Source organism: Muntiacus reevesi, chromosome 2 (genome assembly GCF_963930625.1).
Source record: "Muntiacus reevesi chromosome 2, mMunRee1.1, whole genome shotgun sequence".
Lineage (NCBI taxonomy): Eukaryota > Metazoa > Chordata > Mammalia > Artiodactyla > Cervidae > Muntiacus > Muntiacus reevesi.
In genome coordinates, this window is record NC_089250.1 from 257,590,341 (window position 1) to 257,651,288 (window position 60,948).

Genomic DNA, 60,948 nt, shown 5'->3' on the forward strand with positions numbered 1-60,948 from the left:
GCAGTATCACAGTATATATACAGTATATACTGTGATATAGTATATGGTATACTGTGATACACAGTATGTACTGTGATATCACAGTATCACAGGCTTGGATTACTGTGGTAATGAATGGAAACGAACAGAGATCATTCTGTCATTTTTGAGATCGCACCCAAGTACTACATTTTGGACTCTTTTGTTGACTATGAGGGCTACTCCACTTCTTCTAAGGGATTCTTGCCCACGGGAGTAGATACTATGGTCATCTGAGTTAAATTCATCCGTTCCAGTCCGTTTATTTCAGGGATTCCTAAAATGTTGATGTTCACTCTTGCCATCTCCTGCTTAACTACTTCCAATTTACCTTGATTCATGGACCTAACATTCCAGGTTCATATGCAATATTGTTCTTTACAGCTTTGGACTTTACTTCCATCACCAATCACATCCACAACTGGGTGTTGTTTTTGCTTTGGCTCTGTCTCTTCATTCTTTCTGGAGTTATTTCTCCACTGTTCTCCTTGTTGTTATTACTCAAACCTATTTTGTGTTGTGTAGTGTGGCCACCCTGCTCTCTATTGGTTACATGGAATATATTTTTCTTTTATTTCACTTTCAGTTTATATGTTTCCTTAGATCTAAAGAGAGTCTTGTAGGCAGCATGCAGTTGGATTGTTTGTTTTATTTTTAAACTCATTCAGCCAATCTATATCTTCTGATTGGAGAGTTAGATCCATTTATACTTAGTTACTAATAGAGAATTTAATATTACCATTTTGTTAATCTCCATCCATTTTTCCCTATGTTCTTCTCTTACTGTATTCTTTTGTATTTCATTTTTTTTTGTAGTAGCATGCTTTCATTCCTTTTTTGTTTCCTTTCAAGTATCTTTTGTACATACTCTCTTTTTCACTTCCATAGGGATAAGATGAAGTATTTTAAAGTCATAACAATCTATTTTGAACTGATAACAATCTCAGTTGAACAGAAAAACTTTACTCCTTTGCTTCTCCACCCCCATTTTATGTTATTGCTGTCACAGTTATATTTTTATAGTGTATATTTCTTAATATGAGTTTATAGTTTTTATGCTTTTGTCCCTTAAATTCTGTACTAAAATTAAAAGTTGTTTACACATCATTACAATACTATAAGACTATATTTGTCTGATTTTTTCTTTATCAGAAAACTTTATGTTTTCATATGGTTTTCTATTGCTATGTCATCACCTTTCTTTTCAATTTAAAGACATCCCCTTTACTTTTCTTTAGTTCAGGTCCAGTATGATTAACTCCCTCAGCTTTTGTTTATCAATGACACCTAAGTTTCTCCTTCAGTTTTGAAGGACAGTTTTTCTGGATATAACTTTTTGTGTTTGGCAGTTTTTTTCTCATCCAGCACTTTGAATATATCATCCCACTTTCTTCTCATCTGAAAGATTTTTGCTGAGAATTTCACTGATAATTTTTTAATTGATTTATTTATTTTAATTGGAAGCTAATTTCTTTAAAATATTGTGGTGGTTTTTGCCATGTATCAACATGAATTATCCACGGGTGTACATGTGTCCCCCCATCCTGGACTCCCCCCTCCCATCCCGTCCCTCTGGGTTGTCCCAATGCACTGGCTTTGAGTGCCCTGCTTCATGCATCAAACTTGCACTGGTCATCTATTTCACATATAATAATATACATATTTCAATGCTATTCTCTCAAATCATCCCATCCTCATCTTCTCCCACAGAGTCCAAAAGTCTGTTCTTTTCATCTGTGTCTCTTTTGCTGTCCTGCATGTAGGGTCATCATTACCATCTTTCTAAATTCCATATATATGCATTTATATACTGTATTGGTGTTTCTCTTTCTGACTTACTTCACTCTGTATAATAGGTTCCAGTTTCATCCACATCATTAGAACTGACTCAAATGCATTCTTTTCTATAGCTGAGTAATAGTTCATTGTGTATATGTACCACAGCTTTCTTATCCATTTGTCTTCTGATGGACATCTAAGTGGCTTCCACGTTCTAGCTATTGTAAACAGTGCTGCAGTGAACACTGCAGTACACGTGTCTCTTTCAATTCTGGTTTCCTTGGTGTGTGCGCCCAGTAGTGGGATTGCTGGGTCATATGGCAATTCTATTTCCAGTTTTTTAAGGACTCTTCACACTGTTCTCCATAGTGGCTGTACTAGTTTGCATTCCCACCAACAGTGTAAGAGGGTTCCCTTTTCTCCACACCCTCTCCAGCATTTACTGTTTATAGACTTTTTGACAGCAGCCATTCTGACCAGTGTAAATGGTACCACATTGTGGTTTTGATTTGTATTTCTCTGATAATGAGTGATGATGAGCATCTTTTCATGTGTTTGTTATCCATATGTATGTCTTCTTTGGAGAAATGTCTGTTCAATTCTTTGGCCCAGTTTTTGATTGGGTTGTTTATTTTTCTGGTATTTAGCTACATGAGCTGCTTGTAATTTTGGAGATTAATACCTTGTCAATTGTTTCATTTGCTATTACGTTCTCCCATTCTGAAGCCAGCCTTTTCACCTTGCTTATAGTTTCCTTCATTGTGCAAAAGTTTTTAAGTTTAATTAGGTCCCATTTGTTTATTTTTGTTTTTATTTCCATTACTCTGAGAGGTGGTGGCTCATAGAGGATTCTGCTGTGATTTCTGTCAGAGTGTGTTCTGACTATGTTTTCCTCTAAGATTTTATATTTTCTGGTCTTACATTTAGATCTTTAATCCATTTTGAGTTTATTTTTGTGTATGCTGTTAGAAAGTGTTCTAGTTTCATTCTTTTATAGGTGATTGACCAGTTTTCCCAGCACCAATTGTTACAGATATTGTCTTTTCTCCATTGTATATTTTTGCCTCCTTTGTCAAAGATAAGGTGTCCATAGGTGCATGAATTTATCTCTGGGCTTTCTATTTTGTTCCATTGATCTACATTTCTGTCTTTGTGCCAGTACCATAGTATAGTATAGTCCGAAGTCAGGAAGATTGATTCCTCCAGTTCCTCAAGATTGCTTTGGCTATTCCAGGTTTTTTTTGTATTTCCATACAAATCGTGAAATTATTTGTTCTAGTTCTGTGAAAAACACCATTGGTAGCTTTGATAGGGATTGCACTGAATCTATAGATTGCTTTGGGTAGTATACTTAATTTCACTATGCTGATTCTTCCAATCCACGAACATGGTATATTTCTCCATCTATTTGTGTCATCTTTGATTTCTTTCATCATCCACTGATAATCTTATGGGAGCTCCTATGTACATGACAACTCACTTTTTTTCAATACTACTTTGAAGATTCTCTCTTTGTCTATGATTTTGACAGTGTTGTTATGATGTATGTTGGTGCATATATTTTGGGATTAATACTACTTAGAATTTGTTGAGCTCCTTGAATTTATATGTCTATTTTCTTCCCTAGATTTGGAAAGTTTTCAGCCAGTTTCTTCAGATAGCCTCTCTGCCGCTTTATTTCTCTCTTCTTCTAGGACTCCCATATTGCATGTATTGTTCCACTTGATGGTATCTTTTAAGTCCCTTAGGCAATTCTTTTCTTCACTGTTTTTTCTTTTTGTTCCCCTGACTTGATAATTTCAGATGACTTGTTTCAAGTTCACACATTCCTTCTTCTGCTTTATCAAGTTTGCAGTTGAACTTCCCTAGTGCATTTTTCATTGTAGTTATTGTATTTTTCAGCTCCAGAATTACTGATAGATCTTTTTTAGAGTTTCTTTTTGTTGGTATTCTTGTTTTTTATGCATAATTTTTCTGATGTCATTTAATTTTCTGTGTTCTCTTTTCATTCATTGGGCACCTTTAAGTGGTTATTTTAAATTCTTTGTCAGGTAGTCCAAGGGTTTGTATTTTCTTTGTATGCTTTGTGACCTTCTGTTGAAATTTGGGAAATGAAAAAACAGTCATCCATCCCAGTCTTTATGAACTCAGTAGTCAACCTCATAGAAACAGAATATAGAATGGTGCTATCCAGAGACCAGAAGGAGGGGGAAACCAGGAATTGTTGTTCAATGGATAGAATTTTGGTTTTGTATGATGAAAAAGTTATAGAGATCTGTTTCACAATAGTTTGAACAGACTTAGCATTACCAAACAGTACACTTACAAGTAGTTAATATGGGAAATTTTACATTGCATGTTTTTTACCACAAAAAATAAATTAATTAAAAAGCTATATCAGACATCATACTTGATGGTAAAATGTTAGCAGTCCTTTTGAAATCAGAAACAAAGTAAGTTGTTGGCATCACTGTTTATAGTCAATATTATAATGGCTCAGTGAGATAAAAAATAAAATTACTCTAGGAAGAAAACTAGTGTTAGTCACAACATTATGCTTATCTACAGTGAAAACATAAAAGTATTGAATACTGAATTTGGATTTCAGCACTATGATTACCTGGTTACCTTGAATATCATTCCCATTGAAAATTATTAATTTAGTTTACCTATTAGTTTAGCTAATAATTTAGATTCTCCATGTTTTGAGTATATCACTGAGTTTGCAAAAAGATAAGACGTATAGGAAGGAAGCCAAAATCTAAAGAAAGCAGGAACTCACAGAGGTAGGATGACTTCTTCCAAGGAGGAATTTGTCAAGCTTCAGGGAAACTGACATTTAGCTTGCATTGACTAATGGGGTATGGGCAACACCAGACACCTTAGGGCCTCATCAAGGTAGACAATCCAACAACATAAAAATCTAATAAAATTCTAATCCCAGCGTGCAATACCCTTAACCTAAGAAGAAAATAAGAGACAAAATCTCCCCAATCTTTTCTGTTTCATAAGTAATATTAAGTGTAGTGAAAAACATTTCCCTTGAAATTCAATCAGTAGGACTTCAGATGAATTTGGAATCTGAATATAAATTAACTGAGAGGAACACCCCCCCCCAAGAAAAAATAATAATAAAACCTCAAGCTAAGAATTTATTTTAAGGTGATGCTGGTTTTGGAAGCACCTGACAGAAGCATATGTACAAAATCTGGAAGAAATCTCTCAATCCAGCCTCCAAAGAAATCTCCAAGAATTACCAAGGAATTCTCCAATGACAGGAGCTCAGAAAAACCTAAAACACAAAACACAGAATGAAATAAGGCACCATGAACAAGAATCAGCAGAAGAAAAGAGAAAAAATCAGGTCCCTAAATACTTCAGATATTGGCATTTTCATTTAAAATAATTATATTTAATGTGTAAGGGGGTGGGGCATTGTTCCCATTCCTTAGATAGGATTCAGAGGGATTCAGAGGAAAGTGACTAATATGTACACAGGCACATGGTGAGTTAGCCAAGCCTGTCTCCCCAGCAATGGGCAGTGGGAGCAGATTCTGCTGACCAGCATCTGTATGACTTTAGCATACACTTTAACACACTGAACCTCAGTTTCCTTATCTATAACGCTAGGGCTTACTCTCATCTCTCAAGGTTACTAGGAGGCTGAAATATGGTAGATAATGCTTGTGACTGTAGATCGTGGTCTACAGAAATGCACAGACACTCAAGCTGCTGAGTTGTCTTCCACCCAATGCCATAAGACCACCACCTAGTTCAGAGGTGAAACAGCATCCTGAGGGCATTCAAACCCGGTCCCTGTCAAAAATCACAGGTAGAAACTGTACCCCACTGTACCTCATACCCCTCCAGAATGCCGGATCTCCAGTTCAAGGAATAAGCTCTCTCCTAATGAACTGCAAGTCTGTATTGCTGGAATCCTCCAGTTAGATATGTGGACATGGCTAAGACTACTTCTTTTCAGTCAAGTGGTTTCCTTGGGATGCCTGCAATGATGGCTCCATTAACACAAAAGCACTTGAGTACCTTTTATTCTTCAGAAAGGAGGTTAGTAAACCTGGGAAACTGAGAGGGTAACAGGCAGGAAGGCCAGGGGTTTCCAAATGGAAGAAATAGGCTGCAAGTGTCAGACATTTTTTATCTCTCCCTTAAGTGGCAGGAGGAAAAAAACTAGTGGGATATATATGCATATATATATATATATATATATATATATATATATATATATATATATATATATACACACACACACACATATATATACACACACACACATATATATATACATATACATATATTTTTTCCCCTTCTCTATACATATTTTTTTTTGCCAGAGTTTTTCCTTTCTTTTTTTTAAATTTTTTAATTTTTTTATTTTTCAGTGGGTTTTGTCATACACTGATATGAATCAGCCATAGAGTTACACGTATTCCCCATCCGGGTCCCCCATCCCACCTCCCTCTCCACCCGATTCCTCTGGGTCTTCCCATCCCACCAGGCCTGAGCACTTGACTCATGCATCCCACCTGGGCTGGTGGTCTGTTTCACCACAGATAATATACATGCTGTTCTTTCGAAACATCCCACCCTCACCTTCTCCCACAGAGTTCAAAAGTCTGTTCTGTACTTCTGCATCTCTTCTTCTGCCTTGCATATAGGGCCATCGTTACCATCTTTCTAAATTCCATATATATGTATTAGTATACTGTAATTTTCTTTATCTTTCTGGCTTACTTCACTCTGTATAATGGGCTCCAGTTTCATCCATCTCATTAGAACTGATTCAAATGAATTCTTTTTAATGGCTGAGTAATATTCCATGGTGTATATGTACCACAGCTTCCTTATCCATTCATCTGCTGATGGGCATCTGGGTTGCTTCCATGTCCTGGTTATTATAAACAGTGCTGCAATGAACATTGGGGTGCACGTGTCTCTTTCAGATCTGGATTCCTCGGTGTGTATGCCCAGAAGTGGTATTGCTGGGTCATATGGCAGTTCTATTTCCAGTTTTTTAAGAAATCTCCACACTGTTTTCCATAGTGGCTGTACTAGTTTGCATTCCCACCAACAGTGTAAGAGGGTTCCCTTTTCTCCACACCCTCTCCAGCATTTATTGCTTGTAGACTTTTGGATAGCAACCATCCTGACTTGGAAGATAAAAACCATATGATTATCTCAATAGATGCAGAGAAAGCCTTTGACAAAATTCAACACTCATTTATGATTAAAACTCTCCAGAAAGCAGGAATAGAAGGAACATACCTCAACATAATAAAAGCTATATATGAGAAACCCACAGCAAGCATCACCCTCAATGGTGAAAAATTGAAAGCATTTCCTCTGAAATCAGGAACAAGACAAGGATGCCCACTCTCACCACTACCATTCAACATAGTGTTGGAAGTTTTGGCCACAGCAATCAGAGCAGAAAAAGACGTAAAAGGAATCCAGATAGGAAAAGAAGAAGTGAAACTCTCGCTGTTTGCAGATGACATGATCCTCTACATAGAAAACCCTAAAGACTCTACCAGAAAATTACTAGAGCTAATCAATGAATATAGTAAAGTTGCAGGATATAAAATTAACACACAGAAATCCCTTGCATTCCTATATACTAACAATGAAAAACAGAAAGGGAAATTAAGGAAACAATAACATTCACCATTGCAACAAAAAGAATAAAATACTTAGGAGTATATCTACCTAAAGAAACAAAAGACCTATACATAAAAAACTATAAAACATTGATGAAAGAAATCAAAGAGGACACAAACAGATGGAGAAACATACTGTGTTCATGGATTGGAAGAATCAATATTGTCAAAATGGCTATTCTACCCAAAGCAATCTATAGATTCTATACACATTTAAAAAGAGATTTCTCTTAAAATTCTGTGTTGCCATAATGACACTTGGTTCCACCTGAACTTAACTATTCTCAAACCTTGAGCTAACCAATGCATTTTTCTTATGGAAATGTTTGTCTTAAGCTATGTTAATGTACTATGCATTTACCCCAGACTGTCTTCAAGTCAATTCGCCTAAAGGCTCAGAACTGACTTGACAAACCAGTACGTTATACATTGTTCTCTTAATCTATGTTCAGTTCAGTTCAGTTCAGTTGCTCAGTCATGTCCAACTCTTTGCGACCCCATGAATCGCAGCACGCCATGCCTCCCTGTCCATCACAAACTCCCGGAGTTTACTCAAACTCATGTCCATCGAGTCGGTGATGCCATCCAGCCATCTCATCCTCTGTCGTCCTCTTATCCTCCTGCCCCCAATCCCTCCCAGCATCAGGATATTTTCCAATGAGTCAACTCTTCACATGAGGTGGCCAAAGTATTAGAGTTTCAGCTTCAACATCAGTCCTTCCAATGAACACCCAGTACTGATTTCCTTTAGGATGGACTGGTTGGATCTCCTTGCAGTCCAAGGGACTCTCAAGAGTCTTCTCCAACACCACACTTCAAAAGCATCAATTCTTCGGTGCTCAGCTTTCTTCACAGTCCAACTCTCACATCCATAGATGACCACTGGAAAAACCATAGCCTTGACTAGACAGACCTTTGTTGGCAAAGTAATGTCTCTGCTTTTTAATATGCTATCTAGGTTGGTCATAGCTTTCCTTCCAAGGAGTAAGTGTCTTTTAATTTCATGGCTGCAATTACTATATATTTGTATGGGAATCTGCCTTTCTTCAAGATTCATGTCAATCGTTTTATGGCCAGGAGGACCCACCTGGTTCCAAGATTATCTCAAAATGCATCTTAATCTCAAGATGCACCAGGGTGAGGGGCCTGGTGCCATTCTCTGAGTTTTGAGACATTTCCTTTCTTTAATTAACTGCTAGTAGCTATATAACATCCAGCTAAAGACTAGTGGGGGGGGGGTATTCTTTCTGACCCTTTCTGATGTCTATGTCAGAAGCTTTATCTATCTCATTTGTACTTTAATAAAACTTTATTACACAAAAACTCTAAGCAATCAAGCCTCGTTTCTGCCCGCCCGCCTCCCCCCTCCCCCCCCCCCCGCCACCCCGAATTGAATTCTTCTCCTCCGGAGGCCAGGAATCCCAGCATCTTTTCGTGGTTCAACAACAACCTTTCAAAGCCTCAAAGGATAAAAGAAACAAGCCACACTGCACCCTCTTTGAAACTTCCTAGGAAAGGCCCTCCAGTCAGGAGTGCTCATCAGGAATCTGCTACATCTTTATGCACAGCAAAGCAAAAGTCACCATCTATATCATAAGGAGATGACTCCATTAAAAGACACTAATCAGAACACTCTTCCTCCCAACATGCTCAGAACTCTACTGAGAAGATTTCATAACCCCCGGGCAACTCCCATCTCCAGCCAGCTACTTCTCTTTTTAAATTTTATTAATTATTTATATTTGGCTACACTAAGTCTTCATTTGCTGAGCCTGGGCTTTCTCTAGTTGCATCAAATGGGGGCTACTCTCTAGTTGGGGCACACAGGCTTCTCCTTGTGGTGGCATCTCTTGTTGTGGAGGACAGGCTCTAGGCAATGTGGGCTTCAATAGTTGAGGAGCTTGGGCTCAGTTGCCACATGGCATGAGGAGTCTTCCTGGACCAGGGACTGAACCAATATCCTCTTCACTGGAAGGTGGATTGCTAACCACCGGACAACCAGGGAAGTCCCAGCTACCCACTTCTTTTTTTTTTAGATTTTGTTTGATTACTCTTTTTTTTAGATTTTGTTTGATTACTCTTTTTTTTTTTTTTTTTTGCTTCTCAATTTTTTTTTCATTTATTTTTATTAGTTGGAGGCTAATTACTTCACAACATTGAAATGGGTTTTGTCATACATTGACATGAATCAGCCATGGAGTTACATGCATTCCCCATCCTGATCCCCCGTCCCACCTCCCTCTCCACCCGATCCTCTGGGTCTTCCCAGTGCACCAGGCCCAAGCACTTGTCTCATGCATCCCACCTGGGCTGGTGATCTGTTTCATTATAGATAATATACATGTTTCAATGCTGTTCTCTCGAAACTTCCCACCCTCACCTTCTCCCACAGAGTCCAAAAGTCTGTTCTGTACATCTGTGTCTCTTTTTCTGTTTTGCATATAAGGTTATCATTACCATCTTTCCAAATCCCATATATATGTGTTAGTATACTGTAATGTTCTTTATCTTTCTGGCTTACTTCACTCTGTATAATGGGCTCCAGTTTCATCCATCTCATTAGAACTGATTCAAATGTATTCTTTTTAACGGCTGAGTAATATTCCATGGTGTATATGTACCACAGCTTCCTTATCCATTCATCTGCTGATGGGCATCTAGGTTGTTTCCATGTCCTGGCTATTATAAACAGTGCTGTGATGAACATTGGGGTGCACGTGTCTCTTTCAGTTCTGGTTTCCTTGGTGTGTATGCCCAGAAGTGGTATTGCTGGGTCATATGGCAGTTCTATTTCCAGTTTTTTAAGAAATCTCCACACTGTTCCCCATAGTGCCAGCCACCCACTTCTGAAGGAAGGTGGGAGCAAGGTATCACAGAACAATACAGGAGCACCAGCCCATTCCATGGTCAGGTGGCAGGTACTCCTCATTGGCCTTGAGACCATTTTTTTTTTAACCTGTGGTTGGTCCCACAGTGTGGTAACAGGGGTCGTGTGTCTGAAGCTTCATTCTCTGGGAGGTACATATTTGGAGCTGCCTAGGATATCAGAGGGAGGAGGTGTGTGAAATGGTAATATACAGAGCCCTGAGTTAGCATGGAGCACTGTCTCAGCCTCTCTTCACTGTCTTCAGGCCTTAGTCTGAGGGACAACTGCATATAAAGCCTAAGGAAGAAAACCAAAAGAACTCGACAAAAACAAAACAAACAAAAACTCCCTCAACAAAGGAAACCTCGGAGAAGGCACAAATGAGTCAGAGGGTAAGAATGTAGGATATTTTGGAGTCCAGCTGCTTTGTATTCGTGGACCAAGACCCACCTCCCTGAGCCTATTTCTCCATCGGTACAATGAGGATAATGTAGCATCTATCCCCTAGACTTGAAAGGATTGAACAAGATAATGTGCATCAAGTTTAGAAGTCTAACCCTAACATGAGTGGAAGGTAGGTATAAAAAAAAAAAGGTAAATACTCAATGGATTTTAAGTAATTATAAAGGGGATAAAGGAAAACCATCCCTGATCTATCGGTCTTCTTTCCTCTCCACCTGAATCATGGGTCCCAAGTCAGGCCTCCCAAAGGCTGGCCCATGTTAGCCTATGTAGATGTGATCGTGAAGACAGTCTGATCTTGACTTAATAGACTTTAGGAAACCCGGTGATTAGCTCATGGACAGTAAGCGTCAATGGTAAGCCAGTGCACAAGACCTGACCCCCTGGCCAGGCACTCTGGCGGCTACTGCTCTGCCCCACTTTCATCAAAATCTCTGTCCTTGACCTACTCAGTGAACTGCCTTGAGCCAGTACCCCGAATCTGCTCCACATGCACAGACTTCTCTCCTACACACAGGTTGTTAAGTTCCAGCAGTCTGTAGACTAATTCCTGCCACCTGGTTACTCTGACAGCACCTCAAACAGAAACTGACTCTATAGAGGCCCTGCCAGGACCCCATCTTTCTCCACAGGGCACCCCCAAAAAATGCCCTTGGGTCAAGGTGTCCCCTTGCACTGGTGTTAGGCCTCAGGGGAGACTGCACTGCTGGAGCAGTGAGCAGGGAGTGGGGGCCATTCAGCCTCACCCTGCCATTGGGAGAATGTTGAGGGTGGAAGGTCAGGAGAGATGAGTGACCCCATATCATGGAGAAGACAAGAGGTGACATTCTTCTGTCGTGCAGTCATGGCCCAGGTACCACAAATACTGGCTGGGACACAAAAATGCTGCTTGCTTCATCGAGTGAACTTTCTTGTAACAGTTTTCATCATAGCCTTTCTTGGCTATTGTTACTTGAACCCCAGAAACCAGAAACTGGAAAACATCTCAACTGAGGCAAATGTAACTATTAAAGAACACCACACCCCACAAAGTGTAAAATTATCAAGGATGGTATATCCCCCACCAGATCTGCTTATACCACCTAGGAAAGATGTCCTTCTTGTGACCCCCTGACTGGCTCCCATCATCTGGAATGGGACTTTCAACACTGACATCCTGAATGAGCAGTTCCGGCTTCGGAACATCACCATTGGATTAACTGTGTTTGTTGTAAAAAAAAAAATACATTTTCCACCTGAAGCTGTTCCTGGAGATGGCAGAGATGTACTTTATGGTGGGACACAGGGTGAACTACTATATCTTCACTGATCGGCCAGACTACTTTCCTCGCATTCCCCTTCAGAAAAGACTGCAGATGGTCATATTCAAGGTCCAGAGGTATGCCCGCTGGCAGAAGATTTCCATTCACTGCATGGAGGTGATCAGCAATTTTATTGAGCAGCGCTTCCACCAGAAGGTGGATTACCTTGTGTGTGCAAATGTGGATATGAAGTTTAGTGATGATGTGGGTGTGGAGATCATCTCCTCCTTGTTCAGCACCCTCCATCCTGTCTTCTATGGATTGACTCGGAAATACTTTGAATATGAACACCAGCCTCAGTCACAGGCCCATATTCCTGAAGATAAGGGGGGATTTTATTATATAGGGGCCTTATTTGGGGGTCCATGCCCAAGGTTTACAGACTTCCCAAGGCCTGCCATGAGGCAATGATGGTTGACCAGGCCAATCACATCGAGGCCACACAAAATGATGAGAGCCACCTGAACAAATACCTGCTTTACCACAAACCCACCAAGATCCTTTCCCCTGAGTATATGTTGGATAGTCAAATATTCAATTATTTGGAGCCAAATCAGGTACAGAATTTGGTCCATGCTGTACATCGGTATCAGAGAAGGCAATGGCAACCCACTCCAGTACTCTTGCCTGAAAATCCCATGGACAGAGGAGCCTGGTAGGCTGCAGTCCATGGAATCACTGAGTTGGGCACAACTGAGTGACTTCACTTTCACTTTTCACTTTCATGCATTGGAGAAGGAAATGGCAACCCACTCCAGTGTTCTCGCCTGGAGAATCCCAGGGACGGGGTAGCCTGGTAGGCTGCCATCTCTGGGGTCGCACAGAGTTGGACATGACTAAAGTGACTTAGCAGCAGCAGCTGCAGTATATCGGTATAGATTTAGGATCATGAAGAAGAAAAACTGATGAGCAAAGCTTCCAGGAATGGCTCAGAGAGGGGCCATGCTCAGCTAGCCTGAGTCTTCCTCTTGGCATGCCATCTTTCATTAAAACCAGTTTTAGCAGAAAAAATGCTTCCTTTTACTGTCTGGTTGAAGCCTAGCACCACCTCCCCAAGTATATTCAGGCCCAGAGCCATCCCATCTCCCTCCCTCCCACCACCAATAACAATTTGGCTGGCATGGTTCCTGGGTTAAGGTAAGTTCCCAGATTTGCCCCCACCTTTAGCTTCTCACAGTGTACTCCTAACACCCTTCAGAAAGGAGGAGACAGGCAATCTCAGTCTATCCTGCCAAACAAGGGATCAGGGATGACATCTTCTCCAGAACAAGGAAGGTGGCCCCAGGCACACAGTCTCCTGTTTGCTGTGACAGAGAGGCTCACAGGACTTGCCTCAGCCTCGGTCAAGCAGATGCAAAAAAGTCTTCAGCTTTAAGCCAAATTCCTTCCTCTTCTGGGCTTCCCTGTGACTCAGACAGTAAAGAATCTACCTGCATTGCAGGAGACCTGGGTTTGACCCCTAGGTTGGGAAGATCCCATGGAGAAGGGAATGGCAACCCACTCCATATTTTTGCCTGGAGAATCCATGGACAGAGAAACCTGGGAGGCTACATTCCATGGGGTCGCAAAGAGTTGGACACAACTGAGCGACTAACACTTCTCAGAAGTCGAAAATAAGTTGTAGTGTGAGGCAGGAGGAGAACACAATGCCAAAATCAAGGTCCTCTTTCTTGGCACTTGGCAACCTATGTGTTTTACCACCAGAAAACTTTAATTCCAACAATCAGTGATTTCACAGTTTAGTCCAAATAATAAAATACCATCACGGTACTATCCTAAAGTAAAAGTGTTAGTCATTCATCATGTCCAGGCTCTGCTTTGGTGTGGATGTAGGCACTTGACATATATTTGATGACCAGATACCTCTGCCCCAGACTTGCCCCAGAGAAGAACAGTAGAGACCCAACAAGTAGTTATTTTTAGCATGCCTTGGCTGCCTGACCTCCTTCATTCTTATTTGCTGAATTCAGTTCTCTAGCTTTCCAGTGATTCTGATAGGTTTTCAATAAGTTATCTTTCTACTTTAAATTGGCAGGCGTATGTTTCTTTGCTTGCAATTCTAAATCTTAAATAACAGATGCAGAGAATATGCCTCATCAATAGCTAAGTAGAATAGGCCCAGTTTTGTCTGTCAGGAAGTGTTGGGCTTTTTTCACACTAAATAGGGCTACAAAATTAAAAATACATATTGTAAAGCAGTGAATTAATTTTCCATTTTAACAGTATAGCAATAGAAAAATAAATCCAAAGTAGACAGAACTAAAGAAATGATAATAGAAAATATACAGTAGAGAAAAATTAACACCAAAAAATTGACTTTTAAAAGATTGACAAAATTGACAAACTTCTAGAAAGACTGACCAGGAAATAAAAGGAGAAAACTGAAACTATCAGGTATAAGTGGAGGCATCACTATGGATTGGACAGTCACTCTAGGAATAACAAGTGACCCCGAGCATTTTTCCATGAAGAAAATTTCACTTTTGTAGGGCTTTCCCATGAATTCTATTACAAAATTAAGATATTTTTCCAATGTTACACAAACTCTGAAAATGGAAGAGATTTCTCCTAACTTATTCAATGAAGACAGCATTACCATAAAACAAAAACATAATACAGAAATGTAAAAATTAATATTTCTCAGGAACATAGGCATAAAATCTTCAATGAAATTTTAGGAAATCAAATCCAATCCAACCAAATACAAGAGGGTGATCTAGCATGACCAGCCCTTTGGATGGGGTTTGTCTCAGGAATCAAGGTTGGTTTAACATTCAAAAACCAGTCAATGTAATTCACCATATTAGGAGAATAAAGGGGAAGAAGTCATATGATTATTTCAAATGTTTGTGCAGAGTGATACCAACCCCTATCAAAAAAATTTCTCAGCCAGACAGACATTGGAGGAATTTCCTTTATGTGATGAAGCAAATATACAAAGAACCCAGCTAACAGTATATTGAACACTTTTCCCTTAAGATCTGGGACCTGGAAAGCATGTCCATTGTTCTCCATCAGTATTTGATATTTTACTAGATGTCAGAAAAAAACATAAAGGTAATAAAATACAGATAAAAAAGATTTTAAAAACTCTTTATTCACAGAAGTCATGAATGTGTATGTAGAAAAGCATGAGAAATCTACAAAGATACTACCAGAAGTACAGAGTGATTTTAACAAGTTTCCAGCATACAAAAATCAATATGTAAACCAATTCTATATTCTCTATGCTACCAGTAAACAACTGAAAACTAAAACTTAAAAGATACCATTTACAACAGCATTTTTAAGACCTCATAAAGTACTAAAGTACAAATTAGCAAACACTGTACAAGATCTATGCACCTAAAACTATTAATACAAAATAGGGGTTGGCAAATTTTTCTCTAAAGGACCAAATAGGAATTATTATAGGCTTTGCAGCTTATGTATGGTCTCTGTTGCATATTCCTCTGTTTTAGTTTGTTTTCACAATGTTTTTAAAATGTTAATACCATTTTAAGCTCATTGGGACAACAAAACATGCTGTGGATCAAATTTGACCCACAAGCTGGAATTTATGGAACCCTGCTACAAAATATTATCTGAGAGAAAATTTTTTCAAAAGACCTAAACATAGGGAGAGACTTCCCTGGTGGTCCAGTGGCTAAGATTCCATGCTCCCAATGCAGGGGGCCTGGTTTCGATCCCGGCTTGGGGAATTAAGGTCCCACATGCCACAACCAAGACCCTGTGCAGCAAAATAAGTATTTTAAAAGACCTAAGTATAGGGAAAGTTATACCATACTCTTGTGGACTAGAAAAGCTAGTTAAGTTGTTCATCTCAGTTCATCATACACTGAAAGCTAGTGTATGGAATCATAAATTATAAGAGTGACTGGTTCCCTTGGGGCATGAAGGCTTGTAGGTGGCCACGGTGGATCCACCACCCACTTGGTGTGCCCGGGGTCCATGCACATGGGAGAAGATCTCTCACAGTTGTGGAGTTTGCTGGCAGGCTCATATAAAAGACAACTGCATCATGCGGATGTGTTGCCAACTGACAGTAACTATCCTACATCTCCTGGGAGACTGAAGCTCAGTGTGGCCAATGGCTGACATATGAGGTGAGCAAGAAGACTTTGTCATAGGCAGTGACAGCGTTCATTGCAGGGAAACTGTACATTAAGTATCAAAAATGGAAATATATGATGCGTTCCTGCAGAAGAGGTACCATAGGCCGGTGGTTAAGTTTGTGAGCTCTGGAATCAGCCTGAGCTCAAATTCTAGCTGAGCTACTACCTACCCATGTGACTTGCAAAACAGCCTAAGGTTTAAATGCTGTTTTACCAAATTTGTAAAACTAAGAGAAACTGCCTGCCAGGAGAGAATGTGTTGTGCAACAGCCACATCTCTGCGTGAGAAACCTTCACAGTCCAGCTGGTGAGGCGCATGGATCTTGCCTCTCCAGGGTGGCCACAGAAAAGGCATACCTGACTCCAGGAGCTGGAGTGGAGCTGGAGTGGCCTCTGGAGGAGGCAGTATTCGGAGCCTTGACCTACCATCACCGAGGGGGCAGGCAGGGCTGCAGGAGTTAACTGGGGGCATCCGAAAGGAAGAGCCTGGGGTAAATGCACCACCTCCCGCACCCCCCCACACGTCTCAGCAAGTACCCTGCTGTAGCTGTCCCACAATGTCTGGGTTCACAGCAACCACATGAGACGAGGCTAGGGCTGAGCATCCCGTCCTCCCACCCCGCCCCCACCCCCGTCTCCCCAGCTTCGGTCTCTCTGCCCCAGCCTCCCACAAGCAAGGCCCCCATGCTGGTAGGACCTAGGCTCCTCTCCTGCTCTGGCTTTGAGCAGACTCTGCCCACTAGTGATGACAGAGAAAGGGTTGGTGGACCTTCAGGCACAGGTGGCCTCTGCTGCCCTCGAGTCAGGAACTGAAGTGCGCACAGACGCGGGGACACATATCTGGGGATGACAGGTATGCAGGCTCTTGGAAGTTGTAGTACTGAACAATCTTGTCAAACCAAACACTCGTAACCAGCAGCAGAAAGGCAGAAGGCGGTAGAAGGTCCTGCTGGGGTTTGGCCTCTGGGCCTCATCCTTTGCCTTTGGCATTTTTTCCTTATGCCACTTGCTGGTGTGTGCCCAGCTGGCGCTCTTTCTCTCTCACATGTTCCTGTGTCTAAAGCATCAGATCAAACAGTGCACGCTTTACGTTGGAGGACCAGGCCGCTAAGAGAACTCTCCCAAGTCGCAGACTCTACACTCCCGGGATCAGACAGTGCACGAACTGCCCCTTGTGGGCAACCTGCTCAGCAAGCTTCACTCTGGCCCCTTCCCCACCCCTGGTTACACCTGTGTTTCCTTTTTGGCTGAGGGAATCCCACTGCCCTGTCTCTCTCCTGGCCCTTTTCTTAGGCAGTTCTATGTGAATCCAGTGCCTCTGCCTCTCCATGTTACTTAAGAGGCAGTATCAGATGAGACAGCCTCAGTGCTCCTCTCTGAGGGTCCTGAATTGGGTGGGAGGGGGCTCTCTGAAGAAGCCTCTGGTGTCTGCTTGTATCTCAAAAAGTCTAGCTACTGAGAAATGGTCAATATTTTCCCTCAGGGGTACAAACTGACTCTCCTTCTGGGCTATCCAATCACCCTCCAAAGCCTGACTTAGAGGAGACTGAGCTGAAGACACTGGGAATGTGAAAGAAGGGAATATCTAAGGAGGAAAGAATCAAAAAGTGTCCAAAACGCAGGACTTTCAGAAAAGGGGTCCTTACAGCAATAAAAGTATACCACCAGCACCTAGGCTCCTGGTGACAAGTTGTCATGTATTTGGGAGCAGTCCTGAGCCTCTGAAGGGAAACCTCTATTTCAAGAAGAGAGCTTAGGTAAGATATCACCGGCATCTTTATGAGCTCATATCCCAAAGGCCCTACCACACAGCCCCACTGGAGGCTTCTGGCCTCTTTGCAAGAGTGATCCAAGTGCAGCTGGCCTCTCTGGCCCAGCCACAGTCTGCTTCCTACGGCCAGAGTGGTTGAGAAAGTTTGACGAAGAGCACTGACTCAGTTCTTCAGCTTTACTGAAGTCAAAGAAGTAGACTCAGAGAAGAAGGCTTTCAGATACATTGTCAAGGAGAAATTCTCAACCCATATCTGTCAGTTGTGGGCTCTGTAAACAGAGCACAGCAATGCCACTACTGCTGCCACCATTGTGGCTACTACCGCTGTTGTGGGATCGAGTGAGAGGCCCTGTGTCCCACCTTCCAGTGTACGGTCATTGCTGAAGGCCTGAGCTTGGAGAAGAACACAGCACCACCAAAACCATAGGATAAAACTGAGGCCACTGCTGATAGCGGTGCCACTCAACCTGCCTGTTCCCTTGTGCTGTTAGTTGCCAGGGACTATAGTTCCATTGCCACTGGCCACTCTCCCCTTGCAGATTCCAGAGACTACACCATTAGTAGCCACTGATTTGACCGACCTGTCACTATCCCCCATTTCAGTCATGAAATGAGATGCACAATTTCAAATTCTCCTTCTTTTGCTGTTGCTGCTGTTCCTCACTCCAGATTCCAACCCATATGTGGGGCTCCAGGTACTAACAAGAATGAACGGATGCTATCAGCAATCTAGTCCCTCAGTCATAGTTTCGCAGGATCTTCTGCTCTCACCATACCTCCTGACACCTCCCTCCTCTCCTCAAAGCCTACCTTCTATAGAACTGAATCACCTTCACCTAGGTGGGTGGATTCTCCTCCCTCTTTTTTTACAGACTTTTCTTCAAATCCCTTTCATGAGCATCCCAGACTTCGTCAACTAGCCCATCACTGCTTCTGCAATCACTTCCTCTGTGTGAGCTCCCTGGCATTTTACCAGGTCTATCCCAGTACAGAGCAGATATACCCTGCAAAGGTCAGCCACCATTTGCCCACCTGCTTTTATGGTCCACAGCCCTACCTGAATTTTCAAACTTCCCTTTGGGGCAGGAGCCATTGTTCAGCTGGGGATCTATATGGGCAGCAGAAAGAGTCACTCTCCCCAGTGTCCCTTGTCTTTTCTGGCTCACCTACCACTGATTCTGCAGTCACCTCAATCCAGTAACCAGCACCTCTTCGGACATGGCATCCAAGCCTGTCTTTGACTCTGATGAAATTGATGTGGATACCATAACCAACTCCCAGTCTATTATCTTCTTGCCTCCTCTTGACAGCTTTAAGAGCTCCGTCCCTTTGGGAAACCCAGCTGCCCCAGTTAATCCTCCCACTTAGCGTCTACTGCATCCCTGGAACCCCAAAGTAGCACAGCTCAGCTTTGGGGAGTTTGACATCCCATGTTCTAACTCTGACATCCCTGTGGACAACAAACCAGCCTTTGGTGGCACTTTACCTCATTTCACTCTTTCTTGCTCTGGAACTGCCACCAGAATGCACAGTATTGAGGACTGCGGCTCACTTTTTGTCAACATCCCTTGAGAACCATTTGCATTTAAGGGATTTTCAGCATCTGTGGGTAGTGGCAGCTTTGGAGTCATTGTGTATGTCCCAGGCCCCAGTTCCATGTCTGAAACACTCAGCTTTGGAGCAAGGCCAAGTGGGACACCCAGAACCACAGCTAATTTGGGGGAAGAAGGCTTAGACCTGAGCACCAGGGTCCTGTCAGGCTACTATACTCCTGTTACAATTGGAGAAGCGAGTGCTACTGAGAGCAAATCTGTCTTGGGAGATACTTTCCTTCCTGCCTAAAATAAGAACACCTAGAGTCAGCCCAGCCACCTCCTACCACAGGATGAGAGCATCACTGAGAAGGAACATGCGCCAGAAGACACTTCTGTCCTTCCATGTGTTCAGATTGCCTGGAACCCATCCAGTCAGGGTACACCTGTTGCAGATAAGGATATAGAACCATAACTGTGCTGGAGACACTTATTTTTGTGCCTATAGTCTATAGTCATCAAAAGGGTGAGCACTTCACCTATGCTTAGAGGTCTTTATGTCCCTACCTACAGTGAGAACTCCTGGGTCCCACCTAGACAGAGCACGTGTTTTGCAACAGGAAGGGCCAACACCATCCCAGTGTTTAGCATCTTCTCTTTCTGCTTCTGATCTGAATACTTGGGCCCACCCAGCCAAGAGCAAATCTGTTGCTCCAGGAGAAGTCTGCACCACTGAGAAGAAACACATGCCAGAAGACACTGCTGTCCCTGCCTTCCACCAGACACCTTGTCCATCTGGACACAGCACATCTTTTGCTGTCTGATGGGCCAGCATCATATCTGTAATTGGAAGGGCAACCGTCAAGAGTACTTGGGGCACATAGTTCAGAGCACAGGTTATATGATGGGCAAAGGTAGCGCCATACCTGTGCTTCTAGATATTTATGTTCCCGCCACCATTCAGACTGGCTGGGTGCTTATGGTCAGACCACAATCTAATGGAACAACACCATACACTTTTAGGAAGCTATGTCTATTCTTACCGTCACTCAGAATACCTGGGCACCACCCAGAACACTCCCTCTAATGTGGAGGCATGAATACTACTAAGGAAACACAAACGTCAGTAACTTTGCTGGTATCTTTCAGAGCAAACGAAGCTCTGAAATGGTCACGGCAATCAGCAATCTCACCTCAGGGCACTTTTATCACCCATCCATGTTTCTTTGGAGACAGAAGTATTGGATCACCAATCCACTCATTTTCTTCTGCTGAAAGAAACAATGTCTCTGCAACTAGAAGCAAATGCTATCTAGAAAAGGTAGTTACCATGAATGGACTTGGCTCTTCTGGGAAGAGGCTCAGCCCCTTCTAGTTATGTCAAACAAACTTAACCTGCCCTCTGTCCTCCTAGAGTAAGCTGGAGGCCCAAAACCTCAGAGTGCTTATGTATGTGTAAAAGGGTGTGGTTTCAGATGAGACTGGTCAGAAGTCAACACACTGGCCTCGCGAAGTTCCACTGTAGAGAGAAGAAAGAGATCAGTAAGTATCAACCATGTCATTCATACCTGGTTTCAACTGTTAGCCTGGCTAAAGGCTAGTTTTCCTCTGGTCTTGGATGACAGTATCCCCTTGCAGCTTAAAGCTGCCCCCACCTTTGCCTTACCCATTTGCCTCAAAATGCCCTTTCTTTCTTAGATTATGTGTGTGTGTGTGTGTGTGTGTGTGTGTGTGTGTATAATAATCTTCCTGACCCAAGGATCAAACCCATGTCTCCTATGGTCCTGCACTGCAGGTAGATTCTTTACCACTGAGCCACCAGGGAAGCCTATATACATATGTGTGTGTGTGTGTGTGTGTGTGTATACAAGAGTGCTGGAGTGGGTTGTGCCATTTCCTTCACATATACATATATATATAAAGTCAGTCATATATATTTTTAAAAGTTTATACAAAACCAGTTATATATCTATATTATATGACTGGTCTTATATAAACACACAGGGATTAAACCCAGGTCTCCCTCATTGCAGGCCAATTCTTTACCAGCTGAGCCACAAGGGAAGCCCAAGAACACTGGAGTGGGTAGCCTATCCCTTCTGTGGTGAATCTTCCCGACCCAGGAATCAAACCAGGGTCTCCTGCATTGCAGGCGGATTCTTTACCAACTGAGCTATCAGGGAAGCCCCTATAAACACACACACACATATATATATGGTGTGACTACACTGCATCCTATTTGCTGAACTACAGAACTCTGAAAAGTCAAATCAGGCTCAACACATCACCAGTCATGCAAGGGAATTTTTCCTCCGCAGTTGGGTAAAAGAGCAAAGATATATGAGCAAAGGCTCAATTAATAAGAACAAGACTATAATATAAAGTTTATACATGAAATATATATAAATAAATATATATATACTAAAAATAAGATGTGGTATAGCCATACTCTACAACTGCATATGCTGAATCTGAAATTTCCATATTTTATTGAAAAATTTAAAAAATTTGGCCACTCTGTATGGCATGTGGAGTCTTAGTTCCCAGACCAGGGATCCAACCTGTGTCCTCTACACTGGCAGTGCCAAGTCTTAACCACTGGACTACCACGGAAGTCTCTGAAATCTAAATATTTTAAATGTGAGGGATGGCAACCCATGAGGAACTGAAGCTCAGAGAAGAGAGTGGTGAGCCTCTCTTGCCTCTTCCCTCTGTGCTCCTCTCCCATCCCTCTGATTTCACTGAAGTGTGAAATCACACTGAAGTGTGTTTCAGGGAAACACAGTTAACAATTCTGGGCTTTTAAAGATAATCAAATGTCTCATCTGTGTCTTTCTCTTTCATTTAGACTTAGGCAATTCATCCCCACACATTCATAACTCTACCAGAGAGGATGGATGTGGCATCTAGGCTCTCACAGCCACTCTGTAAGCACTGCAGTTTTAGGTTTAGGATATCACATATTATACTGGAAATGTTTTCATGCTCCATAAAAATCAGAAAAGCTCCTTCTTTCAAGGAAAAAACTGGAAAAGACCAATTTGAAAAAATAGTTGGTTTCTGGCATTACTCTAAAGGCCTAAAACAGCAAATCCCAATAGTAATAATTTCACAGGGAAGCCTGACGTGCTGCAGTCCATGGGGTCACAAAGAGTCAGACACAACTGAGCGACTGAACAACAATGACACCCAGATCTGGCTAACTGTATAATTCTGCTGTCTCCACTAGACTTATTTCTTGAAAATATTTCTTGTCTAAGACAATTTATCTGTTATAAGAACTATCTGAAGCTGGGAGAAAAAGAAAAACACCATTTTCCTCAGCTGTTATATGTTTTGTTATTTATCCAGTGATGATTCTGTACTAAACATTCTGCTGGGCCAAAGGATACAGAGTTTAAAGACATCTCTTACCCCCAAAGGAATTTACAATACAGAAGGAAAGACAAAGACTATATGTTAAAGCTGAAGTGCTTATTAGGGATGTGGGAGCAAATAAGGACAGATAAAGAGCAGATAAAACTTAGAATTAATAAGCAGTTCTTCAGAAACTCCTTCCAAAAATGAAGACAAGGAAATTCTGTCATGGTCGGTTGTTTGGGATTCCGCATTTTTACTGCTGAGGGCCCAGGTTTGATCTATGGTTGGGGAACTAAGATCCTACAAGCCATTTGGTGCAACAAAATAAAATAACCATAGTCCATGCCTGGATGGCCAGACTATGGACTATTTTTTTTAAAAAAAGAAGAAGACAAGGAGACTTCAAGTTTCACATTTAAGGAGCCTGGGGGTTGCCACTCTGTCCTAACAAGGAAAAAGCTAAACAGACTGAAAAATCAACAAATTTTCTTCGATCTGGGAAACAGGTGAGCCCACAGGGCAAACCGGGCACTGCCCCTAAGACTGGAGAGACAGGTGAATCCGAGGAGGAGTCACAGCTTACCAGAACAAAGACTTGGGAGCAGAAACCACTGTGGGAACCAGTGCCAGAGAAGGAAAACCTGAACTGTCATTGACAAGCTTCTGGAAGCTCAGTGTGGACAAGTCTGAAAAGTTAACAATTCTATGGAGACCCATTCAGAAGGAGGCCTCCCCAGAGACATGCCAGAAATCAAAGAAGAAACATTGTTAAGATTACATGGTCATTAAAAGGATAATAAAGGAACACCATAAACAAATCTATGCCCACAAATTTGATAAACTAGATGAAATGGACCAATTATTCAAGAGACACAATTTGCCAAAATTCACACAAGAAGAAACAGACCATTTGAATAAGCCTAAATCTCTTCAGGAAATGAATTCAATAGTTAGTTACTTTCCAAAACACAAAGCCTGAAGCCCAAATGGGTTCACTTGGAATTCTACCAGACATTTAAGAAAGAAATTATATCAATTCTCTACAATCTATTTTAGAGGACAGAAGCAGAGAAAAGACTTCCTCAACCCACTCTCTGATGCCAGCATCCCTAACACCAAAACCAGATACCTATGACAAGAAAATTTCAGAACAATGTTTCATGAACATAGACTTAAAAATTCTCAACAAACTATAAGCAAACCACATCCAACAAAGTATTGGACTTCCCAGGTGGTGCTAGTGTAGAAGCATCTGCCAATGCAGAAGACACGAGATGCAGGTTCGATTCCTGGATCAGGAAAATCCCTTGGAGGAGGGCATGGCAACCCACTCCAGTACTCTTTCTTGGAGAGTCCCATGGACAGAGGAGCCTGGAGGGCTACACTCCAAGCCGTCACAAAGAGCTAGACACGACTGAAGTGACTGAACATGCATATAAAGTATTACACACCATGACCAAGTGGGATTTAGCCCAGTCATGGAAGGCTGGTTCAAAATCTAAAGGAGTGACATCAGCATCATGATAGTGAGAGCTGTTCTTTTTTTCTCTCCCCTTTGATTTACAAGTCATCAGATCTCTAAAACTGAGGGGGAAAAATGCTTCTGCCCAGCATACCAGGACAAACTGAGCGATCCATCCATCCGTGCACCCAAAAGTGGGTAGACTGGACCATGGAGCAGGTGACAGAGCACAGGAAGTGGCAGCAGAGGTCATGACGGGAGAGATGGCAACAACCAGTCCAGCAGCAAGATGAAAATTAAGTAATACAATCCATCACATCATCAAGCTAAAAAAGAAAAATCAAATGGTCAGGTTCATAGATACAGAAGCAGCACTGGACAAACTCTGACATCCATTTGAAATCAGAACTCTCAGCAAACTCGGGATTTCCTGGTGGCTCATACGGTAAAGAATCTGCCTGCAATGTGGGAGACCCAAGTTTGATCCCTGGGTCCGGAAGATCCCCTGGAGAAGGAAATGACGACCCACTCCAGGATTCTTGCCTGGGAAATCCCATGGATGGAGGAGCCCATAGGGTCGCAAAGAGTCGGACAAGACTGAGCAACTATACTTTCTTTTAGTAAACTAAGAATAGAAAGGACCTTCCTCAACTAGGTAAAGAATATCTACAAAAACCTAAAGCTATCAGCATACCTAACAGTGAGAAACCTGAAGTTTTTTTCACTAAGATCAGAAACAAGGAAAAGATTTCCCTTCCCACCACTCCTTCTCAACACCATACTGAAATACTAGTTAATGCAGTAAGGCAACAAAATAAAATAAAAGGTATACAGATTAAGAAAAGAGATAAACTGTTTTTTTTTTTTTTTTTTTTTTTTTTTTTAGAGACATGATCATCTGTATAGAAAAATCAAAGAATCATCATATAAAACTCCTGGAACAAACATGCAATTATAGCCTAGTTGCAAATGATGATTAAATGCTTTTTAAAAGCATTTAAAAATCAGAATGGTGTAACTGGTTCAGACATCCAAAATGGAGCTGGGTGGCCATTGTGAAAGTCAATTTAAACACATTCTTGCATCTCTGGGAATTTAAATGTTCTCTGAAGGTACTCTGCTATATCAAACTCAGGGACACCACTAGACTTTTTCAAAACAATATCTACTAAAAGCTACTAGCTGCAACCTCGTAGTTTCAAAGTCTCTTTCCATGCCAACCCCCCAACTTTTGCAACTGGGTAATCATTTCAGACCTCAACCTATTCTTGCTTTACAAACACCCTTACTTTGTGCCAGCTCCAATCGTAATTCTTGGTACATAATTTACATAATCTTTTTTTTCTTTTTTTGCCTTTATAAACCTCCTCATGGGCTGCAGTCATAACAAACCACAAATAAAAGCTTATTTATTTCAATTAAGTCTCCATTTCTGAAATTTTGGTTAACATTAAATAGGTAGATTTAGATAGATAAATATATTTTCTCTGTACTACCAATGAACTACTTTAAAGACATTATTTAACATTTATAAATCCCGGAAAACACTTAAGAATAAGTTAGCAAAAAGCTAAGCAAGACCTGTACACAGAAAACTGTAGCACATGCAAGCTTTCTATGAAATGGCCAGATAGCAAATAACAGAAATTTTGTGGTGAACATTTTAATCTCAGGCTTCCTAGTGGCTCAGTGGTAAAGAATTCGCCTGCCAATGCAGAAGAGCCAGGAGACATGGGTTCGATCCTTAGGTCAGGAAGATCTCCTAGAGGAGAAAATGACAACCAACTCCAAAAATCTTTTATGGAAATCCCATGGAAAGAGGAGCCTGGTGGGCTACAGTCCATGGGGTCACAAAGAGTTGGAAGCAACTGAACACGAACACATGCAAACATATGATCTCATACATTCTTCTTTTAGGTTATAATTAGCTGACCTTTATTACAAACATTGCTGAGAAAAAAGTTTTGCTGTTGTTCAGTTGCAAAGTCAAGTCCGACTCTTTGCAACCCCATGGACTGCAGCACATCAGACTTCCCTGTCCTTCACTATCTCCCAGAGTTTGCTCAAACTCATGTCCATTGAGTCGAAGATGCTATCCAACCATCTCATCCTCTGTTGGCCCCTTCTCCTCCTGCCCTCAATCTTTTCCAGCATCAGTCTTTTCCAATGAGATGGCTCTTTCCAGCAGGTTTGCCAAAATATTGGAGCTTCAGCTTCAGCATCAGTATTTCCAATGAATATTCAGGGTTGATTTTCTTTAGGATTGACTGGTTTGATCTCCTGGCTGTCCAAAGGACTCTCAAGAATCTTTCCCAGCACCACAATTCAAAAGCATCAATTCTTTGGTGCTAAGCTTTCTTTATGGTCCAACTCTCACATCTGTACATGACTACCACAGCTTTGACTACACAGACATTTGTTGGCAAAATGATGTCTCTGCTTTTTAATATGCTGTCTAGGTTTGTCATAGCTTTTCTTCGAAGGAGCGTCTTTAAATTTCATGGCTGCAGTCACCATCTACAGTGATTTTGGAGCCCTAAAAAATAGTCTCTCGCTGTTTCTATTTTTTCCCCATCTATTTGTCATGAAGTGATGAGACCAGATGCCATGATCTTGGTTTTTTGAATGTTGAGTTTTAAGCCAGCTTTTTCACTCTCCTCTTTCAACTTCATCAAGAGGCTCCTTAGTTCTTTTTTGATTTCTTCCATTAGAGTGGTGTCATCTGTGTATCTGAGGTTATTGATATTTCTCCTGGGAATGTTGATTCCAACTTGAGCTTCATCCAACCCAGCATTTTGCATGGTGTTCTCTGCATATAAGTTAAATAAGCAGGGTGACAACATACAGCCTTGACGTACTCCTTTCCCAATTTTGAACAAGTCCATTGTTCCATGTCTGATTTTAGCTGTTGCTCCTTGACCTGTTGTTAGGAGACAGGTAAGGTGGTCTGGCATTCTCATCTCTAAGAATTTTCCAGTTTGTTGTGATCCACACAATCAAAGGTTTTAGCATAGTCAATGAAGCAGGAGTAGATGTTTCCCTGAAATTCCCTTGCTTTTTCTATGATCCAGTGGATGTTGGTAATTTGATCTCTGGTTCCTTTGCCTTTTCAAAATCCAGTTTGGACATCTGGAAGTTCTTGGTTCACATATCTTAAAGCCTAGCTTGAAGGATTTTGAGCATTACTTTGCTAGCATGTTAAAATGAGTGCCACTGTGCAGTAGTTTGAACATTCTTTGGCATTGCCTTTCTTTGGAATTGGAATGAAAACTGACCTTTTCCAGTATTGAGGCCACTGCTGAGTTTTCCAAATTTGCTTGCATATTGAGTGCAGCACTTTAACAGCATCATCTTTTAGGATTTGAAATAGTTCAGCTGGAATTCCATCACCTCCACTAGCTTTGTTAGTAGTAATGCTTAAAGCTCATTTGACTTCACATTCCAAGATGTCTGACTCTAGGTGAGACATCATACCATTGTGGTTATCTGGGTCATGAAGATATTGTTTGTATAGTTCTTCTGTATATTCTTGACACCTCTTCTTAATCTCTTCTGCTTCTGTTAGGTCCTTGTGGTTTCTGTCCTTTGTCATGCCCATATTTGCATGAAATGTTCCTTTGGTATCTCCAATTTTCCTGAAGAGACCTCTAGTCTTTCTCATTCTACTGTTTTTCTCTATTTCTTTGCATTGTTTGCTTAAGAAGGTTTTCTTACCTCTCCTTGCTATTCTCTGGAACTCTGCATTAGTTGGGTATATTTTCCCCCTTTTCCTTTGCCCTTTGCGTCTCTTGTTTTCTCAGCTGTTTGTAAAGCCTCCTCAGACCACCATTTTGCCTTGCTGCATTTCTTTTTCTTTGGGATAATTTTGGTCACTGCCTCTTGTACAATGTTATGAACCTCTGTCTGGAGTTTTTCAGGAACTGTGTCTATCAGATCTAATCCCCTGAATCTACTTGTCACCTCCACTGTATAATCATAAGGGATTTGATTTAGGTCATACCTGAATGGCCTAGTGGTTTTCCCTAGTGTTCTCAACTTAAGCGTGAATTTTGCAATGAGTACCATAAAGACTAATTTTTTTAATTATAAGTGATGCTGGCATGATGAGGTGCCACAGCCCAGGTGGTTAAATTCAGGAGCTCTAGAATCAGATGGACTGGGTTCAAATTCTGGGCTGCTGCTATCATCTATACCACCTTAAAAAAAAAAAAAAAAGTATAAGGCTTATATGCTGTTTTATCAAATGTGAAGAAAGGAAAAGAGAACATGGTTACCAGGAAAAGATGTTGTGGAAGGCAGCGTCCCAGGTTTCACCTCGGAAAGCTTCAGTGCCCAGATGGTAATGCTGCTAGCCATACCTTTCCCTGGCACCAGGGTATGGAGGGGGGCTGGAGACCGCCGGGGAGGAGGCAGTGTCGGGAGCTCTGAAGTACTGTATGAGGAGGAGAGGTAGGAAAAACGTGTCCTTTATAGCAGCTGCCTGAAAAGGAAGATGCTGAGGGGTCTTACGCCCCTGCTGCTCTGGTCTCTCCTCCCCACCTCAGCCCCCCGCCCTCTGCGGCCTCCAGGGCTTCCTGGGCGGACGCCGGTTGCCCCAGGAGCTTCAGGGCTCTCGCCCTCCCGCTACCAGGGGCTCCCTGTGCTGGGGGGATCACAGTGGCTCCAGCCTCCGCCTCCGGAGACAGGGACCGAGAGGGAAGGCGGGGGCTCACAAATGCTGGCTGCCAAGTGAGCCTCCGCTGTCCTCTCCAGGCAGTCTCCACACCCGGAGGGGCCCGTTTGGTAGTAAGCGCCTGTAACCTGGTCAGGAAGGGCCCGAAGCTCAGAGAGTTCAGCCCGGGTTGGGCCGTTGAACCTCGCCTTTGCCTTTTGTTGTCATATCCTCGCGCCCTTGTGCGCGCACTTTCTCTGTTTCCCGTTTTGCCCATTCCTATGATGGCACCCAACATCCGTTGAACAACGAGTGCTTCCGGAGGAGGGGCCGGCGGCTGGACCGTCGGAGGTTCCCCGCCCACTCCAAGGATCCCACGACGTGCAAACTGCGCTTCTCAGCAATCTTGGCACTCGGCCCTCCTGCCCCCAGGCCTCTCCTAAGTCACAGACCATTAGCGTCTTCACAGCCTGGGATCACCCCCTGCCCCCACCAACCCACCCACCTTTCCTTGAGCCTGTACCCCACCTTCGCTCCTGTTCAAATACAGTTCTGCAATTGCAGGTCGTTTTTTCCTTCGCCCCAAGGGGCAATTTCTGATCCCAAACGCTCAGAACGCCTCCCCCCGGAGTCCTTTCCTCCCGGTCCAGGCAGGACTCTCAAAAGAAGCCGGTGCTGTCTCCTGGCAGTTCCAAGGTGTTCAGCCACTCAGAAAAGTTAAGACCCGTTGTTCAGGGTGGAAATTGACTCTCTGATTGCCATCTGAGCATGCAGTCTGCCGGATCAGACTGGGTGCCATCCAGACCCAAAGGAGGCTGAGCTGAGCACCCTAGAAAAGACTAGGAAGGAATAGTGAAGGTAAAGGAAGATTAAACAATGATTGAAGGTCAGGACAACCCAGAAGGGGCCTCATCATAGCCGTGGGAGTGTACCAGTGACATCTACCCTTGGACACAATGAAATTTTAACTTCTTTCCCATGCAGCCCTGGGCTTTCAGGTGGTGCTGGTAGTAAAGAACCCACCTGCCAATGCAGGAGACAGACACTGGTTCAATCCTTGAGTCAAAAAGATTTCCTGGAGGAGGACATGGCAACCTACTCTAGAATTCTTGCCTAGAGAATCCCATGGACAGAGGAGCCTGGAGGGCTGCAGTCCATAGGATCTTGTCAGGTTGGTTTATTTCTCTTCCTCAGCTGTTGTCTCCTAGGTACAAAAACTTGAAGTAATGGACCAAAAGATGTAGAACAATAGACAAGTTATAGCTGAGTTCAACTGAAACAGATTTTTTTATTAGTCTGACATTCCCAAAGGAGTTCTTTTCATTCTTTGTATTGATCGTGCTTGGCTTCCTCCTTTTATACTTCCAGTCTCCTCCTTTTGGTTATGCCCAGTGCAAAGTAGGGCTTGCACCCACCACCAGTCAATGAAAGAGAATGCAAATAGGCATATGCTCAAGGCTGATTGACAATTGTAAGTTATATTACAGCAAGTTGTGTTGTTTATGTCTTCCCATAATTCTGTCTGTTATAATTAAATGTAGAATATTCATGAGCCCTTAATGGACACCTAACTGCCTAAGGTTACTTGTGGAAATCCCTGTGGTCATTTTGTATCCACTGTGTACCTGGGGCACATGTGCAGGAGTTGAAAAGTCTCTGTGGTTATTTTGTGGCACATCTGTGAGCTCTCCTGGGTGTGTCTGGGATGGAGTTTAGAGATCTGTCTTCATCCCTTTCAGCCAGGCCTCCCCTCGTTCCTTATGCCTAACTTCCTAAACTAACAGTCTCAAAGAGACTTTACTGAAGTGGCTCTGTATGCATGCAGTCCTGGGCTTCTGAAGGGAAATTTCCATTCCAACCACCCAGAAGATGTCTTGAGTTATAAAGTGAAAGCATCTTATATGAGCTCATTAATTTCAGGCCTAGCCATCATGCTAGAGGATCCCTGTGTGGTAGGAAATAACCAATAAGCAATCTATAATAAAAACAGAGGTTTTTTTTTTTTTTTTTCAATTGGAGTATAGTTGTTTTAAAATGTTGTGTTAGAAAAAATAAAAAATAAAATGTTGTGTTAGTTTCTGCTATGTAGCAAAGTGAATCAGCTATACATTTATTTCCTCTTTTTCAGATTTCATTTAGATTACCACAGAACATTAAGTAGAGCTCCCTGCGCTCTGCAGTAGGTTCTCATTAGTTATCTATTTTATACAAAGTAGTGTATATATGTCGATTTCAATCTCCCACGCCCCAGTATCCATACATTTGTTCTCTGTGTCTGTGTCTCTATTTCTGCTTTGCAAGCACGTTCATCTATACCATTTTTCTAGATTCCACATATATGTGTTTGTTGTTGTTCAGTTGTTCAGTCATGTCCAACTCTTTGCGACCCCACAGACTGCAGCACACCAGGCTTTCCTGTCCTTCAGCATCTCCTGGAGCTTGCTCAAACTCATGTCCATTGAGTTGGTGGTGCCATCCAATCCAACCATTTGACCTCTGTCATCCCCTTCTCCTTCTGCCTTCTGTCTCTCCCAGCATCAGGGTCTTTTCCAATGAGTTGCCTCTTTGCATCAGTTAGCCAAAGTATTGGAGCTTCAGCATCAGTCCTTCCAATAGGTATTCAGGGTTGATTTCCATAAGATTTGATCTCCTTGCAATCCAAGGAATTCTCAAGAGTCTTCTCCAGCACCACAATTCAGAAGCATCAATTCTTTGCCACTCAGCCTTCTTTATGGTCCAACTCTCACATCTGTACATGGCAACTGGAAAAACCAAGCTTTGACTATATGGACCTTTGTCTGCAAAGTGATGTGTCTGCTTTTTAATACACTGTCTAGGTTTGGCATAGCTTTTCTTCCAAGGAGCAAGTGTCTTTTAATTTCATGGCTGCAATTCCATCTGCAGTGATTTTGGAGCCCAAGAAAATAAAGTCCCTCATTGTTTCCATTGTTTCCCCGTCTATTTGCCATGAAGTGATGGGACCAGATGCCAAGATCTTAGTTTTTTGAATGTTGAGTTTTAAGCCAGGTTTTTCACTCTCTTCTTTCACCTTCATCAAGAGGCTTTTTAGTTCCTCTTCACTTTCTGCCATAAGGGTGGTGTCATCTGCTTATCTGAGGTTATTGATATTTCTCCCAGCGATCTTGATTCCAGCTCATGCTTCATCCAGCCCTGCATTTTGCATGATGTACTCTGAATATAAATAAGCAGGGTGGCAGTATACAGCCCTGATATACTCCTTCCCAATTTTGAACCAGTCCATTGTTCCATGCCCAGACCTAATATTATTGCAGAATATTTATTCTGCACAAATAATAGCTAACCCATGTTAAGAAGTTATTCTGTCCTAGTGTTCTAACTGAATTTTCTTATTCTTCAAGGAAACCATATATAGTAGCTGATATTCTTAAAAATCCCTATTTTAATGATGAGAAAACTGAGCCACTGAGATGTTTGTAAATGCCAGATGAATATTGTTTATATTTTCCTTCTCCCATGGCTTAATTTTATCCTGAAGCCACAAAGCAAGTTCTGGTTTGGGTGACATGGTCTCTTTTTTCAATTAGAATGTAGGAATGGAGAAAGGAGAATCTGTTCACAGCAGAACTGTGCATCCTAGTTTATATTCAGACAAGCAGGTTCAATCCAATGGAGTAGGAAATGGCAACCCACTCCAGAATTCTTGTCTGGGAAAACTTATAGCCAGAGGAGCCTGGTGGGCTATAGTCCATGGGTCCCAAAGAGTCAGACATGACTGAGTGACTAATATATTACACTTATCCTAAAGGCTATTATTTAGTTTAATGAGATAACATATCTGGCCCAAGTTTCCAGTCAACTTTTATGTACAAATTCAGTGCTTATCTTTATTGGCCATCCGAGTGACCTGATTTTGGTCAAAATACCCTTATGGGCTTATCACATAGCATGACAATATTTTTTTTAATGTAAACTTAAAAAAAAAAAAAACTCTTTTGTTTTACTTGAAGTATAGTTGATTTATAATGCTTCAGGTATACAGCAAAATGTTTCAGTTAGACACATATATATCTAGTTGTTTTCCAGATTCTTTTCCATTATAGGTTATTAGAAGATATTGAATTTGGTTCTCTGTACTATACTCCTTGTTGTTAAAGGTAAATGTTTCTGTCTGGAATACATCACAGGAGGTGATATGTAATTTTAAGAAGACATCTGGTTGTGTTCATTGTTACAATTGACCACAGGAATAGAATGAAAACAGTCCATGCCTGCATTATTTCAAATAACTTTTCTCCCTGTGACTAAAGAGTAATCTATGTTTTTACTTTGTTGTCAAGGAGTATTCATTTCTTTAGCAACTTGTTATAATGATTTTAACAATGACTGTTAATCCTCATCAGAAAAAAATATCATTATTTATAGTAAGATATTCTGTTACTATTGTTTTTTCTATTCCTACTTCTTGGGCTTCCCTGGTGGCTCAGCAGTAAAGAATCCATCTGCAATGCAGGAGATGCAAGAGATGTGGATTCAATTGCTGGGTGGGGAAGATCCCCTAAAGAAGGGCATGGGAACCCACTCTAGTATTCTTGCCTGGAGAATCCCCACAGAGGAGCCTGGCGGGATACAGTCCACTCGGTTGCAAACAGTAAGACACCACTGAAGCAACTGAGAAAACACACACTTTCTGTTATAATTGTTTCTTCTGTAACTATTTCCTGTCTCTTAAACTAGCACTTTTTGGCTATCTTGAAAACATGGGTACCAGTGAAAAGCAGAAGAGAAAGTATTTGATTCTTTACTAGTAGTTAAATACTAAGTATGAGGCTATTCAATAGTGAAAAGGATTAAAAATTACTTTTTCTATCCTTTTACAGAAGTTATCATGGATTCATCTCTTATTCTCAGATTAAGAATGTATGATTCAAAATAATCATGTGTGCTCCTTTTGTTATTGCATTTGCCACAGAGAGCTCCATGTTGTCTTCTCTGATTCTTGGCCAAAGCCATGAATCTTTGAAATTTTCCATACTTCCTCAGGCTCACCTTGTATTTTCCCTGCCTCATTCCAGAAACTGTTTATTTTTTTTCAAGGATTCCCTATTTCATTTTAATGGATTATCAGTTAATTATTTGTTAATAGTGTGTTTTAATAATATCCTAATTCATTTCTTCAGTCTAGGTATTTGTTTTTGTTTTTGTAATCAGTTGCTACTTTGTGCTAGAGGGTTATCTGTCCACTCAGTGCTGAATGAAACAGGGGTTGGACTTGGTCTTGGGAAGTATATTAGCTGTCTACCACTATGTGAAAAACTACCAGAAACTAGTAGCTTAAAACTATACTCACTTATTACCACATAGTTCTGTAGGTCAGAAGTTCAGCATGCGATGGCTAAACAAAGTACCAGCTGTGGCTGCAGTTCCTTAGCACATGGAGTCCTCTTTCAACCTCTTTCTGGTTATTGGCAGAATTTCTTTTCTCATGCTTTCCATGTGGCCCCCTCTGTCTTCAAGCCAGCAGATGGCAAAGTCTCATCCCCTCAGTTTAAATGTCTCTAATTCCCCTTCTTTCCTGAGACAAGAGAAAGCTCTTTGAAGGGCTTTCCCAGAGAATCCAGGATAATCACTTTGTGATATATCAGCTAATGGGATAAACTTGATTATATACCTTTTGCCATGTGATGCAGTATCTCCATAGGCATGATGAAAGCAAAGGTCATGAAAGCCTTAATACTATCTACTAGAGGGAGGTTTGGGGGAAATAAAAATCATAACAAAGAGAAATAATTGTGCAATTGAAACAGGTAGGAATGACAAGAATGAAAACATTACAACAGAAAAGAAAAGCATGGACATCCTTAGACAAGGTTAGCAGTTTTCGGTATTCCTGATGAAGTGATGCTTTACCTTAAACCATCCCTGGGTCAGGAAGATCCCCTGAAGGAGGAACTGGCAACCCACTCCAGTATTCTTGTCTGGAGAATCCCATGGACAGAGGAGCCTGGCAGGTTACAGCCCATGGGATCGTGTTAACAGTTGGACACAACTTAGCGACTAAACCACCACCACCATATATAGGATGAGAAAGATCCAGTCTGAAAACAGCATGTGCCAAAGGATTTGGAGGAGTTGATGCCACCTGCAGATGGAGATGAGAAAATTTGTGACACATTCCAGGTGCTCAAAGGGGCAAGTGAGGTAAATAGGGAACAAAGGGAATTATGACTTGATATGAGGCCTGATTAGGTAAACAGGGACCATATTATTAATGGAAAGATATGTGCATTCTCTTCTAAGTGTAAAGTATAAAAGGAGGTGGGGAATGAAATTTCATCTATACAAGAAACATGTTTGAAATGTTAAAAAAAATATTAGTTCCCAGGAATGTTCCTTGTGTGTTTTGATTCATGGAGTCTGTGATGGTGCTTGAGTATCAGTTTTTTAACAGGCTCTTCAGAGATTCTCATCCATATCTAAGTATCAGAAATGAAACCTTTGTTGCTAATAACCAGCCTTTCTATTTTTACATACTCTCATTCTTCATTCCTCTTTGACCTTTTTTAAAATTTTCATAACAGTATTTTAGTATTATCTAGGTTACTTATTTATAATGGATACTCTTTTCAATTTGTTCACTCCATTGAAATCCAATTTTTCTCCTATAGGAAAATATAATATTTGGGAATTTTTTGTTTTCTTTCAGATTTTTCCATTGAAGGATGAAATAATCAGCTATAAAGAAATTCTCACCTATGAAAAAAATGTGCAACTTTTGCTCTGCATCAGAGAAATTTTAATAGAGAGAAATGAAGTGAATGTCAGGAATATGGGGGGAGTTTTTGTCAAGTCTCAAAGCATGTTCAACATGAGAGAACATGTTCTAGTGGAAAAACCTAACAGTGTAAAGAATGTGGAGAGAACTTTAGCAACAGACATCAGCTCACTGTACATCAGAGGTTGCATGTTGGTGAGAAATCCTAAAAATGTAAGGAATGTGGAAAAGCCTTTATTAGAGGCTCAGCCTTTGTTAAGCATGGAAGAACTCATACTGGTGAGAAACCAAATGCATGTAAGGCATGTGAGACGACCTTTAGCAGTTGCCATCAATTTACTGTGCACCAGATTCTGTGTACTAGTGAGAAACCCTGTGAATGTAGGGAATGTGGAAAAGCTTTTTATAGTAGCTCATACCTTGTTCAATATCAAAGAACCCATAACTGTGAGAAGCCCTATGAATGTAAAGAATGAAAGGAAAACTTTCATAGTGCATGGAAAGCTTATTTGGCATCAGAGTATTCAAACTGGTGAAAAACCTTTTGTCTGTAAAGAATGTGGAAAGGCCTTTAGTACCTTCTTATACCTTGTTCAACATCAGGGAATTCATCTTGTGAAAAACCCTATAAATGTAAAGAATGTGGGAACACCTTTAGCACTAACTCCCCCCCTTATTAAACATCAGAGAATTCATACAGGTGAGAAACCCTATGAGTAAGGAATGTGGGAAGGCCTTTACTGTGTATGGACAGCTTACTTCACATCAGAGTATTCACACTGGTGAGAAACCCTTTGAATGCAAGGAATGTGGAAAGGCCTTTAGACTTAGTTCATTTCTTAATGTACATCAGGGAATTCATGCAGGGGTTAAGCCCTATGAATGCAAAGAATGTGGAAAAGCCTTTAGTCAAGCCTCATACCTTGTTCAACATGAAAGGCTTTATACAGGTGAGAAACCCTATGAGTGTAAGGAGGGTGGTAACGACTTTGGTACTGGCTTATAGCTGGTTCAGCATCAGAGAATTCATACTGGTGAGAATCTCTACGAATGTCAGGTGTGTGGCAAGGTTTTTATTAGTTGCTGTCAACTTACTGTACATTAGAGGGTTCATACTAGTGAGAAATCCTCTGAGTGTAAGGAATGTGGAAAGGCCTTTAGAGTACATGTATATCTTATACAACAACAGAAAATTCACACTGATGTGAAACCCTATGAATGTAAAACATGTGCAAAGCTTTTAGTCATGCCCCATACATCGTACAACATGGGAGAATCCATACTGGTGAGAAACCCTATGAGTATAAGGAATGTGGAAAGGCCGTTAGTTCTGGCTCTTACCTTGTTCAACATCAGAGAATTCATAGTGGTGAGAAATGTTATGAATGTAACAAATGTGACAAAGCCTTTACTGTGCATGGACAACTTATTGGACATCAGAGCGTTCATACAGGTGAGAAACCCTTTGAATGTAAGGAATGTGGAAAGACCTTTAAACTTAATTCATTCCTTACTGAACATCAGAGGATACACACTGTTGAAAAACCTTTTAAATGTAAAAAATGCAGGAAGGCATTTAGACATAAAGGCCTTAAAGCACATCAGAGAAACCACATGGCTGTCAATCCCTAAGAATTTAAGGAATTTAGAAAGTTCTTTATGTATGGCTCAAATGTTGTTTAGCATCAGAGAATTTGTGCTGGTGAGAATCTTTTGAATATAAAATATGTTGGTAGGCTTTTAGAAAATATTCTTATCTTTTATTAGAGAATTCATGATATATAATTCAGAAAACATAAGAAAGCCTTCACTTGTCATTCCTGTGTTCAGATTATCAGAATATCATCATCATACTGGTGGCCAATTCAGAGAAAGTGGGAAACATTATTAATGCTCCTAATATTGACAGCATTTATGACATGTTCTAATATGATTGAATAAGTGAATTAAAAAGCCTTCCAGTTGCTTTTAAATCATTTGGAACATCAGATAATTCATCCTAATTTTTAAAAACCAGTTGGAGAAGACTCTTGAGAGTCCCTTGGACTGCAAGAAGATCCAACCAGTCCATCCTAAAGGAAATCAGTCCTGAATATTCATTGGAAGGACTGATGCTGGAGCCGGAACTCCAATACTTTGGCCACCTGATGCGAAGAGCTGACTCACTGGAAAAAACCCTGATGCTGGGAAAAATTGAGGCAGAAGAGGACAACAGAGGATGAGATGGTTGGATGGCATCACTGACTCTATGGACATGAGTCTGGGAGCTGACAATAGACAGAGAAGCCTGGCATGCTGCAGTCCTTGGGGTCACAAAGAGTTGGATACAACTGAATGACTGAACTGAACTGAACTGAATATGATACATGATAGAAAGCCTTTAGCCATGTCACACATATTAACTCTCATCATTGTCATTCCACATCTAACAACCTATTTGATACCAGGCACCATAGTTTTCATCTCAGGGCATTGTTTTAAGATGGTGATGATAATAGAATTTACATACTTGTAAAAATGTATTTTCAATATTTATTAGTTTTATTATTATTGTAGTTTTTAACTGGTAGTGAAATTTTGAGAGTAAAACCCTACAGGTGTAATTAATTTAGAAATGCCTGTCCCTCCATGCATCCATTTCAGAATGTTAGATAAATCTTCCTGGATAATACTTTGTAGAAAGAAAGAAACATGAGACAACATTAATTTAGAACTTACCTCTTAAGTTGAATCAAGCAATTCATGAAAGACACCCAGGCTTTTAATGTGTGTAAAGTTGTTGAGAATAGCTTATAGTCTGCATTCTTTGTTCAAAATTTAGGATATGATGGAAATTAATAGTACAAAGGAAAACTAAACTGTCCACTTGGAAATTTCTTTTGCAACTTTTTTTAAATGAAAATTTCAACATAGAGAAAAGTAGAAGGAATAGTGAAATTGCTGACATAGTTGGTAACATTTTATTTTATTTCTATCCCCTTTTCTATTTGTATGTAGTTATTTCTGCATGTAAGAGGAAGCTGTAGACTTTGCCCCTGAATATTAATCTTTTGCACTTAAACCCCACCTTTTTCTTGAAGGAAGTTGTTTACCAAATGCCTCACTTTCTATATTTGCTTCCTCACACTGTCATTTAATTTGTTCCTCAACTCCAGGATTTTTCTATATTGTAAGTTAAAAAGATTTCACTGGATTCTGAAGAACACTTCCAAGGTAATACTGCATGTATTTGCAAACACCTAATATCAGAGTTTTCCATAATTAGTAATACTAATTGCTAAATTACTAATAGTAATCAGTAAAACTAATTGGAATTGGTAGAGGTAATCACTGCTGGAGTTTTCTATCATACAGTTCCTGTTTTGTAACTAGTGGTCTGAATAGGGATATTATTAACATCTCCATTTGGGAAGGGATCACATGTAATGTATAAATTTGAAATTGTATTCATTGTATTACAATACAATAAATAGTATTGTAATACAATACAATAAATACAATATACAATAAATTTTGAAATTGTAGCCTATTCAGGAAAGAATAATAAAAAGATACCTATGTATCAGAACTTTTGCTATGAAGAAAGAACTGTAATTGAAACATTAATTTTAAAATAACAAAATTAATTAGAAAAATAATGCCTACAGGAAACCAGGATTAAAAGCCAGAATTTGATAGTTCACTTCTTTAACCCTACCACTTGTGCAATAATTATCACAGTGTATGCAATCAATATATCTGTTAAAATAAGGAATATTCATTTATTCTAGGGCCATTTCTTGAAGAGATTGCCTTTCTCCATTGAGTTGCTTTGTTCAAAATCAGCAAAATACATAAATAAACTTGTATTTCTGAAAACTCCCCAATGCCATGGTACCATGTGTCTCTTGTTCTTCTAGTACCAAATTGCTGCTCATCTCAAATTGCTTTGCTGAAGGTCCTTTTCATTTACACATTTTTAAATCAGCTTGTCAATTTCTATAGGGCAAAATGAATTTGAGGATTATAATATGGAATGCATTGAATCTATAGATCAATATGGAGGTTCATATGTTAACACTGTTGGATCCACAAGTCCATAAACATATATATATATATATCCTTTAATTTAGGCCTTTAATTTTTCTTAGCAATGTCTTATAATATTCAGTGTTCAGGTTTTCTACATATTTTGTTAAACTTAGACTTAAGTATGTCATAATTTTTAATATTATGATAAATTATATTACTGAATAACTGGAAAATTATATATATAATTTTCCTGCATATTGACTTTCTTTCCTATGATATCATTAGAGTTCTAATAGGTTTTTTAGACTTCTTAGAATTTTCTGCATACAAAACCATGTCATTTGTGAATAAAGATACTTTTACTACTTCCTGTCTAGTCTGAATTTCCTTCTCACTGCATTTCCTAGGGCATTTAGTATAATGTAGAATAGAAGGGATGAGCATGGACATCTTGGCTCTTGTCTAATCTTAGGAAGAAAACATATAGTTCTTTACCATTAAATATAATCTTAGCTTTTGATCTTTCATCTATGTCATTTACCAAGGTGAAAGATTGCCCTTTGATCACCAAAGTGAACTGCTTTCGGGAATTCCCTTGTGGTCGAGTGGTGAAGACTCCAAGCTCTCACTGCTGAGGGCTCGGATTCAATTCCCTAGTTGAGGAATTAAGATCCCACAAACCTCTGGACCAAAACCACTGAACCCACACCCTCTAGAGCCCATGCACTGCAAGAAGAGAAAGCCCTAGCACCACAACAAAGATGAGCGCAGCCAAAAAGAAAAAGAAATCACAGTCAAAACAGAGATGAAGAACCTTGAAAGAAATGATCGAGAAGTGACTTGTCACATTCAAAAGATACACAGTAAGATTATACACAAGAGTTTTTTCATCAGAAGACTTGGCAGCCTGAAGGCAATGGGCATGTTATGTTCAAATTGCTGAAGGAAAGAAACCTGTTAATTGAGAATCTTATATCTGGCAAAATTGTCTTTCAGAAGGGAGTGAAGATTAATAAATTCCTAAATTTAAAAAAGCTAAGGAAAAAAAAAAAGCTAAGGGAGTTTGTTACCACTAGACATGCCTAGCAAGAAATGCTGAAGGGAGTCCTTCAGGTTGAGATAAAGGCACATTAGAATAACTCAAAGCTATATGTAGAAATACTGGTAAAGGTACATACCTTGGCAATTTTTAAAACTACTATTATTGTAACTTTGGTCTGTAACTCCAGTTAAAAATTTGTACATTTGAGAAACTAATACATTAAAAAGAACAATTATTAGTCTATGTTTTTGGATATACAAAATATAAAGATGTAATTTTGTGACATCGGTAATTGAAAAGGTTGGAGATGGAACTGTATAGAAGCAGAGTTCTTATATGTTATTGAAGTTAGGCTGGTATTCAAATTGTAGTGTTATAACTTTAGGATGGTAACCACACGATAACTACAAAGAAGATAGCTATAGAATATATGTAAAAGGAAATGAGGGAATTAAAATAATTCACATTAAAATTTAAAATGATAGTCATACAAGAAATGAGGGACAAAAAAAAGCTATATGGACTATAGAAAACTAATAGCAAATGACAGAAGTAAAACCTTCCTTATCAGTAATTACTTTAAATGTAAATGATTAAACTATCCAATCAAAAGATAGAGATTGACAGAATGGACTTTTTAAAAGTGAACCAACTATAGTACATTGAGAGTGAAAGGATGGAAAAACATATTCCAAGCAAATGATAACTAAAGAGAGTAAGAATGGCTATACTTGTAGCAAACAAAACAGACTTTATAGGGAGAAAAAGGTCACAAAAGCCAAAGGAGATTTCACATGGCAATAAAAGGTTCTACACAGCAAGAAGATATAACAATTATAAACACTTAAGCACCTAATAACACATCAAGAAAATATACAAAGCAAAAAATGGCAGAATCAAAAGAGTTCGACAATAATACTTGGAGACTTGAATACCTACTCTCAGTAACGGATAGAACAACCAGACAAAAGTAATCAATAAAGAAACAGAAGACTTGATGACACAATAAACCAATTAACTCTAGTAGAAATGTACATTAAGTTGTACTGAACAACAGCAGAAAACACATTCTTCTCAAGTGCACATAGGACAACTCCATAATAGATCATGTTATGCCACAAATTAAGGCTTAATTGATCTTCAAAGGTAAATATCATACAAAGTGTCTTCTCCAATCTCAACCAGATGATGGTAGAAAATAATAAAAGGCAAACTGAAAAATTCACAAATTTGTGTAAATTAAACAATACACTCTTAAACAATCAATGGAACAAAGAAGAAGTCACAGAGAATATTAGAAAATAGTTAAAGATGAAAGAAAACAAAAACATACCACACCAAAACATATGAGGTGCAGCAAAAGCAGTATTAAGAAGGAAGTTTACAGCTTTAAAGCACGTATTAAAAAAGAAGAAAGATCTCAAATCAATAACTCAACTGTACAACTTAAGGAACTAGAATAAAAAACAAACTAAACTAAAAGCTATAAGGAAAGAAATAGTAAGATTTAAAAATAAATCAAATAAAGAATAGAAAAACAATAGAGAAAAATCAATGAATCCAGAAGATGGTGTTTCAGAAAGATTAACAAAATTGACAAGCTGTTAGCTAAAATGACTGAAGACTCAAGTTACTAAAAACAAAAATTTAAGTGGAAACATTACAACTGATTCTACAGAAATAAAAGTGATTACAAGAGTACTATCAACAGATGTATGCAAAAATGTGGATAACTTAGAATAGACAAATTCCTGGAAACACAAAATCTATCAAGACAGAGTCATGAAAAAAGAGAATATCTGAATAAAACTCTTAAGTACTAAGCAAAATGAATGAGTGATCAAAAATCTCCCAACAACACACAAATCTGTGAACCTGAAGGCTTTATTAGTGAATTTTACCAAGCATTTAAGGAAAAATTAACACCAATCCTTGTCAAAAATTTCCAAAAGATTGAAAGAGAACACTAATTCATTTACCTTGAAAGCAAAGCCAGAAAAAAATACTAGAGCAAAAGTACAGACCAATATTTCTTATGAACACTGATTCAAATATCCTTAACAAAATACTAGCAGACAGAATTCAGGAACATACTAAAAGGACTAAACACCATGTTCAAGTGGGGTTTATTCCTTGAATGCAAGGATCATTCAACATATGAAAATAATCTAACATCACATTTACAAGATAAAGGGGAAAAACAACATGATCATCTACTTGCCACAGAAAAAGTATTTTACAAAATTCAACAATATTTCACAATAAAAACACTCAACAAGTTAGGAATAGAAGAAAACTACCTCAACATAATAAAAGATATATATGTGAAACCCATAGCTAATATCATACTCAGCAGTGAAGAACTAACAGCTTTTCAAACAGGAATAAGGAAAGAATGGCCACTGTCACCACTTCTATTCAACATAGTATTGGAAGTTCTAGCCAGAGCAATCAGGCAAGAAAAAAGAGATAAAAAACATCCAAAGGGGAGAGGAATAAGTAAAATTATCTTTGTTCACAGATGAAATAATCTTAAATCTAGAAAACCCTCAAGACTCCACAAAATTACCATTAGAGTAAATTAAATCAACAAAGTAGGGTACAGAACCAATGCTGAAAACTCAGTTACATTTCTATATACTAACAATGAACAATCTGAGTAGAAAATGATGAAAACAGTTTGTTTTACAATAGCATCAATAAGAATAAAACACTTAGAAATTAGCCAAGGAGGTAAAAACTTTACTATAGAAACTATAAAACATTGTTGAAAAAAAAATTAAAGACATAAATATATAGAAACATCCCACCTTCAGGCTTCCTAGGTGGCGCTAGTGGTAAAGAACCTGCCTACCAATGCTGGAGACCTAAGAGATGTGGATTCAATCCCTGGGTCAAGAAGATCCCCTTGGATCTTCTGGAGGGCATGGCAACACACTCCAGTATTCTTGTCTGGAGAATCCTGTGGACAGAAGGGCTTGGTCCATGGGGTTGCAGAGTCAGACACAACTGAAACAACTTAGCAGGCACACATAACCCATGTTCATGGATTGGATGACTGATTGTTGTTAAGATGCTGATTCTACTCAACGCAATCTAAAGACTTCATGAACCCCAATCAAAAAAACATTTTTTGGGGGGGAAACAAAAATATATACAAAAATTCATATGGATTCTCAAGGGACACTGAATAGCTAAAACATTCTTGATAAAGGAGATCAAAGGACTTGGTGGTCCAGTGGTTGAAAGTCGCCTCCCAATGCAGGGAACACAGATTCCTGTTCCTGGTCCAGGACGATCACACATGCCTCAGGGCAACTAACTCCCTGCACCACAACTACTGAGCCTGCACTCTAGAACCCACAAGCTGCACTACTGAAGCCCATGCACCCTAGAGCCCATGTTCCACAACAAGAGAAACCACTGCAATGAGAATCCTATGCAACAAAATCAGAGTATAGCTCCCACTTGCCACAACTAGAGAAAACCCAGGTGTACCAATGAAAACCCAGCACTGCCAATTAGAAAAAATAATTGTTTTTTAAAGAAAAAGAATATCTATATTGAAGGACTCAACATTTTCCAATTTCAAAACTTACTGTAATACAAAGCAACATTAATGAAAATAGTGAGTTATTGGCATAAAAACAAAAGTACAGGCTAATGGAATAAAATAGAGTCCAGAAATAAACCCTCCAATATATGGTCAAATACTTTTTGACAAGATCAATCAATGGGAAAATTTGAATATCCACCTGCAAAAGAATGAAGTTGGACCCTTACCTAACACCTTACACAAAAATTAGCTCAAAGTTGATCAAAGACCTGAATGTAAGTAAGACCCAAAACTATAAAACTCTTGGAAGGAAACATGGGGCAAAAGTTTCATAACATTGAATTTGGCAATGATTTCCTGGATATGACACCAAAGGGACAGGCAACAACAAAACAACAACAAAAAGACAATTGAATCTCATGAGAATTAAAAACTTTTGTGCATTAAAGGACACTATCAACTGAGTAATAAGGTAACCCACAGAATGGGAGAAATTATATGCAAATCACACACCTAATAAATTAATAGTCAGCATCATAGAGACCTCCTAAAACTCAATAACAAAACACAAACGATCCTATTCAAAAAGTGGAAAGGACTTGAAATGACATTTTTCTAAAGAAGATATACAAATGACCAAGAAGCACATGAATTATTAACAGAAATACAAATCAAAATGACAATGAGATACCACATCATTCTCATCAGGATAGATATTATTTAAAAAGAAAAAACAAAAACAGAAAAAACAAGTGTTAGTAGAGATGTGGAAAAATTAGAACTCTTGTTGAAAATGTAAAATAGTATAGACACTGTGGGAAACATTATGGAGATTCCTCAAAAAATTAAAAATATAATTACTATATGATCCAGTAATTCCACTTTCAGGTATACAATGGAAAGCAGGTTTCAAAGAGATATTTGTACACCCACGTTCATAGCAGCATTAGTTGCAATAACCAAAAGGTGGAAACAAATCAAGTATCTATTAAAGGATGAATGAATAAGCAAAATATGACATATACATACAATGGTATATTATTCAGTTTAAAAGAAAAGCAATTCTGACACATGCTAAAATATGGATGAACCTTGAGGACATTATGCTAAATGAAATAAGCCAGTCACAAAATGACAGATAATATATAGCTACATTTATATGAAGTAACTAGAGTAGTCAAATTCCATTTCAGAAAGTTAGATATTGGTTTTTAGGGGCTTGGGGTGGAATAAGAAGTTATTGTTTAATGAACATAGTTTCAGTTTTGCAAAATGAAAAGAATTCTGGAGATGAACAGTAGTGATAGTTACACAACGTGACTATACTTAATACCATTAAACTGTACACCTAACAATTCTTAAGATAGGAAATTTTATGTTGTATATTTTATGAGATATTTTAAATTAAAAAACCAAAAGTTAAGGTATTCATCCATCAGAGTACTCGTGTGTGTGTGTGTGTGTGTGTGTGTGTGTGTGTGTGTGTGCTCAGTCACATAAAATTCTTTGCGACCCCATGGATTGCAGGCTGCCAGGCTCCACTATCCATATAATTTTCCAGGCAAGAATACTGGAGTGGGTTGCTTTTTCCTACTCTAGGAGATCTTCCTGACCCTGGGATCAAACCCACATCTCTTGCATTGGAGGTGGATTCTTTACCAACTCTACCATCTGGGAAGGTCCCAGGAGAGGATTACTCAGCAGTAAAAGGAATGAACTCTTCACATACACAGAATGGATGATTCTCAAGATGATTATGCTGTATGAAAGAAAACAGACCAAAAACAGAGTATAAATACTTTATGTTTCCCATTGTACAAAATTCTAGGAAAGGCAAACAAATTCACAATGAATAAAAGGTAAATCAGTACTTTCCTTGGGATGTAGCTAACAGTTCTCTGGGGAAGGCAAGGAGGGATTGTCAAGGGGCATGAGGTGGCCGTGTGGGTGATGGATGGGTTCATTATTATGGTTGTGGTGTTGGTTCCCTGAGTGTACACATATTTTAAAACTTATCAAAGTGTACACGTTAAATATGTACAGCCAAATATTGCATGGAAATTATATCTCAACAAAGCATTAAAAGAAATTGTTGCAAGTAAAAATCTGCTCTCCCACTCATTTTAGAAAATTTAAGATTTGGCATCCCCATATTGACTCTATTCCCTCTCTCCTCATGTGCTGGCATCAAAAATGGTTGGCTGTGTCACAAATGCTTCCTCCCTGGCTTACAAGATCTACCTTCTCTTAGTCCCCATTTTTCTGCCAACACAATACTGGTTTTGACATGAATAATGCAGACAGCCTACAATAATCCACAAAACCTTTAGCTGATTTCCTCTGCCAGTGGCCTTAGTCATAGGACAGAGGTCTGGAGGTCTTGAGAATTTCTGCAAGTCCTGAATCCTGCATAGTTACATTTAAGGGAATTTTGGATGCACTTTTATAACAGATACATTCCCTCTAATCTGCCAATTGGACCCAGTAAGTCTTACAGTAGGTGACATATACTGGATTTTAGACATCAAAGGCATATGACTCCTTGGCAGAGACCAGGTAATCAATGTTTACTCGACAGTGCTAAGGAATAGGAGGCATCCTCAGGAAAAAAAAGGGGGAGGCCTAAATCAGGCTGCTTCCAGATGCATTGGAGGTTGCACAACCTCCCCTTCCTCAAGGTAACCTCTGATCTACAAAAATTCATGCCCTTCAAGTCACAACATTAGGCTCACCAAACCCTACAATCTTCCCTAGGAGACCTCAGGTAGCAACACAAATGAGGCCAACTCTGGACTGAGAATTGTTCTCTGCCATCCTGCTCTTCACTAAGGCAAAAAATTTGGAGACCTGTTTGGTTCGGAAGACCTTCATTCTGTTCTCAACCCACTCCACACAGTTATCAGAATACAGGAGATTAAAGGTGACTTTATCAATAAGGCCCTTATCACCCAAACCAGAGCAATGTAAAGTCAAGGATGGATAATGTGGAAGCTGGATGAATCCATCATGAGCATCATACAAGATCAACAATGTCCTTGGAAAAGGGAAACCTCTGCAAGCTGCCAGTAGGACCCAGATCAGGTCTTCATGGCAAAGATGGGTCATGATCACAGCTAAAGCAGTCACAGCGGGAAGGAAGACATCTTCCTATGGCCTCAAGCTACTCACAATTCCCTCTTGAAAGAGGAAACAGAGGCCTGTCTTCCCTGAAAACAAGAAGAAGTGGCTGGCACACACTCTGGAGACCTGCCAGTGGGTAGAACTGAGATGACTTCTACCACAGACACTAGCAGTGACAAAAACTCTGACAAAGTTTGGGATCAGAAAATGTAGCCTTGCTCCAGAAAGCTTTCAATTTATTTAGCATCCATTGGGAATCTCTCCAGCATAGATATTTGGAAGAACAATGTTCAACTTCTGACTGACAGTTCCTTCATAAAGATCACTCTCAGAGTTCATCTCTAGGAGGTGCTGTTGTGCTGAAGAAGGAGGGAGAACACCCTCTGTACTCTTTTCTCTAGTGTGAATTTTCTGATGCCGGATGAGAGTAGACTTTTGGCTGAAGGCTTTTCCACATACATTGCACTTATATGGCTTATCTGGTTTGTGAACTTTCTGATGCTGCCTCAGATTAGAACTTTGTCTGAAGGTTTTCCCACATTCAAGGCACTCATAAGGCCGCTCACCAGTGTGAAGTCTTCGATGGTTATTAAAGCTGGAGCGTTGGCTAAAGAATTTCCCACATTCAGGGCACTGATAAGGCCGTTCACCCGTGTGAAGTCTCCGATGGCTATTGAGGCTGGAGCTTTGGCTAAACAATTTCCCACATTCATTGCACTCATAAGGCCTTTCACCAGTGTGGACTCGCTGATGTTTCATGAGGTCAGAGCTTCGGCTGAAGGCTTTCCCACATATGCTGCATCCGTACGGTCGTTCACCTGTATGAACTATCTGGTGTTGAACAAGTCCATCAAAGTGGCTAAAGAATTTCCCACATTCATTGCATTTGTAAGGTTTTTCTCCAGTGTGAACTCTCCAGTGTTTAATTAGGCTGGAGTTGCAGTTGAAGGATTTCCCACACTCATTGCATTCATGAGCACTTTTACCACTATGAACCCTCTTATGATGAATGAGGTTGGAGCGTTGGCTGAAGAACTTCCCACACTCACTGCACTCATAAGGCTTTTCTCCAGTGTGAACCCTCTTATGTTGAATAAGATTAGAACTTCGACTAAAGAATTTGCCACACTCACTGCATACATGAGGGCTTTCACCAGTGTGAACTCTCTGATGTTTGATGAGACTGGAACGCTGGCTGAAGAATTTCCCACATTCACCACACTCATAAGGCTTTCCTCGATTATGATCTCTCTGGTGTTGAAAGAGGCCAGCAGCATAGCTGAAGAATATCCCACATTTGTTGCACTCATAAGGCCTTTCTCCAGTGTGGGTTCTCTGCTGAACAAGCGAAAGTTTGTCCTTGAGAGCATTCTCAAATTCACTGTACTTCTTATGGAGTTGCACAGTGGAAAAATCCACCACACTTTCAGAGCTCTTCTCTGGCTCCCCCACACTGGTAGTGACCTGATGCTGGAGAAAACCACATCTGGCCACAGAGGCCTTCCCATCCTCCCTGAATGCAAAAGATTTCTTTGATGTGTCATATCTGCAGCTCTTCACAAGCAAGGCCCTGCCTTCATTCCTTCCAATAGACTTGTACACGTTCTGCTGCATCTGTGACTGGTGAAAGTAGGTGTTGTACTTGAACTCTTTCCTATGTGCCTCATGCATGTGTGGTTTCTGCTTGGAATGTGTTGCCTGATGTTCAGCCAGATGCAGAATGTTTTTCAAGTGTAGGCCACACAGGTTACAGGGGTAGCCCTTCTGGGTGGATGGAACTGCCTTGGGGTTCATGTTCTGTGACACTTCTACAGAAACACTGAGTTCAGCAGGTGAATTCTCACCCTCTGTTCCACAGTAAAAATCTGAAAGTAGAGAAATGCTGGTGATATTCATGTTAATTTTCATGGAAGGAAACAATCCAATCACAAATGCAAGTCTGACCCAGGAATGAGTCCATGGGACTGTTGGCAAGATGAAAGGCCTAAGGTCAAGATAAGGAATGGTCTTCCCAGGAGTCCTGTGCCTGATAAGGTCATGAAATAAGGGAGGCCATACCAGGAGCCAGGACACAAAGATGGGCACAGTATCAGATGGAAAGGCAAGTCTTCAGCTCTGTTCTCAAGAAAGCTTTTCTTGGGGACTCCAGCTGCTGATAACCTGTGAGAGCTGTGCAGAAGGGTATGTCCAGATCTGGGAAAACCTGATTGCAACTGTTTAACTGGTGTTCAAGGACTATCAGAGGAAATGTGCACATCTCATGACACATGAAGTGCAGGCCCATGCTGAAGAGTGCTGCAGAGGGAGCTGTGGAAACAGTGAGGGGCACAGACAGAGGCCTCAGTCAGAGAAGAAATGACCAGTGGTCAACATACCAAAAATAGGAAAGGAAAGGTAGAAGAGATATAAGTCCATTGGCTTGGCACCAAAAGAATGATGAACACAAGAAAAGTGGCAGGAATGATTTGAAGACAGTAGTGATGTCACATGCTCCCCCACCCACCACTTACCTCTATACACCCCTCTCGCCATGGCTGAAGTCATGTCCACTTGGTCAGGCACCCAGGGCTCTGCCCCCATCTCCAGCTGGGCAACTATGTGAGACCTGAAAGATGTAAGTCCTAAGGGGAAGATGGTGCAGGTAAGGGACCAGGTGAATTCACTTGCCCAGGTGAATTATCCCACAATAGAACACAGGAAAGGAAACAAAATTACAAAAGGAACACACAAGGGAGATCTGGCAGGAACATCCCAGTGGTCATGGCAAACAGTGACCACATCAGTGCCTAGAATTCCTGGCAGTCAGGCCTTAGGAAATGTTAGCTAAAGCAAAGGAGCCAAACAAACTGTCAGAGATCTGAACAATCACCCAGGAGATCAGTGGCTGAGTCAGACAGGATCTGCTGGGCTGACTGCAAGACTCCTCTTTCTGGGACACTTGCCCACAAGGTTTTGAGACAGTAGATGTTGAGGCTGCTTGGAGAGAGCACACAGCTCTTGGGACCCTGCACACAGCTCAGCTCTGGACCCACAGTACATATACCTGAAGAGGTGGGGGGACTTCCCTGGTGGTCCAGTGGTTAAGAATCTACCTCCCAATGCAGGGGACTTGGGTTCAATCCTTGGTCAGGGAACTAAGATCCCACATGCTGCAGAGCAACTAAACCTGTACACCACAACTAAAGAAACCCACTCACTGCAACTAGAGAAGCCTGCATATTTCAACGAAGACCCAGCACAGCCCAAAAAACAGACAGGGGGGAGGGGAGGAAGCAGTGTCCACAGCCCAGCTGTGGGAAGGAAAGAACCACCTCTTGGGAAAAGGGAATGGGTAGAGATGAGCTCAGGACACCTGGGTGGGTGTAAAAGCCTTACCAAGTGAGGCAATCAGTGCAAAGTTCTCCAGCATCACATCACAGTATAGGAGTCTCTGAGCCTTATCAAGGAGTCCCCACTCCTCCTGGGAGAAGTAAATGGTCACGTCCTCAAAGGTCACACAGCCCTGTCATGATGATGGGGACAGTTCATTCCACGATCAGCTTCTTTCCTCAGGACTCCCTCTCTGTTCACTGTTCACCCTCCTCCCCAGCTCCCCAACACAGGGGAGCTCTCAGACCCCGGTTCCATGCCTTCTATGACTGCTGTGTCAGCCCACAGAAATGCCCACAGGCGGGTAGGCAGACAGATACCAGTTGAGTTCTGTGTCTGAAATGCACGGCCCCTAATAATTATCCTAAAGCATATGATAAGAGACAAAGATACTCCAAAACTCCTAGGAGAAAGCATATTTTCTTTTTCTGTTTCTTCAAGTTATAAACCTTATCATGTTTTTTGAATGTAAACACAGCCCACTGAGCCTGAATCTGGATTAGCTCAATCAGTAGAACCTGAAATTGAAAAAAGAGAGAGAAAGAGACTTTTTAAAACACCAACTGCTAAAAAGCCTCTCTGGCTGAAACTCTAAGTCACAGCCTCCTTAAAATAGTTTGCCAAGGGCAAATACATATCTTATTTGTCTTCTCCTCAAAGAACAAAATCCGAGCAAATAATCTAACTTATTCCAACTGTTACTTATAAACTAGTAAATTTTATATGCTTCCCTAGTGGGGCAGTGGTAAAGAATTCACCTGCCAAAGCAGGAGACTCAAGAGTCTCTCGGGTTCAATCCCTGGATAGAGACGATCCCTGGGAGTAAGAAATGGTAACCCTTTTCAGTATTCTTGCCTGGAAAATTCCATGGACAGAGGAACCTGGCAAGCCCCAGTCTGTGGAGTTGCAAAGAGTCAGACACGGCTGATAGACTGAGCACACATGCATAAGTTTTATGTTGTACTTGATTCATGATTAAAGTTTTAAAATGAGGACTATGAGATCTCTGGTTGTGTCTGTCTGTAAGTCCATATGTGTATGCTACCTCCAGATGGCACTGCCAAAATTAATTTGTAAAAGACCTCTATTTAATTGGCTTATAAAAATAAGCACTTATATAAAAATTCTCAAATATGTAATAAAAAAACAACCCAAATATTTTTCAAGTTCATATATCTAGGATAATCTTTAGTAAATAAGAGCTACTTTTAAACTTGTTGGTTAAATTAATACAGGTATATCTCAGATTTAACATTAAACATAGTGTAGATAAACAACTTTTGTTCTACCTGGGTTTATTAGCCAAATGGGCTCATTTCGTCTCTGTTGCAAAGTTTGTCACCAAACAAACAAACTTAGGATAATGATTATTTTAAAGTCTCATGAGATTTTTATGAGTATTCTAAGTATGATTGTTAAAAACAAATAAATTAGGGAATTCCTTGGTGGTCCAGTCATTAGGATTTGTTGCTTTCACTGCCATGGCCCCGGGCTCAATCCTTGATCAGAGAACTAAGATCCTATAAACCATGCAACTTTGGAGTAAAAATCAATAAAAATAAATATATAAAATAGATGTAAATGTGATGAGTTTTTAGGTAGATTTTAAAACAATAATTGTGTTATGGTACGTCCACTTAAATAACTTCATAAATCCATTTGGTAAGTCATACCCTATGTTTTGCTATGTTAAATTAAATGATGGAAATTTGTTGGACGCCTAGATCATTTCCAAGTAAGATAAAGTACTGAAACATTAATTGCTAAAGTCTAAGTTTATATGTACTTTTGGCCTCTTATTACAGAGAGATTAAGTATGTTTGACTCTAGTGAATATATCTTGTGCTTCATTGAAAGACTGTACTATGAAATAGCATGTCTCTAGAAATTATACAATGTACTTATAAATTTGCCAAGCCACAAAATGTTAATAAAGTTTACAATTGTTTACTTCTTTATTTTCACTAAAAAATTAAGATTTCAAAGGATTAAGGATTCCAATTAATATATGTGGTTAAAGCTGCCAGATACAATAATAGAAATAGAATTGTTTGGGGATGAGAAAAAATAAGGTGTGGAGATGTTTTTGTTAAGGAAAATTAAAGTAATTTTGCCCTAAACCTAGTTAGTTCTAAATGGGAAAGAAAACAAGGGATAAACTAAAATGAAATTCTGTAAGATTATGAATAAAGGAGTCTTTAGACAGGAATTTTATATGTGGTCATGATTGAATAAGATTGCAATGGATTTAGTAAAGCAAATAAGTTTTAATATCAAAGTAAAGTAGTAAAAATTGGAATTTGGTTTTCTCTCTATTAAAAGAACAATATTTTGTTTTCCTATCGGTCTGCTCTTGATAATAAGAGATTATGAAAGGTTTTTCTTTACCTTTAAATAATATACTTAGGAAAAAAACAAAGATCTTCTATCTTGTCAAAATAATTACTTACATTCTGTTGCCTTTATCAGTTCTTTGATTCATTAAGTAAATCTAGTCCTATTGCTATTAAAAGAGCTAAATTTTGCTCAGAACTACATAACTGTCCATATTTGCCTAAGGTTTTGTTAGTTTCGTTGAATGGGTAACGAAACATTGCTGTGAAGATCTATTTGACTAAATCGAATTTTTAAAAATATTTTTGACAAACTTCCCTCAAATCAAATTGTAAATGAAATCTTTTCGATTTAGAACTTTGAGAGATGAGATGGTTCGGGGGCCCTCTAAAATGCCTCAAAGGTTTATTCTTTCTCCTTATAAAAAGATACTAAACCAATCAGCTATATTTGATACGTTAAATTATGTGGAAACTGTTGTCACCTTCTTTATGTTGTGTCTATATAAGTATGTGTTCTAAGTGTTCCAGAAGTTAGGTGAAATTCCTGAAGTCATATATGTCCTGGCATAAAATGTTATCTGTCATCAAAATGGAGGCTCAGACTAAAGGAATTGAACACAAGTATCAGAGAAATGCCCTAACTGACCTTCAAGCAAAGGTAGTAGCAACAGAATTTATAAAGACTGTGGCACATGTGAACAAAATCCATTCTGCTTCTGCAAAAATCCTGACCCCTTCTTGCCAGACTTTTGCCATCTTGATATCCTTGTACCAAGGCAAGAGTATGCTACTGAATAACAGAAATTAAATACGTAAACAGTAGTTGCAAACTAAACAGTCAGGGCTATGGGAAAACCAAGATGGCTACTTAGTTCTCGCCAGCTCCCTGGCAAATCTCATTTTCCCCCCTGCATTCCTTCACTCACCATTGTGCATTTAACGTGCATTTAAATAGACATTGGCAGGGAGATCTCTATAAAACAGAAAGAAACAGCCTATCAGTGATGTCTGACCTTTCAGGTCCATAACCCTGGGAAAAACTATTTTTGCCCCAGATGAGTCAGACCTCTTCTCTCTGGACCCTTTGAGCACCTGCAGCTGGATATCATTCAACTGCCACTAAGTATGGTTTATCAGAATGTTCTTTTATTACATATATGCTTTCCAGATGGGTTGAAGCCTTCCCTTGCTACAAGACTGATGACATCACAGGGGCAAAGAAATGATTTTTTTAAATGTGTTTTCTATTTGGGGTATACCTTCCATAATCTCCAGTGATCAAGGCACCCACCTCACTGGGCAAATCATTCAAACCTTAACAAAAATTTCACAAACTCCTTGGAATATCACTGTTACCCTCATGCTTAATCATCAGGCAAAGTCAACATAACTAATGGAAGAACTGGACTCAAAGTGGAACAAGAATTAATTACGTGTAATTGAATGAACTGATGAATATGATTATAGTTTTTATGACTTTTTGTTTAAAATACAATATTACTGATTTTTTAATCTTTTGTTTTCCAAATGCAAGGAATTCTTTTAAAAAGATTTACAGCAGTTTGGTGAATTGGACTTCCTTGGTAGCTCAGCTGGTAAAGAATCCGCCTGCAATACAGGAGATCCTGGTTCTATTCCTGGGTCTGAAAGTTCCCTGGAGAAGGGATAGGCTACCCACTCCAGTATTCTTGGGCTTCCCTAGTGGTTCAGATGGTAAAGAATCCTCCTGCAAGGTGGGAGACCAGGGTTCAATCCCTGGGTTGGGAAGATCCTCTGAAAAAGGAAATGGCAACCCACTCCAGTATTCTTGCCTGGAGAACACCCGTAGAAAGAGGAGCCTGGCCGGCTATAGTCCACAGGGTCGCAAAGAGTGACTAAGTGACTAAACACGGCACGGCATACCTTTCTAAGCAAAAATGAAACGTTCATTTTTCTTCCCACCTGATTGCTCCATAATTCAGAAACTCTTATGAGTATTCTTAACAATATGTTATTTTCTTAACAATATAGTTACATTTGGAAAAGTTTAATAAGAATCTGTTCTCCTTAAAATAGAACACAATTAGAAATATTGGTTATCTTATCCAGGCTTTTGACTGGAAAGTCATATTTGAGAGAGACACACACAGACTCAGATACGACCAAACAATTTGAAAGAACTTGACTTTATTTCATTATTTTTCTTTTTAGCTGCACCATAGCTTGCAGGATCTTAGTTCCCTGACCAGGGATTAAACCCTGATTCTAAACTGAACTCTTGTATGTATGATTCTAGTACTGTTAGTTTCATTGAGGTTTTGTTGTTTACCTGAAATCTGGACTAGATCCTGAAGTGTTCTAATTTCCTCCAATATCTAGCTACAACTCTTTAATGTTTCCAATTTTCTCCCACCCTTTTGACTTGGAATCATTGAGAACTAAAATTGCCCTTTTCCTGATGCCTTGAAAATTGAAGCTAGATGACTTGATACATATTTTAGAGAAACTGCCACAACAGCTCATATTTAAACAATCCTCATGCTTGCTGCTGTATGAGCCACTTAGAAAGTTTTCTTGAACACCTGGTGACATCAAAGACATTTCAAACTGCAAAAGATGCTTCGACCCTGACACCTTGAAATCTTCTTGACTGCATCCTAATGTCAGAAACTATTTTATGACTGGCTCCAAACATTAACCCTTTATTTTCCTTTGTTTTCCTAGAAATGTCTCATTAACTACCTGATTACTTGTACCATAGGCCTAGCTTCTGGAGCCCATCTGCATCACTGCCTCATGAAATGAGGTATAATTGTTCTCCCGAACTGATCTCTTCTCAGAACTAACAATTGCTTCAATGAACTGGTGCTCAGACACTCAGTCGTATCCAACTCTTTGTGATCCCATGGGCTGCAGCCTGCCAGGCTCCTCTGTCTGTGGAATTCTCAAGGCAAGAATACTGGTGTGGAGTGCCATTTTCTACTCCAGTGGCTCTTCCCCAGCCAGCAACTGAACCCACCTCTCTTATGCCTCCTGCATTGGCAGGTGGATTCTTTAACATTAGCACCACCTGGGAAGCCCTCAATAAGCTGGAGGACTCCTCTTACCTGGTCTCTTTCCACAGAGGACGTTCCAGAGGAGGGAACTACTGGGGCCTAGCATAGGCCTCCCCAAAATGTGCATCAGTGGCCTATTGATTATTTTGAATTAAAGTTATGGAAGAAACAGTCAACGCAAGAGGGACACTGTGACCCACATGTCTGTCTCCCTGAAAACAGGAAATAAATTTCTGCATAGAAAGTGCACTCCCTGGAGGTCCAACGGTTAAGAATCTGCACTTCCACTGCTGGGAGCACAGGTTTGACCCCTGGTCAGGGAACTAAGATCCCACATGTCACACATGGCCAAAAAGTAAAAAAATAAATAAATACATAAAATAAACTGGGCCAAGATATTTTTTAAAAAAGAAAGCTATTTAAAAGTGCACTCCCTGTATCTGAAGGTAAAGCACACCCTTATTGCCAAAGGGAGGGAATTTGGGCCAAGAAATCTATATAAGCAAACCTTGTCACTTCTTTAATTTACAACCTGGAGCCCAAACTTTGTTTAGATTCTTCACTAATTGAGCACCCAAAATCTAAGTTTCTTTGTCCAGTTGATTATTCACAAAGGTATTGTTTGTCTAATGAGTAAAAGATGTTGACTTTGGCCACTTTTTAGGTCCCATTTCTGACTTCACTTACATTAAAATGTATTTTTCTCCTGTTAACGTGTGTTATACTAACTTTTTATTAGTTTAATTATTTATTAGTGCAGCCACAAGAACTCAAACAAGAGGTAGAGGGAGAAATTTCCCCCTCCCTGACAGCATCCAGAGAATTCTAGGCAAATACAACCATGATCCCATCCTGCCCCAGACCTTCTATGACTCTCACTGCCAAGGGCAACATCCACCCTTGAGGTGAAGGCCTCCGGACCTGGCCATGATCCTGGCTTCAATCCAACCTACCCAGGACTACAGCAGACCCCTTGCTTCTCTGTAAGGCACATTCTGTCCCTTCATCAATCACTCATTCAAAGCCAACCTCTCTGGTCCTCTTGCCCCCACCCACCAGGGTCTAACAGCTCTCCCAGCTTGCCCCATTTGCCCCTTGGTTCTCCAGACTGACTGAAAATCCCAGAGCTCCCTCAGGGTCCACAAAGGCCTGGTGAGAATGCAGATGGCCAAATGAGCACCAGCCCACGCCTCACTGAAAAACTATTTCCATCACTACTAAGCCTCAGACCTCCTTTCATACCTATCCCTCCAGGAAAATCTGGCCAGCTGCCAGACACACTTTTCCCTACACACAGATCCCCTCCCCCCACCCAGCTACTACCACAAACACTAACTTTCCCTCATCTGTCTCTATGATGCCAAACAAGCCGGCCAAAGTACCAAAGCAAGATGCCCAGTTCTCGGGCTCCACTTTCCTTCCTCCTTCCCTCTATGGTCACTGCCACCCTCCTAAGTCAGACACACAGTTACACCCTTGTCCAAACACCAGATGCCACATTTTGGATGTTTCTCTTTTTTTCTTTTTTTTTGGTCACACCGGTTTCACCAATGGCTCAGCAGTATAGAATTAGGCTGCAATGCAGGAGACACAGGAGACGTGGGTTCAATCTCTGGGTTGGGAAGATCCCCTGGAGGAGGAAATGGCAACCCACCCCAGTATTCTTGCCTGGAAAAAGTCCCGCGGACAGAGGAGTCTGGCAGGCTATGGTCCATGGGGGTCACAAAAGAGTCAGACATGACTGAGCGACTAAGCACTCAGTGCAGCTTGTGGGATCTTAGTTCCACAAGGGACTAAGCTTATGGGATCTAAGATCCCACAAGACCAGGGATCGAACCCAAGCCCCCTGCAGTGAAAGCCTGGAATCCTAACCACTGGACTGCCAGGGAAGTCCCTGGTGTTTCTCACTGTGAAAATAAATAAAGACTAACCAAACGAAAAAAGCAAAACCTACTTATTCTAAGTTTGTTATATAAAGGGAGCTAGCCACTTAAGTTTTGTTTTGTTTTTTTAATTCATGTGTGTTCCCTTTATTTTAAAATATTTTTATTAAAAATAATTTTATTGGCACATAGTTGCTTTACATTGTTTAGTTTCTACCACACCACAAAGTAAATCAGCTATATGTATACATATATCCCCTCTTATTTGGATTTCCTTTCCGTTTAGGTCACTACAGAGCACTGAGTAGAGCTCCTATGCTATACAGTAGATTCTCATTAGTTGTCAGTTTTATACATAGTATCAATAGTGCATGTGTGTCAATCCCCACCTCCCAACCACATATGTTGGCAGAGACTCAAAGGCAGGCAGAGGAATGGGAAAGCTTTATAAGTGGGAAAAAAAAAAAATGGAAGGCTTCAGGAATGCCCTGTTGGCCTGAGAAAACTGTAGGCAAGTTAACTGGAAGCAGAGCATCCTAGGTGATCAGTTAGAGGTGCATATTTGGCTATTTCTGACTGGTCTTAAGTTGGAACAAAAACGAGAGCAGTTGTCAGTTATTAAGTCCTGGTTATTTGAGGTCAACTGTTATATAAATTATTGTTTAACTTCCTGGATTGTCACTAGAGATAGCAATCTGGGTTCCTGCCAGTCTAACTTATAGCAGAATGGCTTCCTGGGTTGTTTATTGTAGATAAGGGGGTTTGTTTCCTGGGCAGGTTGCTGCAGGTTGTGGGTCAGAGTTCTATTTTATGTACAGTCTGCCAATGTCCCTTTATATATTCAGTGTCTCTTAACCTAAACTAAGCCTCCCCCAAACACCATAACTGTGTGTCTAGCTGCTCAAGCTTCAACTCCGCTCAGGGGTCCCTGGAACATCAGAACATGGCCCAAATGTAACTTCTGCTATTTCCAGTCAAAGTTTCTCCTACAATTTCCCTTCTCAGTTGATGGTTCATCCATCCTTCCAGCTGCTAACACCAAATCCATCGAGTCGCTGCTTTTCTTTCTCAGTTTCCATCTCAGAAAATCTGGTCAGCCTCACTTAGAAGATCCACCTAGAATCCCATCGCTTCTCCTACCTGCCATCACCTGCCCTCCTCGCCTGGCCCGCAGTATTGCAGCAGCCACTGGTTGCCTTCCCCACCTTCACCCTCAGCCCACAGTCAGTTTTTCCACTTGGCACCCAGGTGATCCTGTTAGGATGTAAGTCACATCACCTTCCCCCTCCACTCTGGCTTCTGCGGCTCCCAACACTCTCAATATAGACGCCCGGCTTCTCAGCCAGCCATTCCAGGATGACTTCAGCCCACCTGCTCTCTGAACACTCCCAGCTCCATCCTGTACTTGCCCACGACTGGTTCCTATTGCCTGGGAAACCGTTTCCCATCTCATCCACTAGAGTTCAGAAATGGGACCCGCTCTCTACGATCCCTGCTCTGGATTCAGGACCGAAGGCTGGGAGTGACCACTCGCTCCCTCTCAAACCCTCTGGACCCCAGACTCAAAAGCAGAGAGATGAAAAAGACCTCAAGTCGTAGAGCAGTGCCCATCTTTGATCCCCCAGCTCCGGGTACGTGAGGATGAAGGGCTGAGCAGCTGCGGGCCCGAAGCCCATCCACTCACCTGCGCCCTGTCCATCAGCGCCGCCGCCGCCATCGCAGCCCCTGGACGCAGGAGCCCTCGGAGGCGGGTGACCGAGGCGGGTGTCGCGGGCTCAGCGTAGCGCCACGGCGCCTGGCCCCGGGCGAGGTGGAACTTCAGTCTCCTCGGGGTCAAGTGCGCCCAGGGCCGGGTGCCGCGGAGAGAGCGCGGCGCGGCGGGACCCTGGCGGACACCGCGTTCCGAGGGGTCACTGCTAGTTCAAAGGCGCAGAGGAGGGTCCTGGCCTCCCTGTCCTCCCCCTCCCGTCCCGAAAACCGCCTGGGAAGCGGTACCCGTCCAGCCCCAGCCCCAGCCCCGGACCCACGGCTCAGGGCGCACCGACGCAGTCCGGGGAAATGACTAGCTGGGCAGAAACGCAGGAAGTGCCGGCCCCCACCTCCCCGGCCCAAAGAAACGGCTCTCTCCCGGGCTGTCATTGGCCCAGCGCCAGCCGGTGACGCACCGGCACAGCCTCCTGGACAGTGTTTTCTGTCCGGCATCCGGCAAGGCGGGTCAGGGGCAGCAGGGAGGAGCGGGAAGGAGGCGGGCCGGGGAGGAGAGCGGACCTCGCGGCTAGTCGTTGACATTGGCCGGGAGGCACCGCGAGCTTTTCCTCCGTAAGGGGCGATCTCCAGACCTCTGGGACTGCCTAGGGCCAAGTGCCGCCTGCCCTCAGAAGTCTGTAATATGAGACCCACACGTGCCTGTTTGGGTGTAGGCTGGTCTCTTGATCCCCGCAGGCTCCCCGGGACCTAGATTCACTTTGAATAATGAAGATAATATCTAATATACGGGTTCTTTGTGTACTAGCATTTAAAGTTGCTTAGATTCAGTGCTTCGCAAAACGGTAACGGTAGCATCACCTGGGAATTCCTTAAAAACCCAAGTTCTCGGTCAGCAATCTAAACCTTGATTTCTAGTCTTTCCCAATCTGTTGTTTTCCTGTATTTCTTTGCATTGTTCACTTAAGAAGGCTTTCTTATCTCTCCTTGCCATTCTCTGGAACTCTGCATTCAGATGGATATATCTTTCCCTTTCTCCTTTGCCTTTCCTTTCTCTTTCTTTTCTGTTATTTGTAAAGTCCTCTCAGACAACCATTTTGCCTTGTTCCTTTTCTTTTTCTTGGGGATGGTTTTGGTCGCCACGTC

General features: G+C 40.8%; 1 protein-coding gene and 1 pseudogene across 9 annotated transcripts; one reads left to right on the top strand and one right to left on the bottom strand.

Moving 5' to 3' along the window:
- Positions 1 to 11,848: 11,848 nt before the first annotated feature.
- LOC136157483 (histo-blood group ABO system transferase 2 pseudogene) lies at positions 11,849 to 17,327 on the top strand (annotated as a pseudogene).
- Positions 16,863 to 60,092, bottom strand: ZNF792 (zinc finger protein 792). Of its 9 annotated transcripts, XM_065925843.1 has the most exons (6): positions 59,783 to 60,092; positions 50,851 to 50,977; positions 49,986 to 50,096; positions 28,616 to 28,773; positions 24,496 to 24,667; positions 16,863 to 21,038 (listed from the first exon to the last, which is right to left on the bottom strand). In XM_065925843.1, exons 1-4 carry the CDS (start codon positions 59,813 to 59,815, stop codon positions 28,667 to 28,669), a joined length of 378 nt encoding a protein of 125 aa, XP_065781915.1. In that variant the 5' UTR covers positions 59,816 to 60,092; the 3' UTR covers positions 16,863 to 21,038; positions 24,496 to 24,667; positions 28,616 to 28,666. The 9 variants fall into 9 exon arrangements, with proteins under 9 accessions (XP_065781915.1, XP_065781916.1, XP_065781917.1 ...); XM_065925844.1 differs by lacking the exon at positions 28,616 to 28,773; XM_065925845.1 differs by lacking the exons at positions 16,863 to 21,038; positions 24,496 to 24,667; positions 28,616 to 28,773 and adding an exon at positions 42,808 to 46,114.
- Positions 60,093 to 60,948: the final 856 nt, after the last annotated feature.

Bases quoted from the DNA above. Each gene is read 5' to 3' on its own strand.
- ZNF792 (XM_065925837.1), bottom strand. From the start codon at position 59,815: ATGGCGGCGGCGGCGCTGATGGACAGGGCGCAG. The intron at 50,097-50,850 runs GTAAGGCTTTTA...TCTTCCCCTTAG, and splicing joins TGCACTGATTGCCTCACTTG to GACTTACATCTTTCAGGTCT. The intron at 49,341-49,985 runs GTAAGTGGTGGG...CTCTACTTTCAG, and splicing joins GGCGAGAGGGGTGTATAGAG to ATTTTTACTGTGGAACAGAG.